The following is a 72,089-nucleotide window of genomic DNA, read 5'->3' as shown; positions in this document are numbered from 1 at the left end:
TAAGAGATATCAAGCAGATCTTGACCTCTTTAGGGGAATTAGTGAGTGATTTGGGGAAGAGGAAGAAGGGGAAGTTAGACATGCCTCGCTTGAGCTGATCCAAATGGAAAACTGCCTCATACTTGTGATCTGAATAGATATAACACTTGAAAACACAAAACTGATCACAATCATTGATTCTGCAACCTCAAAACTACCTACCCAGCCTACTTACCTAGCATTTTCTCTTCTTTTTGGTTTGGGTGCACTTGAACTAGCAAACCCAGCTTTTCAACTTTTCTTTTGGCTATCCTCCTATCTAAATCTGCCCTTATAGCTTCCAGGGGCTCAGATTAAGCTGTTGAGCGCCCTTGCTTCTCTACCTATCTACAAATCTGCCAAGATTAAACAGTTTGGACAGATATTTATTCTCTATCTCTAAAACAAGAAATTTAAACCTAGGGAAGCCAAGATTAAACTGTTTGGCCTTCCCTTAACTGAGAAATGCTTCAAAAATGGAACTTTTGCAGCATGGAAAAGATGAACATTTTTGGCACTTCCACTGTCAATCATGAAATATGAAACCTATTGCAATAGGAGGCTAACAGTGGCTCCACTTGGCGATGGCTTTTCCTTGTGAAAAGTCAAGAACAGCAGGTCAGATTGCCTTGATCTTCAACTATTTGCTGTATTGAAAATTTCCCTTTGCTAGCTGCTTTATTTATATATATGACAGTAGACTTGAAGAGCTTAGGGCCTTCACTTCGGGCTTCAACTGCAGCAAGCTACTATGCAAACAGAAAACTGAAATCCTACCTACCTACTCTAATCAGCACTTACTTTGCTAGTTAGGTGAAATGAAACAGCCAACGAAGCCACTTAAGAATTATAAACATCAATGAACTTTGCTGCTTGTGTTTGTTGGTTCTTGAAATGGAGATCTTGGAATCTGATATAGCTTTGTTAATCCTTGAGAAGATAAGGAAAGTCCTGATCTCCTTCGCTGAATCTAGAAATTGTACAAAAGGGTCCTGCAACATATATACATAATTGTTGAGCTGATTTAAACAACTGTACAAAGGTTTAGGATGACTATCATGCCTTTGAATTGGGAAATCACCAGCATCTTGATATTGAGCCTTACAGCCTGCTAATGGAGAAGAACACTGATTTATTTCATCACTCAGTCTGTCTGCAGATGGATTATACAGAACCTGGAATGATTCATACAATTTATTACATACAGGCTCAGATGGCACTTGACAGATTTTCACTTGCTTCTCCTCCTTCTCTTTAAACAATTCAGATGACTCAAAACAAAGCGGCAGGGAAAGAACTTGGATCATTTGATCATCAGCAGCTGCTTCCGAGTCTTCTTCTTCAATCTGATATTCAATGGCACTTTGGGGCTGCAAATCTAGAGGTAATGCATTATGAGCAAGGATTTGACTCTCCTCTAGATGGTCAATATCAAAAGCTGTTGACATTTGATTACAAACTGCATGATAATTCTCCCTAATAAACTGAAAAGATTCAAAACAAAATGGTAAAGTTCCTTCACTGGCTTCAAAATTCTCTTCATTTTCCTCCTTTTCTTCATAGCTGAAATGAACAAGCTGATCACTGGGTTCAGGCTGCTGAACTTGAACTCTGCCTTCTCCCAAAATAGCTTCTGATTCCTATGCAAGGTTAATTTGGACTTGAGGTGCATAATATTCATCATATTGATGATATTTGGGCAGACAACTGAAAGAAGAAAAGCAATTATATTCATACAATAGATTGGGAGATTCATCCATATATTGCTCAGAAACTGAAGTTTCATCTTTGAAAGTAGTTCTTCTCTCAGCTCTTGCTCTGTTTCGTTTGGCAATCAGGGTTGCCTCCACACTAACAGCTATATTCTGCATGCCTGTTAAGGTTTGAGGGGCTCTTTCCCTCAATTGATATGCCATGTCAGAATCAAAACCATCAGGGAATTTGTATAAAGCTAGATCAGGTGGAGGTCTAAGGTTTTATGGAATAGCATTGTAAATATTGTTGAACCTAGCACAATAGTCTAAGACAGTTTCTTGAGGGCCTCTTTTGATAGTGTCATACTGAGATAATATGTGCAGCAGATCTTTCTTCTTCTCCCATCTGTTAAGAAATGTTTGGTAAAGGGCCTCTGGGTCAGCTATGGAATTTGCAGGAAGAGCTCTAAACCACGGCCTTACATCTCCATTTAAACTTTGGACAAAAATCTTCATTCTTATAGCATCATCATCTATTTCATAAATCTCAAAATAGTTCTGCATTTTTTTGGTATGTTGCAGGTCTGTGCAAGAACCAGTACCATCAAAATATTTGATTTTGGTTTGATAATCCTGAGGCATAGCCCCTAGATTTGCAGGTAACTGTAAAGGTGCATAACGATTCGCCATATTTGCCGGGATAAATGGAACAGCAGGAAGAAAATGAACAGCTGGAACAGCTGGGACGGGAGAGGAAATAATAGAAGGAGTTGGAATATAGCTTTGCTGAACTGTTTCAGAGGAAACTTAAAGATTTTCTCTTTCAGGTCCGTTCCTCCAGTGGAGTCTTGATTGAAAAAAAGATGTGGAGTCGCCAGGTGGATGATTTAACCTTTGTGTGTCTGATCCCTGTCCACCATCACAGATCAAAACTAAACGTGAAAATAACTCTGAAGAAAAGTTTGACTTTCTCCAGAAAACAAGATATTTTTTGAAATTTTTATGATTATTTTGATATTTTGCCATTTTCCAAAACAACTGTTATGATTTATTCAAGAGGAAAAATGCTCAAGTACTTAGATTTGCAATGATAAACAAATAATTCAGATCCCCAACGGAGTTGCCAATGATGTTATCACTCAGGTTGTTCCCTTTGACTCCTAAGGGAATACGGCCGAGGTAACCATAAACCAATCTTTGGACTGTAGGTCCTAGCCTACCTGCAGTCAGAGAGGGCTCTCTCTTTATGATTTAGCTTTGTTTAGGGGTGATTTTAGGCTAGATATGAGTACATGAGTTTGATTTAAGTTTGGTGGGATGGTTGATGCTTCAGGCAGAGTTGGCATGCAAAGGATGAGAAATTCATACCATTGGGCATGGAGTCAATGAATGTGAACTGAAGGGTGTGTTTTCTTTGGTAGAAGAGAGGAATACAGAGCAGGATAGCTACACATGGAACAATTTCAAGCTGGAATTAAGATGAAATGGAGGTCAGGGAATGAAAGGCAATGAAGGATCTTTCATTCAGCCAACAGAGGGAAAGTGAACAAAGACTATGTAGGAGCAATGAAGGATTCCTAAACAGCATTCAAAAATGAGAGAACTAGCTTGAACATGATCAATAAAGTATTCATACCCATGACTAATTCAGAAGAAAACATAGAAAAATCACAGAAATTGAGCACAGAGTACAGTTAAGTAACATCTGAGCTATTCTTTCTTTCTGCAACTTAGGTCATGATATATAGATGATATAGCATACATAGAAACAGAAAACAAGAGAGAAAGACTTATTGTTCCATGAAGAAAGCATTAGAATTTTGCAATCAGATCTTTAGCCATCAAATCCACAAAGAGACAGTCCATAAGCCAACATTCCAGCAATCTTTGTTCATTAAATCTCTCGAAATATACAGCGCAAGTCCAGAAAGAGGATTATCAACCAACCAACCATTTAAACAATGCTCGGGGTGGTTTATATAGGAAAAATATCTACAACAAACTGATCCGAGACAAATCTGATGAAATAACTGTCTTAACCTAATTTGTACTAAAATAAATGCAAGAAATATCTATCTAAGCTGCGCTGGAGGCAGCAGAATTCAAAATGAGTAAATATGGTGTCCTTTGAGCTCTGTGCTGGCCAATTTATCATAATTGTGCTTTAACACTTGTTCTGCTTCTTTATATTCAGCTCTGCTGCTCTTGGGTGGCCTTAACGTGCATTAACTGTGATCTGGTGAGCCTTAAATGGCTCAAAACTGCTTCTTTGACTTTGATGAAAGCCTTTATTGCTTCCCTGCTACAGGCTTTAACTGCTGCTTTGATATTTTTGATCTGATACACTTTGCCGCAACACTGATACTCTTTCACTAAATGTGGGCTCTTTCTCACCGTTGATACACTTTGCCACTTCAAAATCGTCGCTTTATGGCCACTTATGACAAGATTTGACTGTTGTTGTGCTGTTTATGGGCTTCTGGAGGCTTTTGGAGGAGCTTCGGCACCTGGCCGATCAAAGTACCTCTAAAACTGATAAAACTGCAAAATTGGCATAATAATGGAGGTCGAGAGCTTGCTGAGGTGGAAAATCATGCATTTTGGAGTCAATCCAGGCTGGAGCGATCAACAAATGGCCGCGAAATGATCCCAATCCTTTGGAGCTGAGGGCACCGAGCTGATATATGTGAAATAGCCCTTTTCCTTTATAAAAGGAAAAATGCCCTTTAAACGTGAATTTTCATGAAAATTGGGCGGGGAGCGATTACTATGGATTAGATTCAATCCTGGCCGTTGGATCGCGCGAAGGCAGATCCAACGGCTGGTGCTAAATCGGCGATCAGCGGATCGGCGTATCCCAAACTGTAACACCTCCGAAATGCGATGAACCCACGGACCCGAAATGCATTATAGGCTTACTTTTTTTTGAAATCGGGTCCGGCCCATCGGCGGTAACTTATCGGAACGGACCCGAAATCCCCTTCAACTATTCTTTATAACTTTTCGGCTCCGGCTAGTCGGAGCTATATATGGGAGCGATGCGACTAAATATGGGCCGTTGATCTGAGGGCCAGAATGGGCGACCGCGATTAAATCAGCATTTTTCTATCGGCGGGGACATGGGGGCGGGGCTTTATATATGTGCGATCGCCGAAATGGGGCGATCGCCGAAATGATCTGGGCCGTTGATCTGGGTGGGGCGATGGACGGCTGTGATCAAATCGGTGTTGCACCATCGGGGATATTGCGATAAGGCTTGCGTTTGCGATGCAATAATGGTGAAAAACTTTGGAAAAGCATGTATTTCGGCAAGTCTTAAGTTTTGCAATAAACTTAAGACTTTGCGGAGGAATGATAATATTGCAGTAAAGTGGGGCATATGAATAAAATGGGAGAATGCGATAATAAATGACTGCGATGCGATATGCTTTCGGGTGTGATAGCAATATCGCATCGGCGAGGGGGATAAAAACATGCAGTATGGGCCACATTACTTTGCGATAACCGATTGTCGATATCTAATATCGCAATTGGCAAAATGGCATCGGGCTATATAAATATGGGACTAACATATGACTGCCTCCCCCGACCGCGATATCGCGTTGGAGGGGATCAAAAGGGACCCTTTTCGCATCGGAGGGATGGTTTATGGATCAAAGGAAGGCTTTATGGAATCGGAGCCATGTTTGTTAATCAGCCAAGGGTTAAAGCGATCGGAGGAGGGAGCTTATGATCAGAGGAAGGAAATATGACATCGGAGGTGGATTTTTATGGTATTTGGAGGGATTCAAATGCTTCGGAAGGGATCCGAAAGCATGAAAAGAGGGACTTATGCCTTGGAAAGAAAAAATCAAGGTTAAAAAGAGGGATTTTATAGATTAGAGGAGGGGTTTTATGCATAGGAAGGAGTCCTTTGCATTGGAAGATGTTTTTTGGGAGAACAAAGGGTTCTTACTAAGTTTCAAGCAAACTTAGTAATTCCCAAGCACACTTATGGTTATTTTTCAACCAGGGGAGCGGATATGTATACAAGGGAGCTACTTAATCATATTTTAGTAAGGGGAAGGGAAAATAGATATGGATTTACATAGTAGAGTTAGAAATTAATATGGATTGTGACAAGAAAGCGCTAAGTTTAGAGATCTTAGGCTTAAAAGGGGAGATAGAACTTTGTAGAGGACATATGAACACTCGTTAAGTAAAACAAAAATCTTTATTAAGGGAAATGATATGAAACATGATGAATTTAAGAGATATCAAGCAGATCCTGACCTCTTTAGGGGAATTAGTGAGTGATTTGGGGAAGAGGAAGAAGGGGAAGTTAGACAGGCCTCGCTTGAGCTGATCCAAATGGAAAACTGCTTCATAGTTGTGATCTGAATAGATATAACACTTGAAAACACAAAATTGATCACAATCATTGATTCTACAACCTCAAAACTACCTACCCAGCCTACTTACCTAGCATTTTCTCTTCTTTTTGGTTTGGGTGCACTTGAACTAGCAAACCCAGCTTTTCAAATTTTCTTTTGGCTATCCTCCTATCTAAATCTGCCCTTATAGCTTCTAGGGGCTCAAATTAAGCTATTGAGCGCCCTTGCTTCTCTACCTATCTACAAATCTGCCAAGATTAAATAGTTTGGACAGATATTTATTCTCTATCTCTAAAACAAGAAATTTAAACCTAGGGAAGCCAAGATTAAACTGTTTGGCCTTCCCTTAACTGAGAAATGCTTCAAAAATGGAACTTTTGCAGCATGGAAAAGATGAAATTTTTTGGCACTTCCACTGTCAATCATGAAATATGAAACCTATTGCAATAGGAGGCTAATAGTAGGATTTCATACCTCCTCATTTACTCCTCACTCATTCGAATATTCCTCCATCAACCACACTAGCTCGAAGTACAAGCAGCCAAGTCATGGAGATCAAAAGGTAGTCGAGAAAGTGACAGTATGTTATAGCTCCAAATCTCACTCCTATGATTTTTGATGCTGCACTCATGGCCTAGGGCAACCCCTCCTTCTAGACCTAGTCCCAAAATTTAATAAACAGTGTTTTATCCCTTATACGTGACATTTCCCTGAGTTAAACGCGTGTATACATGGGTCTGTGTATAGCCAACCCACGTGTATGTATTAAAACACTTAAAAAAATATAAAACTCCTTATTTTCAGGCGGAGATCGCGGGTTTTACCTGTTGATCACCTGTTAGTGCTCGTGGCCCAACTATTCCCAACCAACTCCTAACTAAAAAACTACTTTGGAGAAGGTATAAAAAGACCTCAATGGGAAGGCCTAATGGAAGAGAGAAGAGAGAGAAAGGTTATTATGCTGAGATTTTTCCCTTGACTAGGTCTGAAGTCCCTTGTGCCTTCTGCACTTCCCCCATTTTGTACAGGAAACCTTTGTTTCCTTGTGTGTTGATGTTCATCCACCATTTATGACATCATGGAGAGAGTCATGGAAGGAGTTTGTTAGAGGCTTGAGGCTGGAACGGATCCGGAAGGAAGCTTTTCTTGGAGCCTGCTAAAGGTGACTCAAGTGAAAATATTCCTTTTTATGTACTTTATTTGTCTATAATAAAAGAAACACATGTCTTGGTTCCCAAAATGAATCTTCTTTATGTTAATGATATTCATGTTTGAATTCATATGTAAATGGTTGTTTGGATTTCATAACTAGCTACCTTTCTTTATAACATGAAGATGGTTTCTTTATAAGTTTTTGTCCATATACTGCTGCGTTCTTTGAATTGGTTGTTTTGCAGGACAAAAGAGAAGAAGGGAACTCCAAGAAGGGTTTGGACCCTAAGGGCCTTCTCAAACGTAGGACCAAAGGTACGTATCCTTATCATAGAATTTGCTTATAATAGCATAATGGTTGTATGAATGCATGTTTCTTTGAATAGATAACTTTTAGTCTGCTAGGGTTTCAACCCAAAAAGCCCTAGGGGAACATTTCCCTCCATCAGAATTGGCGACTCCACTGGGGACAACACTCTTGTTGTTCCTAGTTTGGGTGTTTTTCAAGCCAATCAGGGCTCAGCTGCCTTGTCTGCTTGCTGTTACTGTCTGGTCTGTTTTTGAACTTTAAGTTTTGCCAGTTTCTTCAGTTTGTTTTTTATTTTTCTTGAAACCTTTCATATACGTTGTTTTTCTTAGTTACAGAGGCGTATATACGCTTGTTTCATTTAGTGAACCCGCGTATACGCAGGTTTCCTAAGTTACAGTAGCGTATACACGCAATCTGTACATCAGTACAGTCGCGTATATATTGCAATTTTCAAGATTTATAAATCTTTTAGTCTCTGAAGGTTTGTCTGGTGGTTTGAGTCAGTCTGAAACAGTCATTTTCCAGTATCAGTTATTTGTTTTACAGCGAGCATCTTGTTCTGAATTCTCTCTGATTATAAGGAGTATTGGTCTTGTTTTTTGTTGATTGCAAGCGTCATCGTTTTTTGCTAAAGCACGCAAGATTTCTTGCTAGGAATCTTGGCTGCTCTGTTTCATCAGGGTAGGAAGATTGATTTCAATCTTTGTGTTAATCTTGCTTTTGGTGACTTTTTTTTTGCTTGACAAAACCGCTTTTTGTGACCATCCACTTCTTTGTTTCATGAAAGTTGTTGATTGACACTTTCTTGGAATTTGTCTTTTTGATCTTTTGGTTTTCATTGCCAAAGCTTTCATTGCTTCTTTTGATTATTAAGAGCGATTTCAAACACATTTATTTTTGTTGAGTTTTCATCCATTGCGTGGTGTCGATTCGCAAAAGTTTTTAATTGCCTATTCTTCAATCACAAGTTTCAGTGTTGTTGGGAGAATTTTTTTTTAAAAGACTTTTTTACTTGTTACTTTCGAAGAAAATCTTTTTGAAAAACTTAGTTTTTGCTTTCTTGAACTTGGTTTTCATTTGGTTTCCTTTTATTGAAGTGAAAGTGCTTTATGTTTGTCTTAGAACTTGTTTTTAGTGTTTAGACGAAATGAATGGTATCATCTCATATTCCATCTAGACATTGTAAGTGGCAAGATAAAGATTGATAAGCAAGCAACTTTCATTTTTGTTTTTAGAGTAGTTTTAAATCTCGCATCCGCATATATTTGTTGCATTGGGATAGATTTGCATCCCCTTTTAAGGCATACATAGCTTGGTTAGCTTTTGTGAGTGTGAAGCGTGAATTAACGGAAAGAAAAGAAAAAATTTGTTTTATTAGAAGTACCTCTGAACCCTATAGAAATTGCTCTTCATCAAAAAATGAAAAAGTGCATGTGCATGTAGTTAAGTTTTTATTAATTTCTTTTGCGTCAAAAAACACCACTAGTTTCACTTCCGTTACCTTGTGACTTAAAGAACATCCTAATTTAAAATCAAGCGCTAACTAAAATTCACTAGAACTTTTTGTTTTAGTCAGTTACACCAACAAGTTTAGGATTTTAGGGCCTTGGATTAGGTGAGTGGAGAGTTAACTCTCCAAGGCCATATAAACGTCAAACGTAGGAGTCTGAATAACGAGAGAAAATCCAATAGCGTTAGGAAGACCAGGAAAGCTCTGGATCTGGGAGTTAAGCACGAGGGTCTGTGAAGACAGGGAAGAGAGATACCCCCTCTCCTACTTGTCCGAACTTACCTCACGACTGTTCCGCCTGGCTTCTGTGACGAGTTGGTATCCATAGTTGCTACTCCTAGGGATCTACACAGGTGGCTGCGGAGGGGAATCCCGTGGCACCTGAGGTTGACGTTGCATCACTCTCGACAGTACTACTGGAGGGCACCCTTGCGAAGCTTGGGGGCTTGCACCGGCGTAGGCTGTTGTTAGGAGGTCAGCGTAACTTCCTCTGATACCTTCGCTGATAGGACTGGGCCCTCATCATCCCAGACTATCTTCAGAAGGCCCCTTAATTCACTTTCTCGTATTTTGGTGTCTGGTCTTGATCACCTAGAGCGGAAATAATTGGAAGTTGTTTGACTGGCTGTATCTTTAGGGACTTTATAGTGTGTGCTCTGTGCTCTTAGTTGGCCTAGCTTTCAATTTTTTGAGTCTTTAGTTAGATCATAACAAAAAATTCAAAGTGGCTGACCGATCTCCTAGATGGTCTCGAAGACTTCGTGGTCTTTCGCCACCAAGTTTAGAGCCTTCTCCTAGAAGGCGCAGAGGCAATACTACCGGTGGGTTTCGTCCCACGCCGGTTGACGCATCGGGGATTGATCCTCCTCTCGGGGGCATTAGCGGCCAAGCAAGGCCTGGCACTTCTGAACAAGAGAGGGACACTCCAGTCCTTTCTCGAGTTCTCTTTCAAGCGGAGAATAACATAGAGGTAGAAGAACTCTCAGAGTCGTTAGCGGCTCCAAATTCTCCACTACCATCTAGTCATCCAGACGTATTACAATACGTTGGGACTCCGACGCATAGACCGTCAAGTCCAGGTTACGCTACGCGCTTACCATCGATGACCACTACTGGAAGCATGGCTTCTACAAGTGCTATGACTATGCAAACCCCAACATCGGTGCAAGGGGGAGGAACGATTTCCATCTCCTCTGCTTCCTTGTTTGGATCTTTCACTAGCACATCTTTAGTTGGGTCTACCTCCATTCCGTCCACGAGTGGAAATACCCAAACCAATGCTTTTGGTACTGGATTCTTCCCATTTGGCACCCACTCACAGGGTATTCCATCAGTTCCGTTTAGTGCCACTACGTCCATGATGGGTGGATCAGCTTCATTCTAGGGTTTTCCTTTTGGAAGTGGTCATATACCACATTCCAACCCGACGGTAGGATCCATGCCTTTTTCTTCTATAGGACAAAGCAGTAATCCTTTCCAAGGTTGGACTAACCCTGGGGTTAGTAGCGCGGGAACTGGGAATCCATTTATTGGCCAACAAGGGAATAGGCTGTACTCCACGGTTAGTTCGTTTCAAACTATTCCTCCCCTAGCTTCAGCTTGGAATCCGTATTAGGGGTTATCAACTCCTTACAATCCTTTAGGAGGAAACTTTGCTGGTTATGGAGGATATACAGCCGGAGTTGGTCAAACTCCGAATTTTGCTGGATCACAAGGCTTGCCTTTTGGTTCAACCGGTTCTACTGGTTACTTCGGGCAGCCTGGTGCCTCCCAAATTCCAGGACAATCTTTTCAGAACTTTGGGAGTTCTACCCAGTCTGGGTGGAATCCCCAAGGTCCTCCTAGGCTTCCGTTTCAGGCAACGTTGAACTTGCCAGATCTCACTAAGTTAACAAATGACCCAATCAAGTACAATCCGGCCTGGCCTCTGATCCCAAGCAAACTCCCTTCGGACATTCCAAAATTCGAAGGGAAGAGTGGTGAAGACCCAGGCGACCATGTGACCACATTCCATTTGTGGTGCTCATCTAACTCCCTTATCGATGACTCGATTAGGTTGAGACTCTTTCAGGGCACCTTGACTGGTAATGTGGCCAAATGGTATATAGAGTTGCCAGGGGACAACTTTACATCTTTCGCTGACTTAGCCAATATTTTCTTAAATCATTTCCAGTTGCCTGTCCGCTATGATGCCAGAACTGAACTTCTGGCCACTTTTCGTCTGGATAAGGAAACTCACATTTCTGACCATATTCAGCAATGGAGACGGAGAAAGAGGCTCATTAAAGCTGAAATCCCTCCGGAGTACCGTCTCGAGTGGTTTTTGAAATCTTTACAACCCGAGATCTCCAAGGATGTCTCCATGTCTGGGGTCTATTCTGAGAAGCAAGCCATTTTTAGGGCCCAGCAATTAGAATTGATCTACTCTCAGTCTGGGATCCTACAAAAATACTTGCCAGATGCTCCTGGATCTAAGGTTGACCTAGCTAAGTCGAAGCTAGGTCCGCACGCGGATGGTATCGTTGGGTCAGTAGACACAACTACAGTGAACTTGTTGAATCAATTGCAGCAGTTGTCCTTGCAAAATGCTTCTAACAACCAAGTCACATCGTCTAATCCCCCTGCTTCCCAAAATTCTTCAATTAATGCCATCCAATCTGATAACCCCAAAGGAAATCAGAATTCCAATGGGAAAAAGAAAGGACAAGGTAAGAAAAAGAACCAGGATGGGAAGCCTGATGCAAATAAATCCGGCAACAACGTTGGTGGTGGTAGAAATGAGTCGAGAAAGAAAGTCAGGTTTCCATGCAAGTTGTGCAGTGGAGACCATCTAACTCATCTCTACCCTAAGATTGAAGACGCTCAGCGCTTGTTAGGACAGCAAGGGACTTCTAGTTCTAAAGCTGTGTTAACCAACCCGTTTCCCCAAGGGCAGCAACTTCTTGCTGGCGCGAGTTCAAACCCTGGAACCTCCACAGGGGGCAACCAGGAAGGGGAAAAATCGTCAAATGTTTTCATGATGGGTTCTAAAGTCCAAGTGGCTACTCGGTCACATGATTATGGTGAAGCCGAAACTTCCAAGGACAAGACTGTTCCCGGAAGTACTGACCTTCATATTGAGCGACCCCCTGTCGAGACTATAACACGGATACCGAAAGGTTCTGCTAAACCTGTGACTATTAATCCTAATGCTAGGGCCACCCAGAATTACTCCATTGTGGGGGATCTGGCTCAGAGTCTATGCGCCATGTCCGCTTTAGAGGTTCTCCAGTCATGTCCGGCTCAGAGAAGTGCTTTACTCTCCATGATTGGAGCAGTCGATCCAGCTAACTCTTTAGTGCTCACTTTTGACATGTTAAATGTCAAAAAGCGACTCCCTCATCATATGGCTTTCCAAATAAAGTCTACATACCGAAAAATCAATATTTTTCGCACCGTTATAGATGAAGAAGCTTCCACATGTGTCATGTCGATGTCATGCTGGAAGGCTATTGGATCGCCTTCGACTGTTCCTTCACCCACCGTCTTGACTACATTTGATGGTCATTCTCATAAGCCGCATGGGATTATCTCGGCCTTTCCTATATGTGTTGGGGGGAAGGTCGTCAACATTGAAGTAGAAGTCATAGACGCTAACCTAGACTATAATCTCCTATTAGGAAGGAACTGGGTATACGAAATGGACGCCGTCGTTTCGACTCTGTTTTGTGTCATTTGCTTTCCTCATGAGGGGAAAATCATTAAGGTTGATCAATTGGACTATTGTCCAATCGATCCTCAAGCAAGCTCTGACTCTACTGTTCCTTTAGTGGATAACCCTCGACCGCCGACTGAGAATTTAGGAGTAGGGATGTATTCCTCATTGATGGGTACATTTGATCTTCCCTCTCCTTTCGCTAAAATCAATGCTATTTCATCATCTAAGGAGTCTCCTCGAGAAGAGTTCTTCCGAACTCATTATTTTTTAGACCCTTGGACCTTGCCTTCACCTACGACCACATTAGTTGAATGACAAGTAAATGGAATGGCATTCCCTATATCTGCAGCTGAGCTTAGATATCAGTCTATCGTAGAATCTGCAGACAACCACTCTGTTCCTTTTCCTGAAGAGGAGTTAGATGGTCATGTGGCCCCGGCCTGGAGCCTTGATTCTACCTCTGCATTGATCTGCTTAGATTCGGTTTTACCTTCTGAAGAAGCAATCCTCGAAGTAATGATGGGTATAGATCGACCTTGGGAAGACTTACACCATCGTTCATACTTTCTTCCTTCATTGTAGGAAGTAGAATCTAGATTCTCCGAGCTCCTCACTAGTGATGTTTGTACGATGTCAAACCCTTTGGCTCCAGCACACATTCGTGCCGAAGGTAATATGTCGGTGATTTCAAAAATGATACCTATAAACATCTCTAGGGACCCTAACGTCATCAAGAATCTCTTCATCGGAATTGAGTGTTCCCCTGAAGAAATTCAAATTTACATCAACCTATTTACGGAATTTCGTGATGTATTTGCTTGGTCTTATGAGGAAATGCCTGGCATTGATCCTTCTATAGTTCAACATGAGATCAAGACGTATGAAAATGCCAAATTGGTTCGTCAAAGGCTTCGGCCAGTTAACCCTAGGAAAGCAGCAGCTATCAAAGCTGAGGTTGAGAAGCTGCTAAGGTCGGGTTTTATATACCCTGTTCCTCTTACTGATTGGGTTTCTAATCCAGTCCCTATGGATAAAAAGCAAGGAACAATCCGAGTATGCATCGATTTTAGGGACCTAAACAAGGCTTGTCCGAAAGATAATTACCCACGTCATTCATTGATCAGATTATCGACGAGTGTGCGGGTAATGAAATTTTTTCCTTCATGGATGGTTTTTCGGGTTATAATCAAATTTCTATCCATCCTGAAGATCAACATAAGACAGCCTTTATATGTCCTTAGGGTACCCTTGCATATAGAAAGATGCCTTTTGGTCTTAAAAATGCTGGAGCCACTTTTCAGCGAGCCATGTCATATGCTTTCCATGACATCAAACATGTCATCGAGGCATACTTGGATGATCTCGTTGCTCATTCTCGAAAGAGAACTGATCATCCTAGTCATCTTCGATTGGTTTTTGAGCGATGTCGTTTTTATAAAATCCGGTTGAATCCCAACAAGTGCGTTTTCGCGGTTATGTCCAGTCAGTTGTTAGGGTTCATCGTGTCCAATGAAGGGATTTGGTTTGATTCCTTCAAGTTTGAGGCAATAATTCAATTGCCTCCCCCGTCCTCATTTCGACAACTTCAAAGTCTTCAAGGGAAGGCCAATTTCTTAAGACAGTCTATAGCAAACTATGCCGAGATCACTAAAGGGTTCATGTGTTTGCTACGGAAAGGAGTTCCATTTGTGTGGGACGACTTTGTGCAGTGGTCGTTTGATGCTTTGAAAAAGGCATTAGTCTCTACCCCGCTTTTGAGTCCACTGGATTATGGTAGAGACTTCCTTTTATATCTCGCTGCAGCAGAATCAACCATTGGTATGGTTCTCATTCAGGAAGACGATGCTCTCACCGAGCATGTGATTTATTATTTGAGCCGGGGCTTAATAGGTCCTGAACTTCGCTATTCTCCGGTTGAGAAGTTGGCCTTGGCAGCTGTCCACACTGTCCAGCGGCTCCATCATTATATCCTGCTACGCAAAACTTTTGTCTTAGCGGCGATCAATCCATTTCAATTTGTCCTCAGTAGCGAGTGATTGGGGGCAAATATAATAGATGGATAGTCATTTTACAAGAATTCGATCTCGAGTTCTTGTCTTCCAAGTCTAAGAAATCCATGGCTTTCGCGGAGCTAATTTCTGAGCTACCTTGTGGAGAGGATACTGTTTATGAGGAAAGTTTTCCCGACGAACATTAATTCCTCATCTCTTCACTCAACCCTTGGTATGGAGATATCATTGTTTATCTCCAGACTTCAAAGTTTCCCTCTACTTTCTCCAAGGATGAACGTCGAAAATTACGTCACCTGGCTAAAAACTATGTTATCATCGGTGACACATTATACCGTCGAGGGGTTGATTCAATCCTTCGGCGTTGTTTAACCTTAGAGGAAGCAGAGTCTGTGCTCAATGACTGCCACAGTGGAGCTTGTGGTGGTCATCTATCAGGGCTTGCTACAGCCCAGCGCATCTTACGTGTCGGCTATTTTTGGCCTTCACTCTTTAAAGACTGTGTGGAAGCGATCAAACGCTGTCACCCGTGTCAAATTTTTACTCGGAAGATGCGCGCGCATCCAGCTCCTCTTTTTCCCGTTGTCACCGTCGGTCCCTTTACTAAGCGGGGTATTGATTTTACAACTCGTAATCCGCCTTCAGTGGCGAATCACAAGTACATTATCGTGGCTGTAGACTACTTTACGAAGTGGGCTGAGGCCATGCCTACTTATAAGAACGATAGTGACACGGCAACATTGTTTCTTTTCAATCAGGTTATCTCAAGATTCGGTATCCCAAGAGAGATTGTCACTGACCATGGCAGTCACTTTCAAAATAAACTGATGTTCGAATTGGCTCTTAAATTAGGTTTCTGCCAGGAGCATTCGTCCCCTTATTATCCTCAGGCCAATGGACAGTTCAAGGCAGTCAATAAAACTCTTAAGATGATACTCCAACGGACGATCGATAAAAATTGGTCCAATTGGCACATTATGTTGTATTCGGCTCTTTGGGCATACCGAACCTCTGTCAAAACGGCTACTGGTTTTACACCTTTTCAGTTAGTTTATGGGATGGAATCTATCTTTCTGGTTGAATGTGAAATTCCACCTCTTAAGTTAGCTGTTGAGCTCCTTCCTAAGACTTCAAGTCTCGAAGAGCGCCTAATTCACTTGGAACATCTCGATGAGCAGCATCGAGATGCCGCCACAGTGAATGAGGCTCATAAGAAAAGGGTTAAAACGCAGTATGATAAGTCTGTCCGTCCTCGATTCTTTTCTGAAGGTGACCTTGTCCTGGTCTATGACCAAGATAAAGACACCTTGGGGGCAGGCAAATTTAAGCCTATGTGGTACGGTCCTGTCATGCGGAAAGAGTCGACTTTGCGGACAAAGCCAACCTCCCTAGAAGCCTAAGACTTTCTAGTGACAAACAAGAAAATTAAGAGAAATCCTTCTCTAAATATGCATTTACAATATGAGAAATCAAGTGTTTAGATCCTACTTGTTGCCCAACGCTGTTGTAGTAGTCCAGCTTCGTTGATCCGGATGAGCTCCTCCTTCTCTTCAAAACCTGCATTCACTAACAATCAAACGATTAAATAGCACCTGAATATCACATAAAATAAAACATATTTAACATATAGACCAAGGAGTATATGAAACAACTCATAAATAACAAATTGTTGAGAAGAATGGACTTATTTGTATTAATAGGTAACAAAAGAAACCATTACAACCTGAGCCTTGGTGTTGTTCAGGTCCCTCCCAGGGTCCACAAGAGTTCTCCTTTACTCTGATCAGCTCACCCACTTCCAAATGGAACAAGCAAGGATGGGAATCTCTCCTCACAAGCTTCTACAAGGAAGTCCTAATTCCAGGAGCATCTACCCTTAGGAATGTTCAGCTTTCAACCTCTCCTCCCTCTGGCCCAATGCCTGTATTTATAGTGCTCTAGAAGAAGTTAATTAGCTCCACCATGAATGGGATAAGCCCCTCTTTCAATGGGATAGCTCCCCTCTTCATGGGATAAGTTCCTCTTTCTTTGGGTGCATGAACCATCTGGAGGCGCTTCATACACGTCAAACCATCTTCTAGAATGCTCTAGAAATGACCACAAGTAACTTTTTTTAAGATGAAACTCGCACCTTTTGACCTTTACAGGGGTACGCACCCACCCCTTTACATACAGAGCATACAAGTACGCATGTATTATCAACTTGGGTTGCGTACACGCAGGTAAGGCTAAGAGAAACTGCGTACTAGAGATAATTGACTTTAAATGACTTTTCTCTCTTTCTTGGAGTTTGACATGAAGAACAGAGGCATGAGACTTGCCAAGGAGGATAGTATGACAGTGGATGGAGCCATACTAACTGCAAATAGTCATGGTGACATTTTTTAGTGTAACAGATTGCCCCCTAAAGTGCGAAGCCTGTAGTAGATTAGGGTTTTATATGATCTAGGAAGGGTGAAGTACTTTATCATTTCAAGGAGTATCTCCCGGAGAGCCCAGTTAGAACCTGCAAATATTCAACACAAAATACATATATAAGATGATATCATCGCTGAGGTAGGCATTCCCATACTCAGATTGAAAACTTTAACTAACAATCTAACTACTGCTCTGATACAAGAATGATTTTGCAGTACATCACAATCATAGACTTTTGTAGACACAGTATGGACGCAGCCATCTGTTTATGATAAGTCTACTATATAATGAATACAAAACTCCTCGCAGCCTGGATGGTGGAAACTAGATCCAGGGTCTTCATCTCTACTTCCCGAATTGGTACGATTCTATCCATGCGAATAAATGAGTTGATGTCGAACATGGTAGAAACCACTTGATTACCAATCGATGATGTAAACTATTAACAAGTGTGAGAGAGACCACCAGTGATGTCAATGGTTCTCAAAGTACCCAGTACAATCCATGAAATGTGAATGAATGGGTTGATGTCGAACACGTCACGGAATCCTTTGATCGAAAGTCAATGATGTAAACTGTCTCCAAAGGCGAGAAACCTGCCATTGATGCATGCAGACTTCAAGGTACTGATGATTTCTAAGTCATCTTTCTAGATAATGTGCTGATGTTGATAGAAAGCGACCCGTTGCAGGCAAGCCCACAACATGAAATCATTGTTCAAGTTGAAGAAATGTTGCTGTAAGGACTGACTCAGGGATGGTCAAATGGATGACAAGTATTTTGCATATGAATGGTTTATTTGCAGAGACCTCTTGAACACATAACGACACGACAGATGGCTTGGCGACGATTGACCCAAAGTTAATACCCAAAAACGGTTGAAGACTTTCAAAGAGGTTTGATCAACTTTAAGGCAAAGGATTTCCCAACCCAGGTGAATGAAAAGTGTCGTGTTCAAGAGCGGTGATAAGGTTCTTCTGTAACAAAGGATAACAAATAGGCTCATTCTTCTCTCTTTTCCCCCACCATTTCTGGCAAGTACCTCTTTATTTTTTACAAGCTTGAGGAGGATAACATATGCTTGACTATAAGCTCATCCTTCGAATGAGTCCAACTTAGTTTAGATTCAGACCCTAAGAAGGAGTGGTACGTTCCTGTTTGTAATCGAACAGGTCCTTTACTGTGAAATTTTAACGAGTCCAGTATAGGAGAAACTCGGCGTTTTTCAATTTTAGAGAGTCTGAAAAACTAAAGAAGACTCCAAGGTGAACTTTTTCGTAAATTTGTGTCTCTCAAGCCCGAAAAAGTATAAAATAATACCTGAGAGAACCGCTTGATCTTGCAACCAAGGAGTACTTTCATGATTAGTGCCTTTGACTTGAAAAGTAAAAAGCGATCAAGGACACGTCGTTTTATTTCCGGTATCGAATTTGAAATGACAAAAATCCGGCAACCTTTTCTTGTTTTTACGGTCAGAAAAGGGCTATAAGAGGACCGTCTTTTAATTCCATTTTAACGAGTGTAAAAGAAATGCTCAGCAATCTTTTCATGTTTTAGGAGTCATAAAAGGGCTTAAAAGATGACTCTGATTTCTTGGTTCGTGAAAAATGATGATTTTACCCTAAAGTCCCTTTGTCCTGCACAAAAACAACACATTACTCATACCTGTTTAAGATAGGCAAAAATACATTGAAAAATATCCTTTCATGGTGAAAAATAAACAAACTTAGCATTCATTTATCCAAAAAACCTATAAAAAGACTTTTTACCATGTCATTTTTACCATTTTACTGTTGAGGGAGAGAAAAGGGCTTTTGACAAGAAACTTCCCGTGGACTTTGCGGAGAATCCGACCGTCGGAAATGAGCACCGTCTCTTTCAGGTATTTCACAACATCCTCCTCTTCAATTTCATCCGTTTAGAATTTCATTTAAAGCTTTAGTTTGATTTTTTAGAGGGTTTTGGGTTTTAGGGTCCACTTTTTCGGGTACGCAGGTGCCCCATGGGTGACTTGCGTACCCCGACATTTTCATATATGGGAAAATGGTCGGAGTACGCAGCCCACCTTCAGAACAGCTGCGTACCCCCGCTCTGTTTTCTGAACGTGGGGTGCGTACTCTGCGCAAAGCGGATTTTTAAAACCCAAACTCAAAACCTAACCATCAAAATTTGATTTAATGAATTCTAATCAATGTTCTTTGGTGTGTAGATTACCCACCATGCTAGATTGGCGCGAAAGAGAACACGAAGATGTCGATTTGGCCGCAATAGATCATCAACCTTCCATTGATGCTTTAAAGGCATGTGGTCTCTATAAGTACTGGGCCATACCTGGCATGAGGGCCCAGGTGCCATTCTTAGAGTGGCTGGTTGAAAGGTGGAACATTCAGGATCAACGTTTCTGCATCGGAGAGCACCAGCTCGAGATAGAGCCCTCTGACATACATTTTCTCACTGGCTTGCCTAACAGGGGCGAGCAACTGTCCCTATTCGGGACTAGGCCGAGTGGCTAATCCCTTGCTAGTCTCCGGCTAGAGTGGTGCAACAATCAAAACTAGGAGAAGGGGATAGAAATCAAATACATATCCCGACCTGAACTTATGGTAATTGCCTTTGCAGTTACCAGACTTTGCGGTGCTGCCGCTTTGCACATAGCCACTGGTTCCCAAATGCGGATGGCTATAGATTGCTTCTGAGGCACCATTTTCAACTGGTGCGATGCTGTGTTGGCCAATATTAAGGGCCAACTGAATAGGGCAAAGAACGGACAATTGAAGACCTTTGGATACGGGCCTTTAGTTGTGAGCTTTGCCCTAGAGAGAGTTCCAATGTTGATCCCCCAGCATCTTACTGTTCCAGTTGGGCCTCCTCGGGAGCCTAAATTGACGCGGTGGGTTGCGGTGATGGCCCGGCATCCTGATGAGGGAGCGGCAGTTGTCCGATTTCCTGATGGTTACTTTCACTGGTTGGAGAGCCAGGTCTTTGCGATTTAGGATTTTCTTTATGCCGGAATGGATTTTCGCAATGATCCGGACATGGTTCTTCCACAGGGAGAACAATGGGACGACAGAGGTACTTCATTTTTCACAAGTTTTTTTTTTTAAATTATCTATTTTTTTGTTTTATATATCGTCTCAAAACTGACAGTAAAAAATTTTCAAAATGCAGATGTAGGCCCACGGCATCCAGCCAATCTCTGTGCTTTTGAGAGGAGACATCCAGCTGCACCGGCACCGGCCCCACAGGACGCGGCTGTAGAGGCACTAGCTGAGTTGGAACAGGATCTAGAGCGTCTGACGGCGGATATACCAGAGACTACTATAGATGATATTCCTATCAGACTTCAGCGCTATGTAGTCGCAGTCTCGGGACCTTTTAGGAGGTTCTTGTGTAGGGTAGCCCATGCAGTGGTGTCGTATAGAGAGCACCACCAGTGATCGGATGGTCACTTTGTAGACACATGTGACATTTTGGTTTTTTGTACTTATCATTTTTGCCGATCATAAGGTGTTTTTCAACCTATGATCGAAGACGATGTATATTTTTTTGACACACTCCTATCTATATATATCATTATTACTGGCTTATTTTGTTAAACATGTGTGATGAAATGTTTATAAATTTACATTTATGATTGTTACAAATGTCTATTTAACATTCGAGACGCCATTGCATCTGCTAATGTATTTAAAGACCTTGGAATATGTTAATGTAATCAAATTCACGTTCCAAGAGATGCACCCTCAAAAAAAATCTTCATAACACTGGATTTCTAATGGCATAGACTCTATTAAGCTGTAATACAATGAGTTCAGAATCTAACCTCACTATCAAACTCCGAATCCCAAATGAGATAGATTCAGATAATAATTCAATCACTGCACTGTATTCTGCAATGTTGTTTGTTTTTTGACTGAGGCTCACCCCATCCATAGAAACTAACTCGTCAGAGGGCGAATAGATGACCCAAGCTGCGGAAGAGATATTCCGTGTACTACGACAAGCACCATCAGCAAATCCAATGTACGTTTGGAGAGGCGTCGACATCTGCAATATCAAGAGTAAAACCAAGATAAGCCAGAATAACGACGAAAAACACACTTTCTAAACTAAGCACACTGTCTAAACTAAACACACTGTCTAAACTAAGCACAGATACCGACTAGAAAGAAAAAACTAACCTAATTAAAATCTCCATACCCATCATTTAAGCATAATACCTCTTTAGGTAAAGTCCATTTCTGGGTTTACCCAAAGAGTCCCCGTCAAAGTCTACCAGCTCATAGGCCCCTTTTGCTAGCTTTCGCTTGACAATATAGGGTCCATGCCACATAGGAACGAATTTTCCAGCACCTAACTTATCATTAGCTTGATCATATAACAACACTAGGTCTCCTTCCGAAAAATTTCGAGGGGTCACATTCCGGTCATACTGAGCTTTCATTCGTTTTGCGTGAGTCTCGATTGCTAAAGCAGCTTCACGTCGAGTCTCATCTAATTTAGCTAAGTATAACAGACGCTTCTCCTCTTCGGAAGTAGCTGGGAGTAATTCGATGGCCATTTGCAGTGACGGGATTTCGCATTCAATGGGCAGCACGGCTTCCAAACCATAAACTAGTTGGAAAGGAGTGAACCCTGTTGATGTTTTCACTGAGGTTCGGTATGCCCACAGCGCCGAAAATAACATGTTGTGCCAATTCGACCGATGAATACCAATGATCCGTCGGATCATGATAACTAGAACTTTGTTGATAGACTCAACCAGACCGTTCGCTTGGGGATAATAAGGAGTAGAACTATCATGACATAAACCAAGCCGACATGTAAGTTCTGTCATCATAATGTTTCGAAAATGGCGCCCATGGTCAGTTATTATCTCTTGTGGGACACCAAACCTAGCAATAATGTGATTGAATACGAAAATTGTTGCTGCCTTGCCGTCTGCCTCGAATGTAGGCATTGCCTCGGCCCACTTAGTAAAATAATCAACCACAAGGATGATATACGCATGCCCCCTGGCCGAGTGAGGGTTACAAGTAATAAAGTCGATACCCCATTTGGCGAAAGGACCAACGGCAATTATAGGGTGGAGAGGAGCAGGTGGCGCGCGCATCTTTCGATCAAACACCTGACAGTTGTGGCATTTTTGGACCGCAATAATACAGTCTTTAAACAAGGACGGCCAGAAATAGCCAGCGCGCAATATCTTTTGGGCTGTGGCATACCTATACATATGACCGCCACACGCTCCAGAGTGACAGTCATTCAAAACCCTTTCAGCTTCGTCATGAGTTAAGCAACGTCGAAAAATCAAATCCGCCCCACGACGATAAAGAGTATCTCCAATGATTTTGTATTGTTGGGACTGGAATCGAATTCTCCGACGCTCCGACTTTGAGATTTCGGGCCGAAAGGATTGGGTCTGGAGATAGACGATTACATCCCCATACCACGGATCTAAAGTGCTGATAAGAAACAAAGATTCGTCTGCAATGGGCTCCTCTGCCACTGTTTCCATGTCAGCTCGCGGGAAATCACACATTAACTCGGCAAAGACTAAGGATTTCTTAGACTTGGATTTCTCGAACTCCAAATCGAACTCCTGCAGGATAACGATCCATTTGGAGTACTTGCCCCCTAGCAATTGTTTAGTCAGAATATAGATCATAGGGTTGCAATCCGAAATCACTGTAGTTTTAGGGAGAAGAATGTAGTGACGAAATCGCTGGACAGCTTGAACGGTTGCCAGTGCCAACTTTTCCACATGCGAGTACTTTAGCTCGGTTGGATTTAACGTCCGACTAAGGTAATATATCACATGTTCCGTTCCGAACTCGTCTTCTTGAACTAATACCATTCCAATGGTGGAGTGGGAGGCGGCGAGATACAAAAAGTAATCCTGGTTGTAGTTTAGAGGATGCAGCAACGGTGCATGGGTCAACGCGTGCTTAAGTGCATCAAAAGATTTCTGAGCTATCTCATCCCAAGAGAATTGAACATTTTGTTTCAACAACCGGGTGAAACCCTTGGTAACCTTGGCGTAGTTACGAATGAATCGACGTAAAAAGTTTGCTTTCCCTTGCAAACTTTGGAGTTGGCGCAGACTCGAAGGAGGAGGCAATTTGATGATAGCTTCTACCTTCGAGGGATCGACGCGGATACTGGCTTTTGAAATGACAAATCCTAGCAATCGTCCCACTCCTATGCAGAAGACACATTTGTGTGGGTTCAACCGAATTCGATAATGCCGACACCTCATAAAAATAGCTCGTAAGTGGACAAGGTGATCAGCTCGATGTAAAGAATGAGCAGGCAAATCATCGAGATACGGTTGCACAATGTGTTTGATGTCGTGAAACGCATAAGACATTGCCCGTTGGAAAGTGACTCCGGCATTCTTAAGTCCAAAAGGTAATTTGCAGTAAGCAAATGTCCCCCAAGGACAAATGAAAGCCATTTTTGGTTGATCGACAGGTAGAATATTGATTTGGTTGTAACCGGAAAAACCATCCATAAAGGAAAATATTTCACTGCCGGCACAATCATCAATTATTTGATTGATATAGGGCGTGGGATAGTTGTCTTTTGGACAAGCACGATTTATATCCCTATAGTCGATGCATATTCTTATTGTTCCTTGTTTCTTGTTAACCGGAACAATATTCGATACCCAATCCGTTAACGGGATCGGATAAATGAAACCTGCTTTCAATAGCTTCTCCACTTCTGCTTTAATTGCAGCCGCTTTCCTAGGGTGTATCTGACGCAGACGTTGCCGAACGGGTTTAGCGTCCGGGTAGGTCTTGATCTCATGAACAACAATGGAGGGATCAATTCCTGGCATTTCCTCATAGGACCAAGCAAACACGTCGCAGAATTCTTGAAATAGGGCCTTGTATGTTTGAATTTCATCATCTGTACACGAGGCACCTATATGAATGTTCTCAATAATTCTGATTTTGACTGAAATATCAAGGGTGATAGTTTGGGAAATGTTTCCCAAATTCAACTCTGAATCAGGATGTTTCATGGGATTCTGAGCGTCCTTGACATATTCAGCTGTAAAGATTGATGAAAAATCATTTTCAAAGTCATCAGCCTCAGGTAAAAACGAAGATCTATGATGGAGATCTTCCCATCGTAGATCGTCTACACTTAGGATTTCGCGAAGTTGTTCGTCAGATGACACGACTTCAGGAAATGTTATCCATTCTGAGGTTGATGTGAAAAGTGATTCCTCACGGACCACATTCATTTTGTCAATTTGGGTTGAACGCGAGTCGGTAAAAGACTGCACGGCTTCATAAGCAATTTCATATGGACTCAAAGGCATAGCATCACCAAATGAGTCTATCTCAGATTCAGATGGGACAATCCAAGGATCATCGTAAATAATAGTATCTGATGTAATCATATGAATGAAAGCAAATGAAGGGTCTGCGTTGAGTGGAGGGAAAGGAAAAGTTCCCAGTAAACCGGAATCTTTAACTAATCCTACACCAACATCCTTGTAAGGGATAGTCGTTTTACCGACATGCTGGATACTCTCTGAAGAGGCTAGGTCGGATGAAAAGTAAGCCAGCTGGTCTATTGTCACGATCTTGCCATTGTGTGGAAACTTTATAACTCTGAAGACCGATGACACGACCGCTGTCATAGCATAAGACCAACTGCGACCCAAAAGAAGGTTGTAGTCTAGAGGGGCATCAACCACCTCCACATCCAGACTAACGGTTTTTCCTTCAACCCCTATAGGCAAATCCTGTAGAATGCCAAACGGATGGAACCCACGGCCATCAAAGGCCTTAAGAATCGTCGGGGATTGGTTCAGTGAAGGAGAACCAAGCGATCTCCAACACTGAATCGACATAATACACATAGAAGCTCCTTCATCAATTACAGTCTGATGAATAGGCCTATTTTTGACTATCACTGGAATCTGGAAAGCCATATGATGAGGGAGACGCGGTGTACTATTTTCTAGATCAAATATTATCAGGTTCGGGTCCTGAATATCAACAGCTCCTATAGCCGACAAAAGTAATTTTCGTTGTGCTGGACATGATTGCAGCACTTACAAAGCTGACATTGCTGAGGGTGAAACAACTAAGTCCTCAACAATGTTATAATTCTGAGCTGCTCTCGCATGTGGATTGAAAGCAGACTTTCGAAGTATACCCTTGGCGGGCGGTTTGATTACTAAGTCCAGGTTAGGTTTCTCGATCTGTAGTGGATCAGAACCGGGAGCTGAGGTTGATGGATTAGAATGAGAAGATTCTGCTTCTTTGCCATCAACAGGACTCTTACTACCGTAATCTTGCGATCGCGTCGCAATTCGTACATGAGACATCATCAATATGGGTTCTTCACTGGCACTCGGGGAAGAACCTATCATTTTACTCTCCTGCTTTGGAAATGGATCTTTCAAAGCAGCAGGAGTTGGGGAACCTTTAACGATTTTCACAACCTCTGCCCGATGAGGGCAATCTCTTGTAAAATGATCTTCTTCACAAATTAGACAAGGATAGCGAGGTTTGCGCTTCTCGTCGTTAGATTCCGACTTATCTTTTTTCTCCTTTAGAGCCTTGTCTGATTTATCTTTCTTCTTGCCTTTCTTCTTACCGCCGTTTTTTGATTTAGCTGTAGATGACTCTACAGCGTGAACGTCGGCGGTAATTTCAAGAGAAGATTCTCCTGTTGGGGAGTCTGGTAAGGTTATTATTGGAGAAGAATTCTTTGAGGAGTTCTTCTTACTTTTAGTATTCACCGTACCAATCATGCCATCAGCAGCATGAGACCCCGAAGGAGCAACAGCAATTTGATTTGACTTAGGAAGATCTGGGATCTTCTCGTGCAACGTACCTGACTGAGTGTAAACTAAGTCAAGGTACTGGGCTTGAGCAATGACTTGCTCCTCAGTAACTACTCCGGCCTTAGCTACATCTTCAGTAATCTTCGGTAATAATGATTTAACAAACCATTCAACTAAGATTTGGTCTGGGATAAAAACTTTCACTAAACGTCTTCGACGTCTCCATTCATGAATATGATCGGAAATATAAGTGGACGTCGATTGTTTTAATGAAGTTAATAACTTAGTACCATTATCGTATCTGACCGACAACTGAAAACGAGTTAGGAACGAGGTAGCTAACTGGCTGAAATTATAAAAAGGGGACCGTGGTAACTCAATGTACCACTTGGCCGCGAGACCAATGAGCGTACGCTGGAAAAGACGTAAGCGGATCGAATCATCCGAGATGGAATTTGAGGCACACCAGAGGTGGTAAGTCATCACATGATTTGACGGATCCTCTCCAGACTTACCTTCGAACTTGGGTATATCACTGGGCAACTTATTAGGCATTGGCGGCCAAAACGGAAGATAATTGATTGGATCGTTCGTCAGGCGCGTCAAGTCGGGTAAATCCAAAGTTGTGATAAACGGTAATTGCCGGTTAGGATCTCTAAAACTCTGGGTCACAATACCAGTTCCAGGAGGAGGGTATCCAAGATAACTAGGAATAGGAATCGCGTTCGGGATATTATATCCTCCTAGAAAACCAGGATTAACCGGACCGTACTGGGGTTGTTGAGGTTGTTGATAAGTGTACCTAGGATACGGTTGATACTGGTAAACCGGTTGTTGGACAGCAGGACCGAGTTGGTACTGTCCCTGGTACTGTTGATAAGTGAATTGAGGTTGACTTGTTACAACAGTACTTAAACCAGGCTGCCCTACAGGCATCTGAACCATGGTTTGAATCGTAGATCGGGACAACGGTAAAGATGTCTGAGGAGTGGTTGCAGAGACAGTAGAAACCGGAGCTGTCGATACACCAGAAGTAAGTGCAGTGGATGTTGCAGTAGTTGCAGCAGTCGTTTGAGATGGAGTACTAGGTGCAATTGGCGACTGAGTAACTACCGAAGTTACAGAAGTTTGAATATTTGACTGGACAGGTTGTGGTTGCTGGGGTGAACCATAAACTACGGGTTGTCCAGTTTGAGGTAACAACTGTATACTTGGCTGCAACACCTATTGACCTTGTGATGGATCCCACACTATCATTCCGGGGTATTAACCCATAACAGGTTGAGGATACTGAGATCCGTAACCAGGTTGAGGGTAGGATTGATAATTGACAGGTACATTTCCTATACTTTGAACATAAGCTTGACCTTGAGGTGGTAGATAACCTTGAGTCGAGTACTGACCTTGGGGTTGATACCCTTGAGGCACGTACTGATACTGGGGTTGACCTTGACTCGAGTACTGACCTTGGGGTTGATACCCTTGAGGCAAGTACTGATACTGGGGTTGACCTTGGGGTACATATTGAGGCTGGGGTTGACCTTGAGGAATGTATTGTACCACAGGTATATACTGTCCTTGAGGTTGCCCCCCAGACGCAATTTGTGTACCTTGAGGTTGCCCCCCAGGCGTTACTTGAGGTTGCCCCCCAGGCGGTAACTGCGCACCTTGAGGTTGAGAACTAGGAGTTGAACCTGACATCATATAGATGTCTCCTACGCCCAACGGCTTATTACCATTGTTTCCAGTTAATAACCCATGTTCAATGGGTTGAGGAGATGCTCCTGCAAAAGTACCAGCAAGTGACTGATACCCAGTAGGAACAGAAGGACCGCCATACAAAAATGATTCAGGTGATTGAGTGAACATGGACGACTGACCAGACATATTTACAGGAGTATAAATACCTCTAGGTGGAAAAGGAGTACGAGGTGGAGAAAAACTTGACCCTGAGTTGTCTAAATAATTAGTTAACGAAAGATACCAAGTAGTACTTCTAGGAGGACTGTAAAAAATGGATTCACGCTCCCTTAGATCAATAGTAGGTTGATGTTCAGGGATAGGGACGCCTATATCTTCTTCTGGAGCAAGTTCTTCAATAGCAATCAAACCAGAAGGAAGATTTTCGGTGATGACTCGTTCTACCCTAGGTGAATCTGGAGCACTAGAAGTCGGAGTAACAGGTTCGGATATTTCAGGTTCCTCACCTATATCACTAGTAGATGAAAAACTACCAGCAAGCTCGGAAACTGTAACAGCTTCAGGATTATAGCCTGTTTCTAGACTTTGGTAAACCGGATGGACTACCAAGGAAGACTCTCCTTCTTCAGGTGACCCTACTTTACTGCCTTCAGGAGTTACAAGGACTTTCAAACCGTCGAAATGACTCGGAACCTCTTCGGGAGGTTGACCTCGAAGTCTACGAGACCTCCTCAACAAATCGGCCATGGTTACAACTTCAGGAGACTTGCCCCGAGATCCAGGGTACTATCTCGGTAATTCAGCCACAGTTAAAGACTTTTAACTACTGCACACGTAAACAAAGTAAAATCTCAAAGAAAATTGCCTAAAGTCTCTAAAGAATCAAACAAATTTGAAGCACATGCCTAAAGAATCTATGGCATCAAACCAAGCACAAACAGTAGCCTTCCAGACCGAAAACGCTAGTTGGAGATGAAACCCAACATCGCCGGATTCAGTACAGAAGTGGCGGGTGGAACAATTACCCCGGCAACCTGCTTAATGAATAGACCGGCACAAGTTCCTCCACTTTAACCGTCTCGAGTGAAGTGAACCCCCCGGAAAATCCAAGTGAGTCTAGCCGACGCCTGCTCTAGGTACTGTGGGATCTTCCCTCCACCATCACCTCGGTAGAATCCTAAAGATAATGGTCACTAAGGTTACCAACAGCAACAAATATACCTGGGGGAATAGTCTACGACCCGATAGCACGCAAGGGCAGAGTAACAAGCTCAATCCCCTTGCCGGCTCCTTGACAATAATCCAAGGTTTACCGACAAGTGACCCCAGGCTCCTCGACAATAATTCGAGGTTTACCGTTTGTAGTACGTGCGTATCTGGCATCTTTCCCAATGAAGGAGGATTGATCCCCTCACTGGTTCGGACACGGTCTCGTGCTTCTCCTTTAAGAGGAGCTTTCCCAGAGCATAAGTGAAACAACTGGATTTATTCTATCACAAGATAAGCTACTTGTTTGGTTTTGTTGTCTTGGAGAGTTTATTACTCTCCTACTCCAAGACACTAGCCTAATCTATATTGGTGTTTCAGAGCCCTAGTAAATAAAAAGTTACTAAGTTGATTTTACTTTAAGCGTTAATTTTATGGCTTTTCTTTAAGACAAAAGGTAGTGGAGATGAAACTAGTGGTGTGTAGACTCGACTGGCAACCACTACAAAGATGCACCTAAGATGATTTACACTACTTTTCTTTTTCAATGAATTTCCTAGCTAAGAGAGTTGGAGAATGCAAATTTTATAGGAAACAACTTTCTTGGCAAAGACAATCAAAGAAACAATCTCTTTATCTTTTCAAAACATACAACTCATGACCACTAATTATTTCACGAAATTTCCTTTCTCTTCAAAAGACTACAAATGCTACCAAAGCAAACTTTTTCCAAAAGAATTTTGTATTTTTTCTATATTAATAAAGTATGTAAAACTATTTATCAAAAATCAAATTTAACAAATCTAAGAAAATCAAATCAAATTCACTCAAAAGCAAATTAAAGGGAAATTTACCTAAAAGCAAAAAAAATAATGAGGACAAAAGCTTACAAGGATAATTCCCGGATGTTTTACTCAGTCAAAATGAAACTAAGGATCAGTTCATGCAGAATCATAAACTAATCAAAAAACAAAATCGAAATCTTTTTGTTCTTTTTTTTCAAAAATGAAATTCAAAGCTTTAATCAACAAACTTTTTCGAGATTCGCAAAGAGAAGACACAAAGGTAGGTTTCTCACAAGGGTGAATTCTATGACAGGCCCGACTCCTAAGAGGGTTGAACAAAACCAGGGAGATCCAAAGTTTGACAACCTCTAATGCCAAAGTCACTACAGGACCAGTTAAAAATCAAACCCTAAGGCAAAATCTCTATGAATTCCACCAAAACCCTCGACACTAACGGAACAAGTTCAGGTGAAGATCTCTGACAGTAAACCAATGGATCTGGGCAGGAAAAAAAAATTAAAAACAAAAAATAAAGATAAAAAATGAAAAAATTGAAATTTTCTCAAATTTGACAGGGATACGCAGGTAATCTGTTCACACAGGTGCGGGTACGCTCTGTGCACAAAGCCGCAGTGCGTACAAGTACGCACTGTGCCTAACTCAGAGGCTGCGTACTGCTGGCAAAGCTAAGAAAAATAAAAATCTAATTTAACCCTAAGCTAACCCACCCAAATACACAGTCAGACAGCCAAAAACCAGAAAACAAGTGATTTTTCTCAGATCAAAATATGAAATCAAAAAGAACTCAAACACATTGATGGTTTCCGCAGCGGAGTCGCCATTTTGTCATGCGGAAAGAGTCGACTTTGCGGACAAAGCCAACCTCCCTAGAAGCCTAAGACTTTCTAGTGACAAACAAGACAATTAAGAGCAATCCTTCTCTAAATATGCATTTACAATATGAGAAATCAAGTGTTTAGATCCTACTTTTTGCCCAACGCTGTTGTAGTAGTCCACCTTCGTTGATCCGGATGAGCTCCTCCTTCTCTTCGAAACCTGCATTCACTAACAATCAAACGATTAAATAGCACCTGAATATCACATAAAATAAAACATATTTAACATATAGACCAAGGAGTATATGAAACAACTCATAAATAACAATTTGTTGAGAAGAATGGACTTATTTGTATTAATAGGTAACAAAAGAAACCATTACAACCTGAGCCTTGGTGTTGTGCAGGTCCCTCCCAGGGTCCACAAGAGTTCTCCTTTACTCTGATCAGCTCACCCACTTCCAAATGGAACAAGCAAGGATGGGAATCTCTCCTCACAAGCTTCTACAAGGAAGTCCTAATTCCAGCAGCATCTACCCTTAGGAATGTTCAGCTTTCAACCTCTCCTCCCTCTGGCCCAATGCCTGTATTTATAGTTCTCTACAAGAAGTTAATTAGCTCCACCATGAATGGGATAAGCCCCTCTTTCAATGGGATAGCTCCCCTCTTCATGGGATAAGTTCCTCTTTCTTTGGGTGCATGAACCATCTGGAGGCGCTTCATACATGTCAAACCATCTTCTAGAATGCTCTAGAAATGACCACAAGTAACTTTTTTTAAGATGAAACTCGCGCCTTTTGACCTTTACAGGGGTACGCACCCACCCCTTTACATACAGAGCGTATAAGTACGCAGGTATTATGAACTTGGGTTGCGTACATGCAGGTAAGGCTAAGAGAAACTGCGTACTAGAGATAATTGACTTTAAATGACTTTTCTCTCTTTCTTGGAGTTTGACATGAAGAGCAGAGGCATGAGACTTGCCAAGGAGGATAGTATGAGAGTGGATGGAGCCATACTAACTGCAAATAGTCATAGTGACATTTTTTAGTGTAACAGGTCCTTTCATTATTAAACGAGTTTTAGAAAAAGGGTTGTATGAGTTAATCGACTTTGAAGGAAACAAGCTGGCGGAGCCCTGAAATGGGCTCTACCTAAAGAGGTACTTTGCTTAGTTTTGGCCAGGCAATGGCTTCTTTGTACTTTATGTATATTTGTACATATATCGTCGAGAGTTTTCTGATATCAACACTTTTTGGTCTGCTGTGGCATGTGTTGATGGATGATTTGGTCTATTTTGGGTTCGCCGATGGTGCTAGTCGGCACACTCGGAATCTCGCTTCCGCAGCTTGGGTACTCTATTATCCAACTGGTCAATTGATGGCATCAAGAGGCGTGTGTATCCGTCCTACTTAAAACAATATGGCCGAGTATACTGCCGTTATTAATTTATTATCCGAGGAAATCTCTCATGGGATCGACTCGTTGGTAGTGTATCTTGATTCTCAATTGATAGTGTCTCAATTAAATAACATTTATCGAGTAAGGGATCCATCTTTATATCGCCAGTATTTAAGGGTGAGGTTGTTGCAAAGATCATTTATTTATATTAATTATTTGCATATTCCAAGATCTCATAATTGGTTAGCTGATTCTATCGCTAATCAAGCATTAGACTGGCACATTAATCATTCATCACAATAAAATCAAGCATCAAAAAGTCAAACTATATATATATATATATATATATATATATATATATATCATAAAGCGTCTCGAGTGTACATATGTGTGTCCAAAAATATACAAAATTGGGACTCAAATGCCCATAATCATGTCTGGCATATCTAACGCCTCGGCTCAGGATGAGCGTCTAAGTATGTAACTATCGCAGTGGCCACACACCGAAAAGTGCGAACCCAGTCACGTGGCATGCCAACCACATGACGCTACATATCCTCAAGAAGGTCCTCTATAGTAGCCATCGGTACTCGGCAGCTCAGTCTCGCCAAGTGTCGCTGGACGTTGTTTAGAGTCTGTTCTGTATCAGCAGCCGCCTCTTCGGCTCCTCGGCCACGTCGTCCATGCTGCAGGAATCCATCTGGTTGTACTGGCCCAATGTCTGGAACATGATATCATATCAGTCATTTGAATCTCATCAAAAATATTTTTCAAAATTCATCATTATATTTGAAAAATCCAAAAAAATCATAAAATAAAAAATTCTTACCAATCTCGCCCCATGTTGCATTCGATGGTAACGCCAGATCAGGATCTCCTCGGAAATCCAGCCCAGCATAGGGTTAGTCATCCACGGCGATGATCTGCTGATCCCACCAGATGAACAAATCATCATCGAAGGCAGTCCTTGGGACCTCCCCACCCCCCAGACGTTTCATCAGATCAGCCCACCGGCCCATGTGTGGATGGCGTGGGGTGCTGATGGAAACTGCTACCCTGGGGCGGAGTGCGGGAACCTTCTCGAAAAAGAAAGTGCACAAGATAGTCCCATATCCAAAGTTCTTGGTCTGTCCCCTCTTGATAGAAGTGAGCTGGCTCTTCATGTTGGCCAGAAGAGGAGTACACTAGTTGAACACAGTAGTGAGACAGTCAACTGCCACGCTCATGGTTAGCCGTGACGCTTGATGCAGAGAGGATGATCCGTTCACTCGAGCTATGGTGAACAGGATTATCCTAAGTGATAAACTCGCCACATGTGTGATGGAAATCTGGCTCCCAACCTTCTTGGGATGTTCCGGGCAGTATATCTGTACATAGTCCTCTATCGTGAGGCTACTCCGTGTCCTACCTCGGGAATGTACTACCTCTCCCCTTCGAGAAAGGCTCGTGATAAAATGGATATCCTCCACTTCTACCCTGAGCGGCATCTGATCGATCATAAAGGCTTCCTCATCGACGTCCCAATAATCAATGAGCATCTCAAGCAGACGCGTGTTCGCTTTCATATTTGGAAATTTGAAAAATTTAAGCAAAACACATCCCTGTAGGGCATCTAATGCTTCTGGACTGTTCATAACTTCATTATCTACCGCTGTGTGCTCTCTTTCATGCCACGTGACAGGCATCCTGAGAAAAAATCGATTCAAAACCATTAGTTTTTGTTTAAAAATAGTTCGCGGCGCATACGTGGGTCCCTGTGCACACAGTCACGTATAGGGCCCGCGTGTACGCGGGGTCAATATTACCAACCCGCGTATACGCCGCGGGGAAATTTTTGACAAAAGTTCAACGATGAAACATCAATCAAAAATCTTAAAACCTGTCACAATCAATTGCGAGCTAAGTATAAGAGTTACCTGGAGGTTTTTGATGATTTTGAACGGTTGAATCTGGCTATGGGAAGTTTTCTCCTTTTGCTCCAAAACCTTTGCTCTCAAACTCAAATGGTAAAAATGGTGAGTCCAAAATTCTTTTTATAAGTTTTGAAAATGCAAATTTTTTTCAAAATTTTATTTTGTTTGGCCTCATGTGACTTTTAACTTGGTAGCTTGGAATGTCGAGAATGGTTTGTTTTTCAGGACATTTTGGACGTTTTTCAGTTTCGAGATGGTTCCATCACTGCTGACCCGTCATGGTAGGTATCGTGTTCTCACTGGCATATAGGTTAGGGACACCATTTTTCCGTTGCATTATGCATACTAGCCTCCATTTGACTGATACATCTACCATAGGGTCGATCCCATCGTGTTATGGTTCGTAAGCCATCTTCACTCGCCGATTCTTTAAATCATGACATGATGGTAGAGCCATCCTTTACATGGGCATCGTAGTTAGCACCTCACTGACATTTGTTGCCCATGCTGCTCCGATTTGAGTAGGCTCGGGAGTCCTCTGTAGTCCCGCCATGACTTATGTGTTGAAGACTCATTCCTCTTAGCTTCTCTGCTTTGTTCTGGCCTTATACCCTAGAGGCTCCTTTGTGTTGAGTTGTACTACTGCATTGCATGTTGACCACTTGCACCTTTTGGCCTAGAGCCGGCTTCACTTGGACTCGTGTTTAAGCCAACTTTTGACCATGACGTCTGCAAAATCAACCTTGCATACCTTTGACTTCTGCATCTTGACACACCTTGACCTGTGGAAGGAACATACCTTTGAGTGTCACTGACCAGTTTTCACCTCCCTGCATTGAGCATAGGAACGTTCCTTTCCCAGGAACTAGATCATCTATTTCACCGACACTCGTTCTTTCCACTGTACCTTAGCATTCTTTTATTCGTTTTCCGGCTTAATAGAAAAAGACAAAAAAAATTAAATATTCCAAAAAAGAGCGGGAACGGGACATTATTTCCATTTATGGTTGGCAGCTAGAGTCAGTCATGTCACCCTTGAACAAAGCACTCAAAACAAAGTCTCCTCCACATGAGTGAGATTTAGTTTGACTCAGGTACGTCGTAACCTTGTTATTGAGTCAGTTCTCCCCCGATTGGTTATCACTTCCAATCATATGTAGGGTTCGTTCGTGCCTCCTGCATGGCGAACTTATACAGAGTCATCATATGCTGCGACATAGTCAGATTGAGTCGTGCTTTTGTTCAAGGGAAGTTAGCCTGAGTCGGCCTCTCTGCGATGTCTCTTGACTCATTTTTCAGTCGGCCATCCCTGATTTTCAGTGTCATGTCTATCATCACATTAGCTATATTGGTCCTTTACTCGTGCCGGTTTGAGAAGGTCCCCATTGACTTCTTGTTGGCGGGTCTTGTCCTTATCGACGACGACATCTTGCTCTGAGGACAGGCCTAGAGCCGCACCCTGGCCCTATTTTCATTATTGATAGGTCACCTTGTGCTCAACATCGATCAGTATCATGGGTCTTTGACTGAGTGGTTTCCCTTGTGTTCGACGTCAGCTTACATTATCACACATTGGGATTCGTGCAGTACCTTGGTTTCCATTTGACCCTATTGGTGGATACCTCGCCTCTCTGTCAGCTTTCATTATTGGTTGGTTCAGAGGGTTTCTGCCGTGCGCTAGCCACATCTTGTGTACGCCGGAAACGTACTTCGGTTGGGTTACTACATCGTTTTCGTCTGATTCCTTCCACATTATTGGCCTACGAGTTACACTCGTGCTAGATTGATGAAGGATGCCTTAATGCCTTCCTTCTAATGGATCTTTCCCTATCGACTCCGACTCATTGCTCTGGGGCAAAGATCTAGAGTCCATTTGGCAGTACCTTGGGGTTTGCAGTCATTAGTGGCAGATCCTTCGCTATCGACAGTGGGAAACCATCATTGTCTCCTGATCGATAGATTCTTACAGGTGTTCAACTCCAGCTCATCTATTCACACTTGTTAGATTGTACTGGGTACCTTGACGCTCATTATCATTATCGGTGAGTAGTCTCGCATTTGTTAACGGTATACATCAATGACCGGTAATCAAATGATTTCTCACATGGTCGACTTCAGATCATTTATTCCCATGGTGTAGAAATGTACCATGCCGGTCGGTGAATACCTCAGGTTGTATCAGCATTCATTGGTTCACTTAACAGTTGCTCCTGTTGCTGCTAGTTGATACCACTCCACTTTATATGTTGCAGTCAATCATGGCGACATTCTATATGCTGGCACCTGAGTTTGCAGTGTAGTACCATCCTATTCCATCATGTTCAGTTGGTACCTTTTGGGATCAGTCTTTGATATCAGTGATCCGTTGTATCTTTCAGCATCATTGACAGTCTTATATGTGATATTCAAACATGTACTTGTTCATCATGATCAGATGATCCATTATGTATCTTTTAGTTATTTATACTTGTATACTTAGTGGATCCGCTTTTACTTGACATGCAAACATGCTTTACTTTTTCTGAGCATGGGTATGCCTGCCTCAGACAGTGTTTCTTTCTTATCTCCTTTGGTGGCTTGGCAGGCTGAATTCTGGTGAAGTCCTCCTCGATTTTTGATAGACTTCCTTTCCATGTACTTGCATAATATATTTCGGCCATCATGTACCCCTTCTGACCTCATATATTAGGGGGCATCTATTATAGCTCCAAGTCTCACTCTCATGATTTGTGATGCTGCACTCATGGCCTAGGGCAACCCCTCCTTCCAGACCTGGTCCCAAAATTTAAAAAACAGTGTTTTATCCCTTGTACGCGACATTGCCCTGAGTTAAACGCGTGTATACGTGGGTATGTGTATAGCCAACCCACGTGTATGTATTAAAACACTTAAAAAAATATAAAACTCCTTATTTTCGGGCGGAGATTGCGGGTTTTACCTGCTGATCACCTGTTAGTGCCCGTGGCCCAACTGTTCCCAACCAACTCCTAACTAAAAAACCACTTTGGAGAAGGTATAAAAATACCTCAATGGGAAGGCCTAATGGAAGAGAGAAGAGAGAGAAAGGTTATTATGCTGATATTTTTCCCTTGACCAGGTCTGAAGTCCCTTGTGCCTTCTGCACTTCCCCCATTTTGTACAGGAAACCTTTGTTTCCTTGTGTGTTGATGTTCATCCACCATTTATGACATCATGGAGAGAGTCATGGAAGGAGTTTGTTAGAGGCTTGAGGCTGGAACAGATCCGGAAGGAAGCTTTGCTTGGAGCCTGCTGAAGGTGACTCAGGTGAAAATATTCCTTTTTATGTACTTTATTTGTCTATAATAAAAGAAACACATGTCTTGGTTCCCGAAATGAATCTTCTTTATGTTAATGATATTCATGTTTGAATTCATATGTAAATGGTTGTTTGGATTTCATAACTAGCTACCTTTCTTTATAACATGAAGATGGTTTCTTTATAAGTTTTTGTCCATATACTGCTGCGTTCTTTGAATTGGTTGTTTTGCAGGACAAAAGAGAAGAAGGGAACTCCAAGAAGGGTTTGGACCCTAAGGGCCTTCTTAAACGTAGGACCAAAGGTACGTACCCTTATCATAGAATTTTCTTATAATAGCATAATGGTTGTATGAATGCATGTTTCTTTGAATAGATAACTTTCAATCTGCTAGGGTTTCAACCCAAAAAGCCCTAGGGGAACATTTCCCTCCATCACAGTAAAAGAGCTATTTTATCTCAATTTTGGGAGTTGAGCCTCCCTATATTTAAGGAAGTCGTTGGAGACTTCAATTGTATAAATAAAGAGGTCTAGATCCTCATTAGGATTCGAATTTTTGCTGTAAAAAACACTAATATTTTCGAGTTCAAGACTTGTGGAAGACATTGTTATGTAATTTTCATTTTTGATAATGAGAATGAGCATTTCCTTGATCCAATACTGAGTTGACTCAGAGTTCTAAAGCTTTTGAGCTAGGGCCCAACCCTAGAAACAAAGGCTCCTCTTCTTGTATTTGTATGTTTAGTTAATTTCATAGTTGAATTGTCTTTAGAATTATTTCACTGCAAGTAGTTGTAGATGTGATTAGTTTGCTTCCATTTGTATTTTACTTCGTCAATAGCTCAGAGAAGATAAAGGAACATCACAAAGCTATCAATAGGTGGTTTTGGCCTCACTCCTTCCTTTAGGGATCATGGTTTGAGGAAAGAACTCCTCTGCAGCCCCAAAAATACAGGATTCTACTTTCTCATGGAATTTAAGGTTTTTTGTACTTAGGCCAGCATTTCATCAGCTTGCAAGAGTAGGATTTAGTTATCATTTCTTCTATATTCATTATTACATTAGATCTAATCAATGTTTCATCTTATTCTGCAAGTTTTCCTCATGCATGAAATAGGCAGCTAGCTCATGAAATTATGTTTTCCTTAGATAATTGAAATTCTTCTTGTTTGCGTGATTTTTGGGTAAATGTCAATGTTTGATGTGGTGCAGGTGCTTCAGAAGTACAAAGAGATTTTATAATCAACAACTCATCCATGGTCCTCACATTCTTTCACCAAAACCCTCACCAATTTCTTCATTTCACAAGAATACTTCTCCAACCTTGTTGAGAAAATCCAACCATCTCCCAACTCTGGTTTTGAGTTCTGAAGTGGTCCTAGGCACTCACTTGCCTCATTCCATCCATCAACCACCTTCCCTAAGCCTTCCATCACCTTCAACATCCCTCCTTTTTCTCTCAGCTGTATCCTGTAGAAATACAAGGGATCTTGTAGGCTTTCACGACATCCTGTAGAACACATTAGGACATCTTGTAGGTTTACCTGTAGTGGCCTGTTTTGAGGTTGAATTGAGGAAAAAGACTCTAATAAGCTAGAAAAGTGATCCAAAATGGATCCAGTTTTGCCTCCGGATCAAAGTCTTCAAATTCAGCTAAAACTGGGATCAAGTCAAGGTTTCAGGCAAACTAGGGAAAAAGGTCAAAAAGTCAAAGTCAAAGAGAGTCAAAGTCAAATTGGCCAATGGTCAATAGTCAACACTTATGTTAGCAGGACACATTTCATCTCGAGAATGCGCCACATGGTTTTGATGAAGTCAGCAAGGAAGGTGACATCGCAGTTTTTGATTGGTGCACATGGACCAATCTAGTGCTGACACGTGGCAGCCCGAATTTGTCAATTATTGGCATGTGAATCCCAAAAATTTGGGGGTCAAGGAGGATCGAACCCTTGGCCTCCCAGATCCATAAGATTTCCCTGGATTTCGCTCAGTGGATGAGCTATCGCATCGCTTATTTATTAATGCGATGATATGGTATTTAATGTTGCATGTTGGATACGCCAGAAAAAGGGTCAGACGGTCAGAGTCAACCCCAAACCGTCAGTCCCTTCGCATAAAATGTTTGTATGTAATCGCGGGGAATAGGAACCATGTTAAACACGTAGTAGTGTTATAATCCATACATGATATATTATATCGTAAATATATCATACGATATATCAAACCATATCCAACATTAAACTTACGATATACACCATATCAAATATGCGATATATATGTCATATGATATCCATTGTAAAATGACCAAAGTGTTGGGTGTTGAGCAATAAAAGGTGTCTTTTTAACTCCTAATTATCTTCACATTAATTGTCAACCCAGGGACGATTTTTTATCTCATGAGTGTACTCAGTCTGAGGCAGTCACTTGTTCAAGAGTAATGTTTTGCGGTATAGTGCTTCAAAATGCAAAGATAAATGAATGCTGGAAACAAAATCTAATTGGAACAGCAAGAAACTGAAATGTTCTGAACTAAATCATTCACTCAAACAATCATCAGTCAAGGATGCAGTAGCAATAACTCTTTCCTCTGTCAACTGATGCAAATGAAATGAAACAAGATCCTCAATCTGAGAACTTAGACAGTGATAGTCCATGTCCTTTACAATTGTTGATCTTACACTCCGCACTAAAACAATTAACTGTAAATGGAAATTCAATTGGAAATGCTCACTAAAACACACTTGCTGCAATATCAATTAAAAGATAAAATCAAATCCTTGCAAAAAATAAATAGCAACTAAGTCTATTAAAAAATTGAAAAGGAAAGCTTCATCTAACATAAATGAAATATTAATGGAAAGGAACAGTAATGCTAAATTACTAGAATTAAACAGCAATCTTAAATAGAACTAAACAGCAAAGCTAATTAATTAGAAATACATAGCAACTATAAATGTAACTAAATCAGCAATCTGTAATGAACAGCAAAGTTAAGTTACTGAAATGAATAGCGAAGCTCTGTAATTAAAATGAACAGCATAACAATATATTTACAGAAAACAATTATCTTGTTATGATGGAAGTGAACAGCAACACGATTCAATTACATCATAGAAAACAGAGCAACTCATTTAGTCTGGCAATACAAAACAGTAAAGCGATGCAACTACAATAAATAGAAATGAAACAAAACTATCACACGGCAGAAATCATAAAGATATAATACAGAGTAGCAGCTTAATCCACCAGAGGTTGGGCCCTTAGCCACCAGCGAATGCTGCTGGGCTACTTTAGATAAGACAAATGAATAGCAACCCTTTTATTTATTAATCATCAAACTATGAAATCATTACAACAGCAAAAGCCTTGAGAATTACAATGGTAATGCAAAAATCCCCCTTTCCTCCTATCCTATCATATCCTATCTCTAATAATCCCTGACTTAATCTCTCATCATCTATTCCATCATGAATATCCAATCATCAATTCTGAATCCCCTTCTCTGATCTTTGTTTTCATTTAAATGGAGAGAGAGCAGAGAGAAGTTACAACAGAGATGATTACAATATGATTATTACTAAAAAATTGGATTTTTCTCAACAAATTGATAAGCAAGATCATATTTGAAATATCTTTCCATCAATAATTCAATAGGAACGGGTTGAATTTGGCATTTCAACTGGGATAATTTGGAAAACGGCCACACAGTGAATCTGAGAAAAACGTCTTTAGAGAACCTTCCGTTTCTCTTAGTACGAACCGAATCTGGGAAAACTGCTTAATGCAAAACTAATTTGGTCAATTCTGAACAAAACCCATGTTTCATATTTTCCAGATTCTTCTCCATTTGCCTGATCCATTCAATACAAAATCATCACTTCTTATTCTAGCAAATTTCTGAGTTGGCACTTTTAATGATCAAATATTCAATCTGGAAAATATCTTGGAGGCTAAAAATGGTGAGTAATGTTGCAACCAATTTATTAATAAATCATCATTGGTAAAATCATGCATAATCATCAATTTACTAAAAATAAAGGAAAATAAATAATATTTATCCATAAGAGCATAAATAATTATAAAATAGAATTATATGATAAATTATGATAAATAACATGATAGAGAAGAGTAGAAATGGGTGGAATAGGCATTCAAAAGTGATAATAATAATGATATATTAACAGCCTAACACACCCCCAAACTGAATATATTTCATATCCTCATGCAACAAAAAACTAAATATATTGCATGTCCTCATGCAACCCAAAGACAAAATCCATGTGTTAACCAAGCAATAAAAAATTGTTCATCCTAGCTCATGAAATGGATGGAACAAAAAAATTCTTTCTTAAATAATGAATATTCAATTTTAGCAATGTTGATGAAGGCGTAACAATTTTTACATTGACATTCAACTATTGCAGCAAAATATGATATAGGTAACAACAAACTCCATTAACCATTTTCTCAAAAACTACCAACCAGATTTTGTTGAAATTTTGTAAGTAGATTTCTACTATATTAATGCTTCTATGATCCAAAAATCATATCGTTTTGATGAACGGATCATGAGATATAAACAAAATGGCTGTAGGTGAGAGTGCATGATTTTCGAAATATTACGAACTAATTTAACTTGAAATTTTCTAGGTTTGTGTATTTTAATGATACGTTTTTGTTTTCCAAAAATCACAAGAATTGAGTTCATAGTTTTAAAAATATATGGAAATCAATTTTTTCACTGTATAAAAATGAAATTGTATGCCTTAAATGAGAAATAAAATAGAAAACATCCATCATGCGTAGCAATGCCTCCCCCAAACTGAAGAATTAGCATGCTCTCATGCAATGCTAGAAAACAAATTGAGGTGGTTGCTACGATCTATTGAATTCTATGCTTGGTGTAAAATAACATGGAATAAGGGAGATGTTGAGAATGAATGAGAATAACAATGGATGATAAAGAATATTAATGACATGGTCATAAGAAAGAAATGAATGAAAGAAACACTCCCCCAAACTGAAAGATGATATGCCACTGAAAAATGGGGAGTGGTAAAGATATGGAAGGAAGGATGATAAATAATGCTCAAAATGGATTTTCATGAAATTCTCCTAAATTTGTAATAAATCAGAAAATTATGCTATTTTACCTCAAGTTTTACCTCCAAAAAGAAAAATGTGGAATGACATATATGGACTGGCATTTGTTGAAGCTGATGTAGGCAGAGTTGGTGCTGAAAGTGATGCAAAAGGTGGAATCCAAGCAAGCACATCATGTCTTGAATAACTGTTCACATTCGCGAGTTGCTCAAGCCTCTTTTGTTAGTTGCAATAGTGTGGTCATGCTGCGAATAGAGTTTCTCCCCCATACTTGTTGTTATCCTGTAAAGAAATCACTATTTTGCATACAATGTTCTTGAATCCACGATGTTAGTTTTGAATAGCAACAGATAAGATACATGCAAAAATGTCAATCAGAAAAACTTTTGTATACATGCATTACTAATATTTTTTGAAATCAACAAGTTATGGCAGAGTGCAGTAATCATATCGCATGTTATCCCATAATACATACATTCCCCGCTCTAATTGGAAAAGGAATTCCATGACCATAAAGCATATGAAAGGTGTTATGCTGACGACAAGGCAAGGGAATGAACAATACAACAGTAAATGAAGTAGAGTACACATATCAATAATAGGATGGCAAGAGTTATGGTTATAATGAGAGTAGAGTGTATAAATATAGTTATGAATAAGAGATAGAATGCTTTGGATTGATGATAATTTATGCGAAAAAGAAAAATGACAGCAATATGCCAAAAAGATGCTTTGCTAACAGTATTCTAGCTGAAAATGATGCGATTGATCTGAAAACAATTTCTCATGTGTAAAAGTTCAACACAAGGAAAAAAAATTAAGGAAATAAATTCTCTGATAAAAAGAAAGAATAAGAAAATGTTATTATAGTAATAATTGATGATAAGATATAACTCCAATACCATAGGGAGAGCATCTGCTGTCAGTAGGCATCCATAGCCTCGGCAAGGTTACTTTTCAATCCATATGAGCCAGGATCCTCAATTTATAACTAGAGAGTTCCAGTGTTGTTCTACAGAAGAGATCAGTGTGCTGGCATGGTAACCAGATAACCACATTGCCATTCACTGGGATGTAGCAAAAGTGATCAGGCCGGCTCGTGATGAGACCTCTTATTCCAAGGATAATTTGGCTATCCAATGGATCATAACCCTGCTACAACCTTATGAACATGGTAGGCTGGCTCATAACGAGACCCTCTATCCCCCATCTGTGAACAAATTTTTTTTGTTATTACACATTTTTATGATAAAAAGAGGGAGGCTCAATAGTCCTTAAGAGTAGGGATGGTGGAAGAAGTTGAACATGTCAATAGAAAAAATATACCCATAATCTCATTTATTACAGACAGAGAGGATTATAACCAGGAAGCGAGGAACCAGCATGGTATTAAGATGATCAATCAATATCATCTATAGCAGAAAACAATGCAGTAAAGTAGTATATAAATAATTGTGTCCCTTTTGAAAATAATCTATCATCAAGGAGATGTCCTGTTAAAGATCATAACGTGAATGATATTAACTCACTTCAATAGAATCCATAATTCTTGTCCTCATAAAAGTAGTGTACTTCATTCCATGAAAGGGAATCAGTAAAATGTGTTTGAGATGAACTAGGAATAATCCCACAAAAGGAAGGAAGGGTTGTTCTTGAAAATACTTCCAAAGTGTTGCTCTCTTGAAGGAACAGCAAAAGCACTTGAAAAAGTGTTGTTCCTTGTAGGGAACAACAAAGAGAATGCATGCCAACAACAAAAATACACACGAAAAAGTTTTGTTCCCTGTAGGGAACAGCGGAAAAAAATAAACCCAAAAAAAGTGATGTTCCTTAAAAGAAACAACAAAAAAATGCATGTGAAAAAGTTTTGTTGTTCCTTAAGAGGAACAATAAAAAATGCGAAAAAGTTGTTCCTTTGAAAGGAATAGAAAAAATGTGAAAATGTTGTTCCTTCGGAAAGGAACAGCAAAAATGCAGAAGTGTTGTTTCTTCAGAAAGGAACAACAAAAATTTGAAAGTGCAGAAGTGTTGTTCCTTCGGAAATGAACAACAAAAATGTAGAAGTGTTGTTCCTTTGGAAAGGAACAGAAAAAATGTAAAAAATGTTGTTCCTTTAGAAAGGAACAACAAAAATGCAGAAGTGTTGTTATGTTATCGGGAAAACTAGTCTCCATTCAGAGCTGCTAGTCCCACTAAGACGGGTAGCTTACTTAGAAACAAACAAACTAAAGTTACTTGCATTTTCCTTTATGAGAATTAGATGAGAGAGAAGCAGAGAGTACCAAGCTCAGGCTTTCACTTGGCTCCTTTCTTGTTTCCTCTCCCCTTTGACAGTTCTTTTCGGCTCCTTACTCGCTTGTCCCGCTTCAAAGAACACCTGTAGAGTCAAAGCAGCATAATACCATCAAAGCATATAGATCTACAATCATAAACAATATAAGATCAAATATATATTGACCACACAAATGCATATATCAACTCAGACATACAAGAATATGGAGGAAAACTCAAATAGCTTTATTGATAGAAAGAGTAGAAGAGAGGATTACAACCCATTGATCTGACCCAGTGCCATCCCCCCAGCATGAAAGCCCTTCTCCACCTCATGAAAAGCTAGATCACCCAACACTATGATGTTCCACAAAGAAACCATCAGCACTTCCTTACAAAATACAAGATTCCAGCCTCTGGATCTCTACGATGAGGGATCCATATATAGATGCTTGTAGGTGGGTGAGTCAGATTCTGGGATTTTGATTAGTGTCCTCTCTCTAATAGTTCTTGGTTCCACTTGGAGATTCATGATCTCTTACTCATCCCTGGGCAAATTCAGAGAGGCAAGTGTCAAATGGGCAGTTTCTAGAAGATTCCCTAGCCAACTGCTTCTGCCATTTGTCTGCTCTCACTCATCACACCCCACAGAAGGGATTTCCAGTATGCATCGCACTTTTTGCATGTGGCAGGTGAGATGCATCGCACCCTTAGCACTCAGCAGTCTATATGGTCCAGTTTTGACCAGTTCTGAGTAGTTTTTCAGGGAGAACTTCTAGGAGATGATGTAATCAGCTGATGTAAACAACACTTTTAGGGACTTAGAAGCCCTTGGTTTATGGACATATGTGATTGGGGTTGCAATGCCCAAATATGTCTATAACAGTTGCCCCCTAAAGCATGAGGTCGTAAATCCTTTTAATGTCGGGTGAAATGCTTTATCATGAGGATCCGAGGTTTTTTGAACTGGAAGGTGACCTGTAATAAGATACAATACAATACATTATCTTCATAATATTTTCATGATCTAGCTGAGGCGGGCATTCCCATGCTCAACTTTATAAATTCATTTTCATGTACATAGGACAAACAACCGTCTGTGTGGCAGACTGATGATTCTGGTAGAGCCATCATCCTTTGGCTTGGATTATTATCTATGCAGTAATGATGTACATTTGATGTCTTTATTTTCCTAAATATATCACAGCCCAGATGGATGAAACTAGATTCGGGGTCTTCAAAACTCATTCAATCTTCGCCCGAAGTACAAGTTGATCCATGTGAAAAGATGTTCTGGAGTCGAACAAGGAAAGACATCGCCTGATTACCAGCCAATGATGTAAGTTGTTAACGGGCGTGAGAGGAATAACTGATAATGATGATGACCCTCAAGGTACGGTAGTACAATTCATGTGGTGTGAAAATGGGACTTGGCGTCGAACACCATGCAAAATCTTTCGGTCGAAGGCCATTGATGTAAACCTTTCGCCGAAAGTGAGAAACTTGCCATTGAGGCATGCAAGCTTCAAAGTACTGAAAGGGTTGTTCCTAGGTCGACTTCTTGGATAATGAGCTGACGTCGACAAGAAGTGACCCATCGTAGGAAGGCATTGACGATTCCCACATCTATGACACGGAATGGAGCAAATGATTTTGTGGAGGTGAAAACGATCTGATGATATAGGGTTCAGGGTGGCGGTCATGAAAGAATGAAGCGTGAAGGTATTGCAGCAGATGAGACACAAGCTAGGTTGGTGAATTCTCTAAGCGACTTCTCTTGAACATATCGGCGACACTGAAATGGATTGGTAGCGTTAACCCAAAAAATGGATGGTATGATGGACCAATGGTGATATGATCAGTGAATGGAATAACCCAACCCGACTCAATCATGGTGATGGAGTGAAAGTGTCATGTTTAAGAGCGACCTACTACCAATAAAGTTCCTTCAGGTTTTGTTCCCAATTCTTCCCCAGTCATTTCTGACCAGTACTTCTTTATTTTTGTCAATCTTGATGAGGATAACATATGTTTGTTCTATAATTTTCCCTTCGGGCAAACCCGTTGCTACATTTTAACGAGCCTAGCGATAGTGAAACTCGCTCTTGCCTGCATGGACAAGTTTGTCGCTATTGTTTTAATGAGTTTAACGACAAAGATAACTCAATCCTTTTCACTTTTAGAGAGTCTGAAAAAGGATGGAAAGGAAACTCCAGTATTCCTTTTTTGTAATGTAATCCCTTAAGTCCGAAAAAGTATAAAACAATACGAAAGGGATGAATTTTCGATCGTTTTAACGAGCTGAACAAGACAAACGCTCGATCTTTTTGTGTAATTATCCCTCAAGTCCAAAAAGATTAAAATCTAGAGGAGGGATAGCACTTCCGATCGCTTTAACGAGCTGGAGAGGCCAATTTCTATGCAATTTTTTCATATTTTACAAGTCAGATGAAAAGAGCTTAAAGGAGACTCGTTTTTTGAGTAACGAGTGATGTTTTTGGATAGCAGTTGGTTCCAAATAAGGTTTGGAACTTTTTCAAACATGGTAGTGTAAAGAAGGTGGCTAATAGGATCACTCGTCGCAGCTGTTCCTCAAAAGGGGTAAACAATCAAATGGAGGCATATGATTGGCTAAAAAAGAGTGGAGGTGATGGTAATAACACGACCAAGGCTCAAAAGCTGATGATAATGTGATCGCAATGGTTATTTACTGAAGGTGGGTTCACTTTTTAATGAGCTTAAACTCTGGTGGAACATATTCTCATTGCTAGGTTTATATTTTAATGAGTTTGAACTTCATGCAAAACTACTCGTAGGCTCCTTTCGTTAATACATGCTTAACAATATAGGGACCCATCCACAAAGACTGGAATTTACCTGCCCCCAATTTATCAGATTCTTGGTCGTAAAGCAAGACCACGTCACCTTCTGAGAAGACACGAGGTTTGACATTCTTGTCAAACTACGCCTTGACTGGTTTCTTATGTGCTTCGTTAGCCAAGGCGGTGTCACAATGGGCTTCATCCAGTTGGATTAATTCCAAGAAACGAGCCTCCTCTTCTGAAGTTCCGGGGAGAAGGTCAATTGAGAGCTTGAGGGATGAAATTTCGCACTGAACTTGTAAGATCGCTTCCAGGCCATACACCAGCTGAAAGGGTGTAAACCCGATCGCATTTCTCACCGATGTTCAGTATGCCCACAAGGCTGAGTACAGGATTAGGTGGCAACTTCGTTTATGGACTCCAATCATCCTTTGTAGCATGCGCTTCAGAACTTTGTTGATCACCTCAACTTGCCCGTTAGCTTGAAAATAATACAAAGTAGAGCTGTCGTGGGACAATCCTAATTTGGCAGCCAACTCAACCATCATGTGATTGCGGAAATGCGATCCATGATCTGTGACTATAGCTTGTGGAACACAGAATCTGGAGACTACATGATCAAAAAAGGAAAGAGCAGTCGTTTCACCATTGTTGTTTAATGTAGGCATTGCCTCGGCCCATTTCGTAAAATAGTCAACTGCGACTATGATATACCCATGCCCCCCGGCCGAGGTGGGGTTACATGTCATGAAATCTATGCCCCATTTGGTGAATGTCCCAACAACAACTATTGGCTACAGAGGTGCGGGTGGTATTCTGGTTTTGTGGTCGAAGATTTGACAAGCATGGCAACTTCTGACTGCTGTTATGCAATCCTTAAACATTGTTGGCCAGACGTATCTTGCTCATAAAATATTTTGTGCCGTAGCATAACCAGATTGATGCCCCACACATGCGCCTGAATGACAATCATTCAGGACTTTTTCGGCCTCCTCATGGGTGAGGCACCTTCACAAAACTGTATCAATACCACGACGGTAAAGTGTATCACCGACGATCATGTAGTGTTTTGCTTGGTATCGAGTACATCATTGTTCTAAGCGAGAGGTATTAGACCTATATGTTTGGGTTTGGAGATAGATGATTATATCTCCATACCATGGATCGCTTGAAGATATCAAAAACAAAGATTCATCCACGATTGTTGCTGTGGATGTCGAATCGTTGGACAACGATGGGAAGTCACATAGTAACTCTGCGAAAACCAGAGCTTTCTTTGATTTTGATTTTACAAATTCCAGATTAAACTCTTGCAAAATTGCTATCCATTTTGAATATTTGCCCCCAAGCAACTGTCATGACAAGATGTAAGTCATGGGGTTGCAATCTGACAAAATGGTAGTTTTTTGAAAGAGGACATAGTGTCGAAATCTCTATACTGCTTGAACAGCTACGAGAGCCAGCTTTTCAACATAGGAGTACTTGCTTTCTGTATCATTTAAGTTTTGACTTAAATAATAGACAGGATGTTCTATTCCATTGTCTTCTTGAACTAAAACCATTGCGATGGTCGTATCTGCCACAGCGAGATACAGGTTAAAGTATTTTTGATAATCAGGAGCATACATTAATGATGCTTTTATTAGGGATTCCTTTAGAGCATCAAAGGAAGCTTGCGCAACTTGATCCCAGTTGAAGGGTACTTCTTTTTTCAACAGACGTGTATAACCTTTAGCAAGTTCGGCATAATTTGGAATGAACCTCCTTAGAAAGTTTGCTTTCCCTTGGAATTTCTGAATCTGAAGCAAATTTGAAGGTGGAGGCAGATCGGTGATTTCCTGAACCTTACACGGGTCGAGGAAAATTTCTTCCTTTGAAACTACAAAGCCAAGTAAACGACCAGAACTGATACAAAACACACACTTGTGTGAATTGAGTCGTATCTTGTAGTGTCGATAACGTAGAAATATTGCTCTCAAATGCTACAGATGATCAGTCCACTTTCGCGAATGAACTGGAAGATTGTCGAGGTATGGTTGAATGATGTTCTTGATGTCATGGAAGGCATAATTCATTGCCCTTTGAAAGGTTGCCCCTGTGTTCTTTAAACCAAAAGGTAGCTTGCAGTACACGAATGTGCCCCATGGACAAATAAATGCAGTCTTTGACTGGTCCTATGGGCGGATATTTATTTGATTATACCTGGAAAATCCATCCATAAATGAAAAGATTTTGCATTCGGCGCATTCATAAATTATCTGGTTGATAAAGGGTGTAGGGTAGTTGTCCTTTAGACAAGCTTGATTTACATCCCTGTAATCAATGCACACTCTAATCGTTCCTTGCTTTTTCATCACAAGAAAAATGTTCGATACCCAATCAGTTAGAGGAACCGGGTAAATGAAACCAGCATGGAAAAGTTTTTCAACTTCTGCCTTGATGGTAGTGGCTTTCTTTGGGTGCACCTGCCGAAGCCGTTGTCATACTAGTTTGACATCTAGATACATCTTAATTTCGTGTTAAAATATGTTCGACTCAATGCCTAGCATTTCTTCATATGACCATGCAAAAACATCTCTGAACTCATGAAAGAGAGCGTAATATACTTCCAGTTCTGAAGAAGAACAAGATTTTCTGACATGAATATTCTCTACAACATCTGGTTTGGTTGAGATATTTATGGCGATAGTTTCTTCAATATCCGATAGATTTTGCTTGGAATCCATCGTATTTATAGTATTTGATAGAAAATCAAAAACAGAAGGATGGTTAAGGTCGCTGGAGTAATCTTCATTGCAATCCGGAAGATGGGAATGATGGTAGTAATCTTCCCATGGTGCCCCCTCTGTCATCATCGACTGAACAATTCCTTCATCTGTAGAATGTACATGTGACCAAGGATCTGAAGAGGTACCATATTCCTTAGACCTATCTACCCAAATGCTCGATGAGCGTTGATTTGGGTTTTCCGCCCATGCCAAGAACATTGATTGCTACAATATTTCTATTGGGCTTGGAGGCAATACCTGGTGATGATCCATGCTAACATCGTGTTCTGAGATCTTCTGAATAGAAGATACCATATTGCAGGTTCCCACCGTGGCCACTTCCGCCAGATTGTTTGGAGGCGGTAGGGCAAAAGTACCCATCAATGTAGGGTCTTTTAGCAGGCCTACTCCGATATTTTGAAGCAATTGAGAGCTTCCGTGGATCATCGGGATGCTTCCCGTAACTTGTGAACTGTTGGGGAGAAAGGTTTGTTGGTCGATGATTGTAATTCCTCCTTGGAAAGGAAATGCAATCTTTCTAAAGTATGTTGACACAACAGCAGCCATAGCATAAATCCAGGGCCTTCCCAATAGGATGTTGTAATCGAGGTTTCCATCGATAACTTCAACATCAATTTCCATTGTTTTGCCCCCCAGTTCAACTTGCAAGTTACTTAAAATCCCATATGGAGTGTATGTCCGTCAATCAAATGCTTTTAATGTTGTTGATGATCGCGACAAGGGTGGTGAGCCTAAAGTTTTCCAGCAACTCATTAACATAATACATGTAGATGCCCCCTCATCAATAATTGTTCAATGAATAGTTTTGTTGAGGGCTTTCACTTGAATGAGGAAAGCAAGTTGAGCTGGTAACTAAGGTTCATATCCTTTATGATTAAAGGCCACAAGATTGGAATCCGCTGGGTCAATCCCACCTATTGCTGATAATAGAGCCTGCTTTTGGGAGGGGCAATTTTGCAGTACTTCAAGTGTCGACATAGCAGACGGTGATTGGGCCAGGTCCTCTACTATATTGTAATTCTGTGTTTCTGTGGCACGAGGATTAGACGTCGATTTGTGTACTACTCCTTTTGGCAGCTTTATCATTAGCTCAGGAATGATGGGTGGCACAACTTCAGTCGAAGTTGTTGTCGAACTACTAGGTTGATCAGTAGCCTTGTTGTTCGACAGTTGTGGATTCCCGTAATCTTTATTCCTTGTCGATATCAAAGCATCATTTTGTTGTTTTGAAATGGACAACATAAGCACTTGGGATGGGGAAGCATTGTCGCTAGCAACCAGATTGGTTTCTGGGTTTGGAAACAGATTAGTCAATACCGCTGAAGTTTTTGAATTCTTAAAGAATTTCTTAATTTTAGCTTTATGTGGACAATCTCTTGTCCAATGATCCTCATCGCATATCTGACATCCCGAAGGAGGTTTCCTTTGCCCAGAGGGGTTTGTAGAAGATTTTTCAGGAGACGACTCATCCTGCTTCTTCTTTTTCCCTTTCTTTTTCTTCTTGCCTCCTGGTTGCTTCGGTTCTTTGCCTTTGTCAGTTGACACGACATTAACCTCCGAGGCGAGAAGTTCTTCATTTGCATTTTGACTAGAAACCATACGGGCTTTCTTCGATGTAGCCTTTGCGGTTTTCGTGCTAGTCGTACCTATCACGCCATCGCCGGCATGAGAGTCTTTGTTTGATTTAGGAGGAGGAGGAACGGAAAACTCTGGTCTAGGAGCATCAAGGATTTTGTCGTAGAGTGTGCCAGACTGAGTATAGATCAAGTCTAGATATTGTGCACGAGCAATGACTTGCTCTTCAGTGATGACTCCTCCCTTTGCCACATCTTCTGTAATAGAAGGTAACAATGACTTAATAAACCATTCAGCTAGTAGCTGATCAGGAACATATGTTTTTACCATTCTATGACGACGTCACCACTCATGAATATGATCAGATATGTGAGTGGCTGTCGTCTGCTTGAAATTGGTAAGAAGCTCCGTTCCTGTTTCATACCTTATTGGTAACTGAAAATGGGTTAAAAAGGTGGTGGCAAGGGTGCTGAAGTTATCGAATGAAGCTCTAGGCAATTCGATGTACCATTTTGCTGCCGAACCAGTTAACGTTCACTGAAAAAGGCGAAGCCTAATTGAATCATCATTGAGTGTATTGGATGGACACCACAGATGAAAGGTCATCACATGATTCGACAGATCTTCACCCGGATTTCCATTGAATTTAGGAATATCTGACGGAAGTTTATGAGGAATCGCCGGCCACCAAGGGGCATAAGCAATTGGATTGTTTGTTAGCCAATTTAGATCTAGTAACTCTAAAGTCACCACGAAGGGCAACTGTTGATTCAGGTTCGGTGAAGCATACCCAGGATAAGATGGGATCACCTGAGCAGTGGGTCTTTGCATACCAGCATAATGTATTTGATGCTGATAACTTTGATAAGGTTGATGGGCATAACCATTATGATATGATTGATGTTGACCGTTTTGAATATACAACTGCCCATTACCCGCAAAGCTTTGTTGCTTAGGTCCTCGGTAAGCTTGTTGGAATTGCGGTTGTTGATATTGCACCAGCCATGGCTGTGAGACCATTTGCTATTGACCAATACTAGATGTTTGACCAAGATGAGGGGTTATAGTACCCATTTGAGTCTGAGTCACTCCAGTTAAGGAGCCACTAATCGGTGATTGTGGTTGTGTCGTGGAGACAAGAGGCTGTTGTATTACGACTTGAGAGACTTGAGGTTGACATACAACAGGCAACATTTGTACTTGCGACACCATTACAATAGCCAGTGTAGTGGGGATATTCGACACTGGTAGACTTGGTTGCATTGAATATACAACTCTTGGCTGTTGAGGTAGTATTGGCACCCAACCACTGGATGTAATTCCAACATGACCCGAATTCTGTTGTGAACTCTCATATGGTTGTTCTCCTGTAGGGAACAATGAAAGGGCATATTGCCTCCCATATGGCGGCAATCCAGTGTTCAAAGGAAAGATTGGCCTCTGGAGACTGGACTGCCAAAATTGATACTGTTTCGAAGGATCAATTTTCTGAGACTCAACATAAGAAATTCCAGATATTATTCCAGACGAATAAACAGGAACAGACTATACTATCGAAATAGTCCCTGGGTGGACTCCATCTAGCGGTTGAGAGCTAGTTGGGACAGATGGTACACCAACGAACATTGTTGGAGTAGCAGCAAGAGGTTTTGCTATTGCTGTGTCAGATGACATAGTCCTAAATGTCGATGGTTGTTCAGACATATCGAGTCTATCCAAAAGATTTCCTAGCGATTCTACCAGAACTTGTGATGAAGGGAGACTAACTTCTGATGTAGAAGGATATAGGGTGATCCCAGTTCCAAAATGCAATGGAGTACTAGATGGAAGATCCTCCACAATCTCTTCTATAGCAATCAATCCAGGTGGGAGAGGAAGACCGTCAGGTCTGTAAAATATTTCTGGTGCTGAAGAAGGTATAGACTCTGCAACGACAGATGCTGGAGGGGTAACACCTTCCGAATCAGCCCTAGATGGAGCCAGTTTAGCAATAGAAGTGTTTACCATTACACTAGGATCAGTTCTAATGTTCTCTTGTGACTACGGAACTTCTTCTGTAGAGGCAGGGATACCAGAAATGGTTGGAGTAACTGGAGTCTCTGAGGGTGTTGAAGCACAAGTTTCAAACAAATTAGGAGACTTTGAGGTAGTTAAACGAGTTCACTTGGCCCAAAATGGTTTCATTTCTAGAGTCAAATATGGTTGACTCGTTAGTCTCCGTGAATGACGGGGTTTTGATTGACTTTCTTCCACGATTGCGGATTACTTGATCAACTCAAAATAAAAAGGGGAATATGTGATTCCGAATTAAATGAATTTTAGATGCTTTGACACAACTTGTTTTTTTAATTTTTAATAGTCAAGAAAAAGCTAAAGATGACTCTAGTCGCCTTCGATTTTTAAAGAGCCTGAAGTGATAAGTGCTCAGATGGACCTTTTCTTTTAAGGAGTCCGAAAAAGAATGAAAGTGACTACTCTGGAAATCTAGACAGAGGGATTACCAAACCAATTGCAAAACTGCAAAATACTTTTTACGGTACGGCACTCAATCTTCCCGAATGTTGTGTTCAGTGCATTGCGATCGATAGGGCGGCAGACACGGCTTCCTAAGGATAAAGGATATAGCCTATTGTGGTCTCCCAATATATACTCGACGGTACGTGGGAGCACAAGTCCGTACTGGCACTTGTCACCTCAAAGAGGAGGAATCACCCAACCTATGATGAAAGCAATAGTTACCAGGCTTTACGACGCTAGAATACGTCTCTAGCCTATACTTCTAAATGTTGTGCATTAGGTTCCAAAGCGTTTTTATGTTCATTGAATTTATTTTATAGTTGATCTTTCTTAAGAAGTTTGCCTTTAAGTTTCACCGCGTGATGTAGATATACAATTCCTAAATATGCAATCTAAGATGATAAATAGTCGTTTACTCTTCTTTTTGCAATGAAAATCCTAGCTACTAAGGAAAGAGAAGCGAAATTCTTTCAACATAGAGCAGAGAGCACACACTAGATGCATTGTCCTAAATCAAAGTCAACAAGCAGTCTAAATGCAAATGCACATGCATGTATTTGTTTTCTACTTTCTTAATGTGTGAATGAAAAAAATAATGCTAAGTACAAATCTGAATTATCTTTTCAAAGCGACAGTACTAACAATTTTCTTTTCAAAAGATGAAAGGAAGACAAGGACGACTCTTTGCGATTTTGAATTGAAAACTGCTTTCGACACTTGAAATACTATTAATTCAAATCAAATACAAGAGTAACAGTGTAATTGACCATCAAAAAGAGTAGGATTCTTTTCTTTGACTGAAAACGACACTTGCGACACTTCCAAATCAAAAGACGACAGTTTGATTAAGCTACTTTTTGTAAAGGAGAACTATAAATGGCAAAAAATACATAAAAACATTCACAATTCTTTGTACAATGGAGGTTGAATAATGCAAAGGAAGGGAGTTTCAATAGTGATATACTGATCACAGGCATCAAAACTCCTGAATAAAGCTGAAGAGAGTGAAGAAAAAACCAAAATTTGGAGGCAAAAACAATCTTATCTGATCATCGCACCTGTAACACAGGGAAATAGGGATGCATCTCACCTACTGCACACGGGAGGTGCGATGCATCCAGACTGTCAAAAGGAGATAGTGCGATGGTCCAGGGACGAGACTTTAACTTGGTTTTTGGTCACAGTTTGCAGCTTAGTTCAGGGATTTAGGCTGAGCTAATGATAGTCAGTAAATACAAAGCATAGGGGCTGATCTAATGAGGTTACTTGAGCCACCAACAGGGAAATTAGGATGTTTGCAATCAGTTATATAGTTTATAAACAAAACCCAAAGATGGACAGAAGAAGCATTGATCTACTTTGCAGTTGCATAGCAAAATCAGTTTGAAGGCTAGCTGGCTTGACTTCAGGCTCCGTCTGTATTTTATAAAGCAAACAAATATAAACAAGCAAACAAGCTATTCTTTCCCCAGTGGAGTCGCCATTTTGTTATCTGGAAAACTAGTGTCCATTCAGAGCTGCTAGTCCCACTAAGACGGGTAGCTATCTTATAAACAAACAAACTAAAGTTACTTGCATTTTCCTTTATGAAAAGTAGATGAGAGAGAAGCAGAGAGTACCAACCTCAGTCTTCGCTTGGCTCCTTGCTTGTTTCCTCTCCCCTTTGACAGATATTTGCCGCTCCTTCCTCGCTTGTCCCGCTTCAAAGAACACCTATAGAGTCAAAGCAGCATAATACCATCAAAGCATAGAGATCTACAATCATAAACAATATAGGATCAGATATATATTAACCACATAAATGCATATATCAACTCAGACATACAAGAATATGGAGGAAAACTCAAATAGATTTATTGATAAAAAGAGTAGAAGAAAGGATTACAACCCATTGATCTAACCCAGCGCCATCCTCCCAGCATAAAAGCCCTTTTTCACCTCATGAAAAGCTAGATCACCCAACACTATGATGTTTCACAAAGAAACCAACAACACTTCCTTACAAAATACAAGATTCTAGCCTTTGGATCTCTAGGATTAGGGATCCATATATAGATATTTGCAGGTGGGTGAGTCTGCTTCTGGGATTTTGATTAGTGTTCTCTCTCTGATAGTTCTTGGTTCCACTTGGAGATTCATGATCTCTTACTCATCCCTGGGCGAATTTAGACAAGCAGGTGTCAAATGGGCAGTTTCTAGAAGATTCCCTAGCCAACTGCTTCTGCCATTTGTCTGCTCTCGCTCATCACACCCCATAGAAGGGATTTTCAGTATGCATCGCACTTTTTACATGTGGCAGGTGAGATGCATCACAACCTTAGCACTGAGCAGTCTGTATGGTCCCATTTTGACCAGTTCTGAGTAGATTTTCAGCGAGAACTTCTGGGAGGTGATGTAATCAGCTGACCTTGCTCCTTTAGGGTATGAAATAACACTTTTAGGAACTTAGAAGCCCTTGGTTTATGGACATATGTGATAGGGGTTATAGTTCCAAAATATGTCTATAACATGTTCCTTCGGAAAGGAACAACAAAAATGCAGAAGTGCAGAAGTGTTGTTCCTTCGGGAAGGAACAACGGAAATGCAAAAGTGTTGTTCCTTCATAAAGGAACAACAAAAATGCAGAAGTGTTGTTCCTTTGGAAAAGAACAGCAAAAATGTGGAAGTGTTGTTCCTTCGGAAAGGAACAACAAAAATGCAGAAGTGTTGTTCCTTCGGAAAGGAATAGCAAAAATGCACAATCATAAAATGCAGGCACGCAAAAAAGGAATTATTTGTTCCCTGCATTTATGTTGAGGATGGGTTAGAATTTGAAGGAAACAACACTTGAAACACAAAATATAAGAAAAATCAGAAAAGAAACAACATTTTATTTAAAAACAATATGTAAATAAATAAATTAAGTTACAACAGCTATGATGTTATGTAAAAAAATGATCTCTTTGAAAAATGTTTTGGCAACAGTGACAAGACATGAATCTTCGAATGGAAATAAATTCTTCATTTCTTCTATTATGAATCCATTGGGTAATGATGTGGATTAAATTCCCTTGTTTCATTAAAATTTCTTTCAAGAATCGCTCGTCCATAAATTGACCTTCTTTTATTCTATTAGATCCTGCAAAAAAACGAGTGTCTACCTGCAATAAAACATTAAATCATGGAGAAAGAGAGGTTATCGGACTTACCTAATCCAAGAATTATGAAAAAAAACAACAAGTAGTTACTCTGTATAACAAATCCACAGAGAAAATAACAAAGTAAAATTTATTTGTCACTTGCGGGAAAGCAGTGGCCAATCATGCTAACATGTAGTGTTTTAATCACAACTTCTTTGTTTTTCGTCCAAATTGAGTGATTCCAAAGCTAGATGAGAGTTAATTCAAAGGTATATCTCCAATAGAAACAGGTTTTAAAAATTCAATGATATGATATGTCAATTTTACTTAGAACAACCTGCATAACAGAGTCATTTTCGATTACCCCACTTAGAACAACAGTGGATATTTTAAGAATAGATTCTTCGTTTGATTTCGGATTTGAATGATTTAAATTCAAAATGAAAGTAGATTCATTTATTTATCTTCAATAGAAATAGGTTTTGAAAACAAGAATAATTGATAGGTCAAATACTCTAAGGAACAGCCGGAAAGACAGAGTTTTAAGAGTGCTAATTTATGATAGACAGTCAGTATTTTTGTCATAACTTCCTCATAAGATATCAAAAAAGAGTCATTCAAATTGATTTGTAAATTATATTCATATGGGAATCTACCGTAGAAACAAAATTTAAAAATATGGTCATTTAGGCCTCCAAAAGCCGACTGTCCCAACTCTGTTCCTGAGCTGCCTGCTAGACACCCTGTCAATGTTTTGGTTCTAACTTTTTCGTTTCAAATCAAAATTGAGTGATTCAAATTGGTTTTGAAATTAGATATCAATGGATACCTAGGATAGAAACAAGTTTTAAAAATATAGCCATTTAGACCTCCAAAAACCAACTTTCCCATCTGTGTTCTTGAGCTGCCTACTAGACACCCTATCAATGTTTTGGTTCTAACTTTTTCGTTTCAAATCCAAATTGAGTGATTCAAATTGGGTTGGAAATTAGAAATCAAGGGATACTTAGGAAAAAAACAGGTTTTAAAAATATTTCCTTTTGGTCCCTCAAAACATGATTGTCCCGACTGTATTTTCAGAAATTTCATCAAGCCCACAGGCCAAAAAAATATGATATTCAAGATTTTTTTCCAAATGGGTGATAAAAAGGAAAATGAGTGTTTGTAGAAATATTATTTCCATTATAATTCATCTACATACATAAATGAATTTAAAAAAAATTATCACCGATGTTGATTTCCACAGCTTGTTGCAACAAAAGTAACTATTTTTACATCAAACAAAATGTATTTATTTATTCCCTTTTTTATTTTATTTTCTACACTAACCTATTTTGATTTGAAAAATGAATATGATTACGTATAAGAGTACTTCCAGTGGAGCCATTTTCGAAATAAGGCTTCATGTATGCACGTACCCAAATTTGAAAAATGCATATTAATGAATATTAGGGTATGAGAAGCCAACTTCCCTTTAAATGATGGTGTCAAAAATTGTTGAAGTATAGAATGATGCTGCAAACAAATGTTGGAGTGAAACCAATCTTCAATATATCCTTTACTTTCTTGATTTGCCATAGCCATCATATCACGAAGTTTTTGAGCTTTTAAAATGACTTATTGATGCATACTAGAAAAAACTTCATTTTCTTCCATAACTTCCACAATTTTTGAATTTGAAACATTCTGAATCTCAATATAAGTTTTCTCCGTTGGTGCATGTGAGATAGAATGGGTGGGAAGGGTGGGTAAATTTTTCAGTTCAACACTGTAAGCATGTTGTACTGGTTTATTATGGTGAGGGTGTGGAATGAGTTGAGCAGGAAATTGTGTACGGAATGAAGCATTTTGATGATGTAGTTGATTGGGTTGAGTGGATTATTTTGATCGGCAAGCAAGATGTTGTGGAAGAGCTAGTGGAGAATATGGAGAACGTGCTTGTGCTACAGGATGAGAGAGATTAATCATGCAATTATAAGATGAACCATGCCAAATTTGTAGACAAGATTGGTGGTGGTTATATTGAGATTGACATGGCTGCCCTAACACATTAGTATTCCATAATGGATTATGCAAGTAAGAGAATGGAGAAGAAGTGTTTTGAACCATACCTGTAGGCCATGATTTCCATGCTTTTGACCTTGTTGCAGCTTCCTCATCTCTTTGAAACGATACTTCCATCCTAGATAAGGAAGAACAAATATCTATGGGATGCTCCTTTCAGTAATGAGGGAAAAAAAATTCTTCAATTTCTTAACTTTTCTAAACCTGCAAAACATCCAATTTTGAATTTAGAGAGCTAATAAAATCAACTTTAAAATTTTCAAATAAAACATTGGTTTTAGCTCTTATGTCTCCTGTTCTTGTAGCAGATTTGGAAAGGAAAGAACAAACATCTCTAGAATTCTTACTAGCCTTGGAGATTCCTCTTGAATACCTTATGCACAATTCACAATCATCATCATATGATAACTGAAAAACATCACCTTTTCTTATCAGATTTAAGACTTCTAAAAATTCATCTTTGATTCCTTTAAGAAGTGTTTTTAAGATCTCTTTTTCCAAATGCCTAGGCTTTGATTTTTGAAGGTTATATTGAAATCGCTCCACATAGTCCTCCAAGCTTTCATATTCCCCTTGTATCATATCAAAAATATCTTCATCGGCCTTGCAATAGTCTTGGTACGTTTTCAAGAATATATTCTTCATGTCCTCCCATGTTTGGATGCAGTTCCCACCTAGGCTCGTGAACCATCGAAGAGCTGCTCCTTTTAGAGTAAGAGGAAACACTTTCAACCTTTGATCATTATTACAATAATCATATCCTCTACAAAGTATTTCGAACTCAAATAAGAATGTATCTGGATCTCCATTTGTCAAACCATGAAAATTTGGTAGAGAAGATGGGGGAATTATATGCATTTGTGTCACTCCTCCTAGATCTTTGATACAGAATTCAAAAGTAGAAATATGAGCCATTTCTTACCATAATAGAAGATGTTCTTCATGTATTTCTTCGAAGATACTTCTTCAAATTTTCCTGTCAATAGGTTAGTGAAATGGGTGGTGCTTACATCACCACTTGAGTGAAATCATGATATTTGTTTTCAAAATTTTTGTTATTTATTTTTATTTTTTTTAGTCATTCATATAGAAATTTAAACATTTACCCTAAGTTCTTTAACAATCTTGCTAGAAAGCGGGCGGGGAAGCAAGGCTTTTACATGCTCCGTATGTAGGTTCTTACCTTCCATTTTTAATACCCAATTCTTTCCTAACAGGCACTCATTAGATGCACACTACTCTTTAAAAATGGCTACACTCTCCCCGGCAATAGTGCCAAAATGTTGAGCGATAAAATATGTCTTTTTAACTCCTAATTATCTTCACATTAATTGTCAACCCAGGCATGATTTTTTTCTCAAGAGTGTACTCAGTCTAAGGCGGTCACTTGCTCAAGAGTAATGTTTTGCAGTATAGTGCTTTAAAATGCAAAGATAAATGAATGCTGGAAACAAAATCTAATTGGAGCAACAAGAAATTGAAATGTTCTGAACTAAATCATTCACTCAAACAATCATCAGTCAAGGATGCAGTAGCAATAAATTTTTCCTCTGTCAACTGATGCAAATGAAATGAAACAAGATCCTCAATCTGAGAACTTAGACAGTGATAGTCCATGTCCTTTACAGTTGTTGATCTTACACTCCACACTAAAAAAATTAACTATAAATGGAAATTCAATTGGAAATGCTCACTAAAACACACTTGATGCAATATCAATTAAAAGATGAAATCAAATCCTTGCAGAAAAGAAACAGTGACTAAGTCTATTAAAAAATTGAACAACAAAGCTTCATCTAACATAAATGAATTATTAATGGAAAGGAACAGTAATGCTAAATTACTAGAATTAAACAGTAATCTTAAATAGAACTGAACATCAAAGCTAATTAATTAGAAATACATAGAAACTATAAATGTAACTAAATCAGCAATCTGTAATGAACAGCAAAGTTAAGTTACTAAAATGAACAGTGAAGCTCTGTAATTAAAATGAACAACATAACAATATATTTGCAGAAAGAAATTATCTTGTTATGATGGAAGTGAATAGCAACACGATTCAATTATAGCATAGAAAATAGAGCAATTCATTAAGTCTGGCAATACGAAACAGTAAAGTGATGCGACTACAATAAATAGAAATGAAACCAAACCATCACACGGCAGAAATCGTAAAGATATAATACAGAGTAGCAGCTTAATCCACCAGAGGCTGGGCTCTTAGCCGCCAACAAATGATGCTGGGCTACTTTAGATAAGACGAATGAACAACAACCCTTTTATTTATTAATCATCAAACTATGAAATCATTACAACAGCAAAAGCCTTGAGAATTACAATGGTAATGCAAAAATCCCCCTTTCCTCCTATCCTCTCATATCATATCTCTAATAATCCCTAACTTAATCTCTCATCATCTATTCCATCATGAATAATCAATCATCATTTCTGAATCCCTTTCTCTAATCTCTGTTTTCATTTAAATAGAGAGAGAGCAGAGAGCAGTTACAACAGAGATGATTACAATATGATTATTATTAAAAAATTGGATTGTTCTTAACAAATTGATAAGCAAGACCATATCTGAAATATCTTTCCATCAATCATTCAATAGGATCAGGTCGAATTTGGCATTGCAACTGGGATAATTTGGAAAACGGCCACACAGCGAATTTGAGAAAAACATCTTCAGAGAACCTTCCATTTCTCTTAGTACAGACCGAATTTGGAAAGAATTTTCATTTCAAAATGAATTTGGTCAGTTCTGAAAAAAACCCATGTTTCGGATTTTCCATATTCTTCTCCATTTGCCTGATCCGTTCAATACAAAATCGTCACTTCTTATTCCAACGAATTTCTGAGTTGGCACATTTAATGATCAAATCTTCAATATGGAAAATATCTTGGAGGCTAAAAATGGTGAGTAATGTTACAACCAATTTATTAATAAACCATCATTGGTAAAATCATGCATAATCATCAATTTATTAAAAATAAAGGAGAATAAATAATATTTATCCATAAGAGCATAAATAATTATAAAATAGAATTATATGATAAATTATGATAAATGACATGATAACGAAGAGTAAAAATGGGTGGAATAGGCATTCAAAAGTGATAATAATAATGACATATTAATGGCCCAACATTGGGTAGGGGTTTTGACCTGCCAACCTCCCACACTATATACACCTTCACAACACAACATTGCAACTACGCCAAACGACAGACTCGTTAAACAAGTCGTTCTGAACCTTTGTTATCATTTCATTGCAGGTAATCCGTCCAAGGAGTGCACGGTATTTTCAGAGGCAGTTTCCACATGCAGAAGTGGTTTTGTCAGTGGAGAGGTGGTTTGTGCAGTAGAAAAGTGGTTTTTCTACAGGTAGAGGTGGGTTTTGACTTTCCAAGGGGTCTGGAGGTCACTTTGGCCAAATATGGTCAAGTTTATACTCAATTGACTCGAAATTTCGAGCTGGACGCAGTGGTGATGTCCATTTTCTCATCTGAGACTCTGTTTTTGAGCTCATGCCTGTAACATCATTTTTGAAGACAAAATAAAGAGGTCAACACTAGAAGCAAAAGGACCAGGAGACGTAGCCAAGAAGTCTGGTGAACTCCTTTATTAAATTTTGTTGTGTTGATGTGTTTGAATGTGTCTTTGAATGGTTTAATTGTTTATGTTATTTGAAATCTTTTCGATCCATTGCATTAAGTAACATAAGCGAATTCACACATATTCTATAATACCTTCTTCTTTTTTCAGTAATGGATCAAGTGGTATCAGAGCAGCGGGGTTTTTAAGGTTTGACAAGTTTGTGTGAAGATTTGGATGCTTACTAGGTTGAGGCTCAAACGAGGTGAAGGAGAGCTTTTTGAGGTGAATCCAGAGATTGGAAGGGTCTTTTCACAAAGAAGGATGGCGAACGAAACTCCACTTGGGTTAGAATCCCAATTCTTCGAAAGCTTCATGACAATATGTGCCATGGTGGACGAGATGTATAATGAGTTTAAAAAGGGTAAAGGTGAAGGCATTTCATCACCTAAACCAAACAAAGGAGCAAAGGAACCTTTTCTTTTTACACCTCCAGATAAAGAATACAAAGGAAAGGGAGAAAAGCCTCCTCCATCTCCTCCATCATCATCACCATCATCATCATCATCATCATCGTCTTCTTCTCATAAAACTAGTTCTTCTAAGAAGAAGAAAAGGAAAGCTTCTTTGATCAAATTAGATGTAAAATTTGATTTGCAAATTTATGATGGAGAACTTAATGCTGAAAAGTTTGATAATTGGATAAGGAAAATTGATGTATATTGCGGGGTGCAGAAAGTTGAATCTGAAAGGAAGAATATCTAGCTTGCTAGCCTTCGACTTGGAGGAACCGCACTTGTATGGTGGGAAGGCAAGACACAAGCAGATCTCCAAAATCATGGTAAAATCATTTCAACTTGGAATGAATTTGTTTCCGCTATTAAAAACAAATTTTATCCATTGGCTTATATGCAACAAGCAATGATGAGTTGGCAAACACTACGTCAATTAAAAGGTCAAAGTGTTGAAAGTTATACTCAGCAATTCCATAAGAGAGATTTAACATTAGGCATTTCATTAGACTCACCAGAAACATTGTTGAAATACATAGGTGGTCTTCTAGTTATTTCAGGCATACCATACTTACGTTTAATCCCACTAGCTTAGATGATGTATCTGTTCAAGCAACTCATCTAAAAGCTAGAGGTAAAAATGTAACCCCAGATGTTGGGAAATCATCCAAACCTATTGAAGGCAAGAATAAAGGCAAGAAGAAACTCAAGTGGAAAGAGAAGAAAACAAACACTGTGAAGAAAGATAAACCTTCATGCACTCATTGTAAGAAGGAAGGACATGATGAGGCACACTGTTGGTCTTTGCATCCGGAATTGAAGCCTAAGACGTTTGGGGGTAAATAACGAAAAAAATTTGTTGTTATTCAAAAGGACTTGGGATCAGATTCAGGTGACAAGACAACAGTTACAACTACAGGTATAAAAGGTAAATATTCTAAAGCATCTATAAGTACTTCTTCAAATTTTGTTGATAAGGATAATGATGAGAGGAAAAGAAATGAGCTATTTCACATAAGAGTCATTTCCAAGAATACTAAAATTGATACTTTATTTGATAGTGGGTCACAAGTTAATTTGATTTCTAAAGCAATTGTAAAGAAGATGGGTCTAGAAACAAAACCTCATAAAAAGCCATACCCATTATGTTGGGTGTGTGATAAAACTAAGTTACAAGTTATGAAACAATGTAAACTTCGTTTTGCTATTGGGTCAAAGTTTGTAGATGAGGTTGAGTTAGACATAGTTCCATTAGACATATATGGAATTGTATTAGGAAGTCCATACTTGTACGATGGAAATGCTATCTTCTGTCGAACTGAAAATAAGTATCAACTCACTAAGAATGGAATTGATTATATTGTAAGAGCTCATAAACTCAAACATAACTTCTCTCTCATAAATTCTGGACAGATGAAAAGAATTGTAAATGCAAGTAAACAATTTTTACTTATGATTGTAAAAGCAAAGGATATTGATAAATTTGATGCATTCAAGGTTGTAATCCTAAACAAAAAGCAGATCTAGTTAAAGTTGTTTCCAATTATGATATTTTGTTTCAAGAGCCTAAACGGCTTCCACCCAAGCGAGATATGGAACATGAGATTTGTTTGCAGCAAGATGCTCCACTACCTAACATTGGAATGTACAAGTTATCAACTCTAGAGAATGCACAAATAAGGAAGCGAGTACAAGAGTTGCTTGATCAAGGGTTTATTCAACCAAGCACATCACCATGTGGATCACCTATTGTGTTAGTGCGAAAGAAAGACGGTTCGTGGCGAATGTGCATTGATTTTAGAGCATTGAATAAAATCACAATAAAGAATTGTTATCCTCTTCCTCGTATTGATGATTTGTTAGATCAATTAAAAGATGAATTTTACTTCTCTAAATTGGACTTGCGAAGTGGCTACCATCAGATCAGAGTTGTAGAACAAGATGTATGGAAGACTACTGTCAAAATGAAGCAAGGACTCTATGAATGGATGGTTATACCTTTTGGCTTAACTAATGCTCCAGCCACATTCATGTGAGTCATGAATGATGTATTCAAGCCATTCATTGATGATTTTGTAATAGTCTATTCAGATGATATTCTTTTTTTCAGTAGAACATGGGATGAACATGTTAAGCATGTAAAGCGGATTTTAGATGTTTTGAAAAGAGAGAATCTCTATGTAAAATTGTCAAAATGTGAATTTGGCAGAAAATCTTTGAATTATTTGCGTTATATTGTAGGGGTGGTGAATTTAAGATAGATCCCTCAAAGGTCGAAGTCATTGTAAATTGGCCTAAGCCCAATACTGCTACAGAACTTACAAGTTTCTTAGGGGCAGTGCAATATTGGAGAAATTTTATTGCTAACGTTTCTTTGATTGCAGCTCCTTTACATGCTTTAACAAGTGTGAAACAAGTGTTTCAGTGAGAAGGAAATCAACAAAAGGCCTTCGACACATTGAAAGAAAGGATCGGTACAGCGCCAGTACTAGCACTGCCAAACCTTCAGCATCAATTTGAGATCGAAATAGATGTAAGTGAATATGCCATGGGGGAAGTGTTGATGCAGCACGGAAAGCCTATATGCTTTCATTCTGAGACATTCACATCAGCAGTAGTTAAGTATCCTGCATATGATAAAGAATTATATGCATTAGTTCAGAGTGTTAAAAAGTGGAAACATTACATAATGGGTAAAGAAACAACCATACATACAGATCATAAACTACTTCAAAATTTACACTCACAAACTAAATTGCAACAATCACGACATTACAGGTGGATGGGTTTCCTACAAAAATTTCATCCTGTTATTAGACATAAGAAGGGGAATATGTAATAAGGTTACAGATGTGTTATCAAGACCAATTATAAATGCATCCACAATACTTAAGCATAATTCAGTAAACCATTTACATAGAACAATATGCTCAAGACACAAATTTTAAGGATGTATATGCAACTCTAATTCATGGCAAGTAGGTAGAAGAATTGGATTATTACATAAAGGACAAACTCTTATATCATTTGGGAAAGTTATGCATTCCACAAACTGAAAGAGTTAACATAATTCAAGAAGCACATACTTCTCTCATATCAAGTCATTTTGGTGTAAGTAAAACAGTTGCACAATTACAAAGATACTACTATTTGCCATGAATAAATGAGATAGTTTCTAGATATATTAAAGGATGTACTATGTGTGCTACAAGCAAGCCAAGTAATATAAAATTAGGCTTGTATACTCATTTTGCAATTCCTTCTCATCCTTGGGAAGTGTTTCCATGGATTTTGTTGGGGGGTTGCCAAAGTCTAGAAACGGTCATGATTATTTGTATGTAGTTATGGATAGATTCAGCAAAATATGTATCTTGACACCATGTAATAAACAGGTCACAGCTGAAAAAACTGCAAATTTGTTCTTTCAAAATGTATAGGTTCATTTTCGGTTACCCACTTCTATTGTATCTGATCAAGATTCTCAATTTCTCAAGAAATTTTGGTCAAGTCTATGGGAGTTAATGGACACAAGGTTAAAGAAGAGCACAACATTTCATCCACAAACAGATGGTCAGACAGAAGTTGTCAATAGTACAATGATAGAGTTGCTTCGAGGATATTGCAGCAAGCATCCCAAACTTTGGGATGAGCATTTGTGTTATGTGCAACATGCTTACAACCATGCAAAATATTCTTCCATTCAGAGATCTCCTTTTGAGACTTGTTTTGGTTTTACACCAAAGTCTCCCTTGGATTTTGTACTTGGTAAAGAAATAGCAATTGATGGACACAATGATGTGGACAAAGCGACCAAGTTCATTGAACAAATCCAGGAAATTCACCAGGCAGTACAAGAACAACTGGAAAGAAGCCAAGCAAAGTATAAGGCGTGACATGACAAGCATCAAGTTGAGCATAGTTTTCAAGTTGGTGATCAAGTCTAGTTGTACATCAGCAAAGAAAGACTGCAAGGGGAAGGCAAAATGTTGAAACCAATTAGATATGGTCCTTTGAAAATACTTGATAAAATTGGTGAAAATGCTTTCCACCTAGATCTACCAGCTTATATGCAGATCTATTTCGTCGTAAATGTTGAAAAATTGAGATTGTATGAACCTTCGTTGATTGAAGATCCTAAAGAGCAAGGTCAGCTACGTTCCATTGAAGATCTTTTACCAAGTATCTCAAGGAGTTACAGGAGGACATAGTTCTTGACAGGAGGATAAGGACTTCATCACGGGGAAATGTTGAGTATCTTCAAGTTGGACTCAAAGGTACAAATCAAAGTAAATCACAATGGATGGAGATTAGAAAAGTGAAGGAACATTATCCTCAGTTACTCGATAACTAAAACCAACTTTTGGTGGTCCAAAAGCTTCTAGTGGGGAGGAGTGATCCAAAATGGATCCATTTTTGCATCTGGATTAAAGTCTTCAAATTCAGCTGAAAGTGGGATCAAGTGGCAGTTCTCGATGAGACGATTCCAATGGTGTGAATAGCACAAAAATCCAAGTTCGTATGAAGAAGTTAAAGCTAGTCAAAGTTTCACGCAAACTAGGGAAAAAAGTCAAAAAAGTCAAAGTCAAAGAAACTCAAAGTCAAACTGGTTAATGGTCAACAATCAATGCTTACGTCAACAGGACACGTGTTGTCCCGCGAATGCACCACATGTTTTTTATGACATCAGCAAGGAAGGTGACATGGCAGTTTTTGATTGGTGCACATGGACCAATCCGGCGCTGACACATGGCAGCTTGGATTTTTCCAGTATTGGCATGCGAATCCCAAAATTTGGGGGTCAGGGAGGATCGAACCCCTGACCTCCCAAATTCCTAAGATCTTTTTGGATTCCTCTCACCAAATGAGCTATCACATCACTTGTTTATTAATGCAAAGATATGGTATTTAATGTTGCAGGTTGGATATGCTGGAAAAAGGGCCAGATGGTCAGGGTCAACCCCAGACCGTCGGTCCCTTGGCATCAAATGTTTGTATGTAACCACCGGGAATAGGAACCATGTTAAACACGTGGTACTGTTATAAGCCATACATGATATATTATATCGCAAATATATCATACGATATATCAAACCATATCCAACATTAAACTTATGATATACACCATATCAAATATGCGATATATATGTCATATGATATCCATTGTAAAACGGCCGAAGTGTCGGGCACCCGCCGACCTCCCACACTATATACACCTTCACAACACAACATTTCGACTACACCAAATGACAGACTTGTTAAACAAGCCGTTCTGAACCTTTGTTATCATTTCATTGCAGGTAATCCACCCAAGGAGCGCGCGGTATTTTTAGAGGTGGTTTCCACATGCAGAAGTGGTTTCCACCCAAGGAGCGCGCGATATTTTCAGAGGTGGTTTCCACATGCAGAAGTGGTTTTGTCAGAGAAGAGGTAGTTTTGTGCAGTAGAAAAGTGGTTTTTCTACAGGCAGAGGTGGTGTTTGACTTTCCAGGGGGTCTAGAGGCCACATTAGCCAAATATGGTTGAGTTTATACTCAATTAACTTGAAATTTCGAGCTGGATGTAGTCGTGACGTCCATTTTCTCATCTGAGACTCTATTTTTGAACTCATGCCTGTAACATCATTTTTGAAGAAAAAATAAATAGGTCAACACTGGAACCAAAAGGAAAAGGAGATGTAGCCAGGAAGTCTGGTGAACCCCTTTATTAAATTTTGTTGTCTTGATGTGTTTGAATGTGTCTTTGAATGGTTTAATTGTTTATGTTATTCGCAATCTTTTCTATCCATTGCATTAAGCAACATAAGAGAATTCACACATAGCCTATAATACCTTTTTTTTCCATTAATGGACCAAAAAGGACCCCTACTTGTCTCCCAATCCTTCTGACCATTCACCATCATACCTAAGCCACCTGCCACATCACCAAAAGAGATTACCTTTCACACATCCACCTAAAAAACACAAAAAGAAAAATAGATTTATTTTATTCATTTACATGCACAGTAGTAAAATGTTTGATGTTTTGAATTTTCATGCTTAAGACAGTAGGATTTCATTTAACTTAGCTTTATTTTGAAGCATAGTCTCTTAGCAGTTAGTTACAAGAATGGTGTGTTTTTTCATTTGATTTCAGTCTTTTTCCTTACTGCAGTAGACAAGCATTCTCTTATTGTAGATTTCTCTTTTCCTCATTGGTAATCGAGCTTCTTCTAAATCCATAGAATTTTGGTTTCAACAACCTTAGTGGTTTATCTCTAGCTTAGCAGATTCAACGAGCAGACCCATCACATTTACTTGTGTATACAGCACTGTCACCTCCAAGTTTGTATGCACCTTGGGTTGATAAAGTAAAGTTGGTAGCCCCAGGACTTGCAACATTCTTGTTGCAATACTGGTGCTCATCAAGAAGCCTCTGGCTCCCAGCTTGATTTCGATATGGTCTTTGGGTTTCCATTTCTATTGTATCCACGTAATGAGGTATTTATCCATCGGCCACACTCCTATGAACTTGCAGATCATCGCGTGGTCCTTCATGAAGCTCCGATATCTTTCTAGTTTGTTCATTGGGATAACAAATCTTAGTTTCTCTGTTGCACATGGAAGGCATTGCCCTGTCCTTCGAGCCTACCATCGCGCGCCAAAGAAAAGACCATTTTTCGGATTCGTTTCTTGGGCTTCCGACTGAGTGTTTGATTTTTGGCGTCCCACTATAACATCTTGGTAGGAGGGTATCTCCTGGCCGTATTCATCTATCATCCTGGCCTATCTAATGACCCACAATCTGGCAAAGCTATTAGAGATGTCAAGAATGCAGGTTCCTAGCTTAGGTTTAGGGCATGGCAATGGAACAGGTCTGCTAGGGTTGCAGAACATGCGAGTTTACTTGGCTCATTGTCAGTTTGAAGATAGGGTTGATAATGATTAAGTTTGACATACAGTTTTAATGTCTTGTCCATCAGTAGTCTCATCACATTTATCACAAAGGCCACAAGAAATCTTGTAGCCTTGTCATGACAGTTTTAAGTTGAAACTTCAAGAAAGCATGAATGTTGGGAAAATTGTAAAATAAAGGTATAAATAATACCTAGAACAGAGTAGTAATGTATTAGATGGGATGGAAATCAATATGTATTCCTATGAAGATTCTCTTGCAACATTCTTGAGGTTAGCTGGTGGGCTCATGCTTTGCAATTGCATTAAGATTCAATCTGTTTACAAGTTTTCATGGGAGTTTCCTTTCAGTATTTGTACCTTCTTGCACATGAGCAAGCACTTGTGGAGAATTCAACTAGCAGACAAAATGCTTACATGGTTCCATTGGTTATTCCATTTCACTTCATTAGTTGATGTATAGATCACTTAGAGTAGTTGTGATGAGAAAGCTCAACTCTCAACATTTTTTTCAATAGTATCTTTCAATAGTTAGTTTTAGAGTTAGTTTAGTTAAGTTTGTCAGTCAGTTTTCAGTTTTGAGTTTGGTCTTTTGGTTTTTGACTCCATGCCCAATGGATAAGGCTACCTAGTCTACGGTGTTCTTAACACCTGCAAGGAGATACCAAGCCCAGATGGAGCCAGTGTTAGTGTCAGTCAGTTATGCCTATCACCAGTGATCAAATATTCTCTTACAAGGTTGTGTTAGGCATCTTAAGTGAAATTTTAATCATTTAACAAGGTTTTCAAAATAAAATTTGGTCACTGGCTAGTGTTTCTAGGTCTATTGCTGCTCCATCAAAATTTTCATGTTTCGATCACTGTCATCACTCAGTTGAATTTTCCATCACTTAAATGTCATCATCATCATCTCAGTCATATCACCATGGTCTTCATTCAGCTCAGTGTCACCATTAGGTCATTAGGGTTAGAGTCATCAAAACTATCATGTCATTCATAAAACCGGCAAATGAAGGAGTAGTGATAGGGATTTTCTCAAAGGTTTTGTTTCAAAGTGTAATTTATTTCAAAATATGATGTAATAAGTTCAAATGCTCTAAATTTGCATTCAAATGTTCCAAAGATACATAGTTTTCAAAGCAAAAGTGAAAACACATGGTGGGCCACCCTACCATTATGAAGAATTTGATTTCCACAAGCTATAAAAGACCAAAACAAAAGTTCATTTGCTCATTCCACATTAAAAAGAAAGAGTTGTGCTCTTCCAAGGAAAGCCAAATAATTATTTCAGGTTCTAGACTATCATTGGCAAGTAAGTGGGTCATCTTTGTTGGACACCCAATCCTCAATGGGTTAGTGTCGAAGCCGAATAGACAAAAGGAAGTCCAAAATACCTTGGGATGTGAACCCCAATGGTCAAACCATGTACTATAAATGTATATGATTTGTTAATAAAATCGTAATCTCATCTTTTATCCTTCAGATGTTGTTGCTACCCATGTGTGTTTAACATGGTATAAGAGCGGGTACCTTCCTAACCTGCTCAATCTCATATTTGAGCCACTTTTTTTGTGGCCTCTCTATGCATATTTGGAAAGCATTTCTGAGCGAACAAGCACCTTGAACTAATTTTTGTGATTTCTCTAGTTGACTGGTGAATAACATAATTCTCACACTATGTGCATACCATGCTGAACGCTGCACTATTTGAACG

The sequence above is a fragment of the Pinus tabuliformis genome, chromosome 2_1 (genome assembly GCF_031772625.1).
Source record: "Pinus tabuliformis cultivar Carrire ecotype Pingquan chromosome 2_1, CPIR1, whole genome shotgun sequence".
Lineage (NCBI taxonomy): Eukaryota > Viridiplantae > Streptophyta > Pinopsida > Pinales > Pinaceae > Pinus > Pinus tabuliformis.
Note: the sequence above shows the minus strand (reverse complement) of the source record.